This window comes from Pinus tabuliformis, chromosome 1_1, assembly GCF_031772625.1.
Source record: "Pinus tabuliformis cultivar Carrire ecotype Pingquan chromosome 1_1, CPIR1, whole genome shotgun sequence".
NCBI classification, from domain to species: domain Eukaryota; kingdom Viridiplantae; phylum Streptophyta; class Pinopsida; order Pinales; family Pinaceae; genus Pinus; species Pinus tabuliformis.
The window spans coordinates 33,926,011-33,998,099 of NC_142297.1; the positions used below are offsets into that span (position 1 = coordinate 33,926,011).

General features: G+C 37.2%; 2 pseudogenes; both read right to left on the bottom strand.

Annotated features, from left to right (window-relative positions):
- Positions 1-20,770: 20,770 nt before the first annotated feature.
- Positions 20,771-21,611, bottom strand: LOC149211460 (dynamin-related protein 5A pseudogene; annotated as a pseudogene).
- Positions 21,612-26,819: 5,208 nt separating this feature from the next.
- LOC149211461 (dynamin-related protein 5A pseudogene) lies at positions 26,820-27,589 on the bottom strand (annotated as a pseudogene).
- Positions 27,590-72,089: the final 44,500 nt, after the last annotated feature.

The window sequence follows — 72,089 nt, forward strand, 5'->3', positions numbered from 1 at the left end:
GGCAATGAATGAAGAGCAGATGAAACTCTGCAGAGAAGAAATTAAAGATCTTTTGAAGAAAGGGCTTATCAGGAAGAGTAAGAGCCCCATAGCATGTTTTGCATTTTATGTTAATAAACATGCTGAAATAGCCAGAGGAAAACCAAGGTTGGTTGTAAATTATAAACCTCTGAATAATATTCTGGATTATGATGCATATCCTTTGCCAAAACCATCCTCCATACTCGCCCAGATATCAAGATCCAAGATATTCTCTAAATTTGATCTCAAATCTGGTTTTTGGCAAGTAGGGATCAAGGAAGAAGACAAATGGAAGACTGCATTCTCTGTACCTGAGGGGCATTATGAGTGGAATATCATGCCATTCGGTTTGATCAATGCTCCTTCAGCTTTTCGGAGAATAATGGATGAAACTTTTGAAGGAATGGAAGAATTCCTGAAAAAATATATTGATGATTTATTGATCCATTCTGATAATATTGCTGACCATGTTAAACATTTGAAAATCTTTCTTCGCAGGGTCAAAGAAATGGGTATAGTATTATCAGAATCCAAGATGAAACTATTCCGGCCAATGATAGACTTTTTGGGTTACAATATACAGTACGGATCCTATACTGTAATCCAAAGAAGTTTAAATTTTGTTGATCACTTCCCTGATGAAATCAAGGATAAAACTCAACTGCAAAGGTTTTTGGGAAGTTTGAATTACATTTCTAAGTTTCTGAAGCATTGTGCACAAGAAAGGAAATTATTAAACAAAAGGCTTCAAAAGGATCCAATTCCATGGAATAATGATTGCACACAAGCAGTCAAGGCAATAAAAGAAAAAGTCAGAAATATTCAGCCACTCTCCCCTATCAGAGAAGAATGGGAGAAAATCATTATGACAGATGCCAGTTATGAAGGATGGGGAGCAGTTTTATGTCAGAAGAATCCCAGCAGCAAAAGTGAGATTGAAATCTGCCAATATGCATCTGGATTATGGGCAAAAAATCAATTGAATTGGTCAAGTTTGAAGAAAGAACTCAGAGCAGTTTGTTTAGGAATAGAAAAATTCAGAGATTTTGTTATCTACACCAAATTTACTATTAAGACAGACTGTCAGGCATTGAAATTTGCAATTCATAAATGTGATTTTGAGGATGCTGCTATGGTCAGGTGGATCATGCAGTTAAGCCAGTACAATTTTGATGTTGAATTTGTTAAAGGTGATAAGAACAATTTTGCAGATATGCTGAGTAGAGAATTTCTGTCAGAGCATTCAATTTTAAGTCTACATTGCAATTATATCAGAAGGAGAGAAAGTACTGTTGAAATAGAAACACCAAATGGATGGGTAAGTTATATGCTTGAAACTCCAGTACTTATCCATGATGTAGATTGGTACCCAATCAAAGAAATTAGACATCGAGAAGATATTCCTTATCTATGGACAGAAACAATGCAAGATGAAATGAATCAAGAAGCAGTGGATGCTCTGGAATATTTGGAATACATTGACAGCATACACTATACTCTTGAGAGAGATGATGAGGATGATGATCGGATGACGAGCTGCCACATCACACTGAGAAGGTTTGATAACCCTCTTCATAGAGAGAATTATGACCCTGACAGGCAAAAAGAATGTTTCTGTACAGCTATGAATCTCCAAAATTGCTCAGCCAATTTATTTTATTCTATACAGTCCTCATTTTTATTTGAAGGTATGTCAGCAGAAGCCTTGGAACAAGAAGATCCTACACCAGAATGGTTCATTGAGTGGTGGCAGATATATGGCCTTTCAGCTCTAATCATCAAGCCGTATACACTCCATATGCTTAAAATCCCTGGTTTCAGTGAACCATTTTCCCATATGAATGGAATTGTATACAAAGATGTTGAAAATGTTGCCGACATCAGTGATCTATCTTTTCTACAAGCAATCTGACGCTGTGGTCATATCAGATGGTTTGTCACAAACCAATACAAGGCAATGATGATATCCCATAGTACTAATTATGAAGATTTCCACCATCAGGTTGATATCACATCAAATCCTTTCCAACCCATCAACTTTTTGGAACCACCCAACCAAAATATTTCACAAATGTGGGAATCAGAGAAAGAAATAAGAGTGCAATACTTTAATAATTCTCTGATCGAAAGATTCAGATATCAGCATTATACACATCCTCAGATAGAATACTATACTATGGATTGAGTGTCGTCTTTCTGGCCGACTATGGTGCCGGACGAGCTTTCGTGGATTCCCTCGCTCTGGAATCTCCACTTTGTACAAACCTTTAAGATTTGCAAATCTCATATTTATGTCATTTTAGTCTTTCGAGGGTTCACTTATGAATTTCCTCTGTGTAAATAGTCTGTTGGTACTAAGATTCGGTCCCCACATGCCTCGGGCTCTCTGATAAAGAGTAGGGACGAGATAACATAGGACGATATTGTCCTATGCCCGAATCTTGCTTTCGGCGATCTACTCAGATCTGTCTGAGTACTTGTGTTTTTGAGTCATCAGTCTGTACATAGCGCACTCATGAATGTTTGTTCCCTTCCAGCTTATAAATAAGAGCTAGCTGCGAAGTAAGACTCATTCGTGTTTGGAGAGAGTCGAAGTTTAGAGTCCTAGAGTTTTCAAGTCGAGTAATTTTCCTGCTCTGCATCTGCGGACTGTATGGTCTGATCTGCTTGCAACACGAAAATTTTACTCTCGTTTTAGAGTTTGGTTTGAAAATCCTACGCATCAGTGTGTTGGGCACTGGTGAGAACCTAAAGTGGCTAAACCATTAGGAAAAGTCTGAGTATTTTGTCTGTAATTTCTGAGGCAGAGTTTGTCTATTGCCAGGTAGCCTCCGGTAATACTTGTTCCTTGCGAACGGTATAAAGTCCGGTAAAAGCGTAGACGGTCGACCTCTGTAAAGAAATTTCTCATATGTAATAGTTGCATCCATATAATAAAATTCCAGTTCATATTTCCGCAATCTTGTTGGTCTCCAAAAAATGTCAATCTAGGCCTTGGGTGCTCTTCGCAAGAAAAGGTTGCATTTGTCAAACTATTTAAAGAATACAAGGATGTCTTTGCATGGACATATGAAGACCTAAAGACATTTGATACCAGCATTATGCAGCATGTGATCCCTTTGGAAAAGGAGGCCAAGCCTTACTAACAAAAGCTGTGTAAGATGCATCCAAGCCTAGAATCATTGGTGAAGAAAGAATTGAACAAGATGTTGGATGCTAAAATCATCTTCCCGGTCAGACACACCCATTGGGTAGCCAATCTCATGCCAGTGAGAAAGAAAAATGGAGACATCAGGCTGTGTATTGATTTCAGAAACCTAAACAGAGCATCTCAAAAGGATAACTATCCTGTCCCTTCTATGGAACACAACCTTCAGTGCATTTCTGGGTCTGAAATGTTGTCCCTATTAGATGGGTTTTCAGGATATAATCAGGTGCTGGTATCTCATGGGGCTCAGCTTAAGACAGCTTTCAACACCAAATGGGGCACCTACGCATAACGTAAAATGCCTTTTGGGCTCATTAACGCGAGTGCCACATTCTAGAGAGCTATGGACATAGCCTTCCGAGGGTCGATGAAGAGATCAGTAGTGATGTACATGGATGAAATCACTGTGTATTCATATCACGGAAGGGATCATATTTATCACCTGAGGTAGATTTTCGAAAGATGCTGAAGGTATGGGATTTCTTTGAATCCTAAGAAGAGCATATTTGCAGCCACAGAGGGGAAAATAGTGGGTCATATCCTTTCTAAAGATGGGATTGTGATTGACCCTGAAAGAATACAAACCATCATGAGAATACAGCCCCCTGCCAATAAAAAAACTATGTAATCTTTCTTCGGAAGGATTAATTTCATTAGAAAATTCGTCTCAAGCTTCGCAGAAATAGTGCGCCCATTGCAGCTGATGATGAAGAAAGACGTTGTGTATAAATGGAGCAATGAAGCCAAGGAAGCATTTCGGCGAATCAAGGAAGCCATTGCTGAAGCTCCTGTGCTAGTCAGCCCTGATTTTGGCAAAGGATTCTTCTTATACACCTTTGCTTCCGACCTTTCATATGCCACAATTCTCACTCAAAAAAGTGATGACAGCAATGAAGTCCCCATTTCCTACATGAATTCGAATCTCCAAGGAGTAGAACAGAATTACCCAAACATGGAGAAATAGGGCTATGCATTTTTCAAGGCCGTTAAACATTTCAGCCCTTACTTACTAAAGGCCAAGACCAAAGTCATCGTGTCCCATCCTGTTGTAAGAGCCCTCTTCATGCAGAAAGAAATGGGTGAACGAAGAGGGAACTGGATAACCACCCTTCAATAGTTCGACCTGGAGATAAAGCTAGCACAGATAGTTTGAGGGCAGGGACTTTGTAGGCTAGCAGTAGAAGCCTTAGTGGACCAAAAGGAGGCATCCGAAGAATCAGGAACGTTGAGCATGGAATATGCACAAAGGGAACTCAGGGAGGAGCTCTTATGAAGTAACAAAGCACTAATGTATGAGCGGGAAGCATCGTAAACCTTTTGGACCCTGAGTCGTGGTTCCACGACATACGCTTCTATCTAGTGTGGGGTTTGTGTCCTGAACACATGGATGCATCACAAAGGAGAGCTCTTGGATTAAAATCCAATCTGTATCATTTGGCCGACAACATCTTATACAGAAAAAATCATGATGGAATCTGGCTGAGGTGTTTGGAGAAAGATGATGCCAACTATGTATTAAAAGAAATGCACGATAGCCCAGTAGGTGGTCACTATGGCGGAGAGACCACTGCTCAAAAAATATTGAGAGCTGGATATTATTGGCCCACAATGTTCAGAGACTCGCATGCCTATGCTCACAAATGCAAGGCATGCCAAACCGCCACAGGACGGGAAAGAAAACGCACTGTTCCTCTGAGGCCTATTATGATTTATCGACTATTCCAGCAATGGGGCCTAGATGTCATAGGCAAGATCACTCCATACTCCTCACAGCAACACAAGTATATACTCACAACGACTGATTACTTCACCAGGTGGACCGAAGCCACCCCGCTCCGGAAGGTGAACAAAGATGAGGTAATATCATTCATTGAGAAATTCATTATCAACAAGTATGGCATCCTTGACGCTCTCATTTTTTATAATGCTTCTTACTTTTCATCTTTGAGACTGATTGAGTTTGCCATTGATAAGTCAATCCACATAAAATATGCAGCAAAATATTACCCCCAGGGGAACAGAGTTTCAGAGCCTTCCAATAAGAACCTTATCCGCATAATCTGCAAGTCAGTCACTAATAACTAGAGGAATTGGCACAATGCCTTGACAAATTCCCTTTGGGCTGATAGGGTCACCCCTAAAGTGGCCTTAGGAAACTCCCCATACTTCCTCGTCTATGGATAGGAAGCCATCTTGCCCCCAAACGTTGCCCTTCCATCCTTACAGCTCTCCCAAGCTTCAAGAGGAACCCCTTCAACCCTGCTTCAAGAAAGGATCGACCAACTGATGAAGCTGGAGGAATTAAGGGATAGAGCCAGAATTAAATTCAAAAATCACCAAATGATTGTAAAAAAATGGTTTGATCATCATCTAGCGGGAGATAAATATTTCCAAGTAGGAGAGCTAGTCCTGAAATGGGACAAGCTGAGTGAGCCAAAGGGCAAACACACAAAATTCCAACACCTATGGCTGGGCCCATTCCAAGTTGTTGAAAAAATTGGTCAAGGGACTTACAGGTTGAAAACGTTATAGGGAGAGACTGAAAATCTCCCTGTTAATGGCCAATATTTGAAGAGATATTTCCAGTAGCCACCACATGGTGGTTACCTCCTGAGTAGGTTATATTTCATTTCATTTTGCTGTTAGTGTAGTTGTATTCCTATCCTTTCCTTTTTTGTTCTACCAAGTCTATTTTCCTGTTGTTTTGAATTACATTCCTTTCAGCCAGCTGATTGTAGTCCTCCAGTCTCGTTCTACCTCTCATATTTTCCCTCATTCACTACTCTCGGCCTTTCCCTTCCTCATTAACTTGCTGATGATTCTGTTGTTCCTGAGTCCATCATTTCCCCGCAAATCAAACAAACTTTCTATTAGCCCATGATCACTTGAGAATCAGCAACGGAATGCAAACTGAAACCCCTCATTGGCATCTATTGGAAGTTGTGTGGGATCTGTTGATAACTTGGATATCTGGAGCATGTAGGGACATCTTTATAAAACAAAAAATGTGTAACTACAGCTGGACTGGCATGGATGAACACTGCATTTAAATAAATCCCACTTAGACCTAGCCTATACTTGCTTGTAAGGTTTACAGTCATTCTCCATTGGTCCCATCCACCACACTAAATAGTCCAATACCTGTTACTCACAAGTAAACCTCCTTCCATGGGCTAAGCTCACTATCTCATACTCAAGTCAGTTTTTTCCTTGAAAAGGTGAACCATATCACTTATAAAGGATGGGTGTTCCCCCATGAAAATTATTTTAAAGCAAGAGGGATTTATGGTTCCATAAATATATACCTTTAATGATAAATGAAATTCACTGAAATAGACAGAGTAAATATTTCCCATGTATGCCAACCATTGTTGGGTGAAGAAAATACCTTCCATATAAATCATAGCAGAGTCACCAAAATCAAACCAAAACCAATCACAAAAGTGAAAAGAATCCCAAATTGAAGTGAAAAATAAATCAACAAACTCCAAAGATGTAAAAATGAAGAAAATAAAAGATAAAAGAAAAATCCCAAATTTAGAGAACAAACTCCAACAAGTTTAATTATAAAATGTGTCTCAACAAACGAATAAAAGAAGAAAATCATATGTGTGTGTTGTGGCCACAACTACCACCCTATTAAAACATGCTCTGATAGAAAATTTTTAATGGGCCCCCTATAAGTCTGATCTATCATCTCTCTGAATGATCCCTTTCATCCTAGTGATTTTAACTCTATGAAGAGCCGAATCTTCCATTCACAAATGGTGAAAGCCCCTCAACAAACCCCTCACATATAACCTTGGTAAGCCCTTCATTCATATGCTCATCGGGGTTTGCCTAGCTTCCAAAACCCTTCATCGCATCATTGTCTCGTTATAATCCCTTTACAAAGGAAACCCTTCACAAAATACGTATGTCCTCCCTCTTTCGCTTATCGCATTCATCTTGGGTGCATAATGCATGCCATAAGGCCCCGGACCTGATGGTGTTATGAACCAAAATTTATATATTGTCAGGTCTAAAAGTCTGTTGCATATCGTAGTCGACCTAAGTCCAAGGTTTATGTATATATGGCATGCCCCTGGCCTCTAGACCCACCGGAACTATGAACCACATTGTATACATTGTCGGGTCCAGCCCAAATCACATATCACGTATCGGTGGAGCTCAGGCCTTATACATAACATGCACAATGATATAGCAGACTCGCCGAGCTATCAAATACAATTTATATATTTTCGGGTTCCAAGCCTTATCGCATATCGCAATCGGCAGAGCCCCTTGCTTGTGCATATTGCGATATGCGATAGGCCAGACCCGGTGATATTTATAGACTCCAACATATAACATTTGAGGTCTGGCTTGAGCGATCAGGGTGGGATTTCCTGTGTTTTCGTATGTTTTCCAAATTTTTCGAAATTACAAAGGATCGGGTTTTCAGTGAAAAAAGCGGGCCTGTGGAGTCCCGATAACGCAATTGCGCATCAAGGTAGTGGAAGGCATGGGTCCTGTGACCTGAGAAGGGGCTGATACTCGATTGCGATGAAAAGAAGCCCTCGAAAATTGTGCCAAGCCTATGGGTTGAGCAGGAAATTGTATGTTGACAGTGTATCAGGAATAAATCCTTTTCACACTTGTTATGTAGTTTTATAAAATGAATGAAGGTAGCGTTATGTTTGATTGAGCATTTTTGTTCTATTTTTCACAATCATCAAGCTAATGATAGCTATCCTTGTAGGTGAGAAGCAAAGGACACAGGAGGGGATTTGAAGGGCCATGTATGCAGAAGCGTTGTGTTTAAGGGTCTGGTTGCAAGCATTCCGGGTCAGAACCCCACGCGTTGCATGTACATTCTGTAAGCAGAGTTGTCCCAGTATTCATTATGGGAAGGCAACAGACAGTCACCCTTTTCACCAACATCTATTCTCTTCCTCAGGAAAGGAATCGATCCGGGCGTTATGCTTTCTACGTGCCAGTGGTCACACTGACAATCCTACCTCTATGTACTCTATTTGCATACCTGAAACAGTGGGAAGATGAAGAGGCAGGGTAGACCTAGAGTCATGGGCTGTTTGCATAAGTATTACCTCCGCAGAGAAGAAAGGGCTTTGGATTTTCGAGAAGAACAAATTTTCTTTATTATGAATAAGGAGGACTATTTTGGGGAAAAGGAGCCTTTAGTTTTCGACTTATTTAATTGTTCTTTTATATGTTTTGGATCAGAGTGTCATTGCTGGCATGAATGTAAATGTAATTTGTATTTATGCATACTGATGACTTACATTTCACTATTAGTCTTGTAAAATTGAATGTGATTCAATTTCATGGTTAACTTGTGAATGGTCTTTGATTTGAAACTAAGTTAAACATCAATTGCAAGTTTAATTTCATAAAAGAATGTGGATTCCTATATGAGTGATTGGATTGCAATTTAGCTTTAATACAGTCTTGTCCAACTGTGAATTCAGTGATTGATTCATTTGGACTTGAATCTATACATGATGCTTAATATTCTTTATCATGCTCCTACCGAACATATATATGATGTTTAAACCTCTGTATTATGCTTTTGCATGATAGATCTAGATAACTAGGACTAGATTAGAGTAGTTAGAAGTAGTTTAGATAGGATTTAATACATAGAGGTTAGCTATTTTATTTCCGTTGATTTAATTGAAGTCTTCCTCCGGAAGCAATCTTTCGACATGTTCAAACAGTTTACGGGGTCCCTTAAAACCTGTCAGAGCTAGCCATTCCAAACAAAATCAGGTCTAATTGGGGCTTGCGATCGGGTTAGTTCCCCTTGTTGGCATTGTGCACATTTGCCATGTCAACAATGTGTCTATCTTATGTTGAGAATTCAGTAAAATTTATCTTGTGGAGTTATAAGTGATTAAGCTTATGAATAGCAGTGATGAGAGATAATAAGCTAAACAAGATGTCTTTTCCTACTGTAAATTTTCTTGTTTTAGAGCAAAACCTGCATTGAAGAATCTCAACCATTTTCTAATAAAAGGAATGCTTAAGAAATAGGTTAAAGGTCCTAAAACGCCCCATTTTAGTTGATTTAATGAGGATCATTATTGCTTCTCCCAAAAACAAGAAAGCAAACCAAACAAAGGAGAATGAGTTACAAACCTAATCTAGTAGTGAAAAGTTTATGAAGAGCTACAAAACAAAGTTTTATATTAGCAAAAACTAAAAACAAAACTGAATTTTCTAAAATCTTATTGACCCAACATCATCATTTATTAAATCTAAACAAAAGTAAGCAGTCAACTAAAAGAAAACAATGTTTCATGTCCAAGGAATTTGAAGTAAATAAAATCCATCAAAAATGAAAAAGATGATGTGTTTTTGCAGCGATGATTATTCTCTTAATATTTCAAATTTCATCCTCACTCCATGATTCTCATAAAATTTCAATATTTAAGACCAAAGTTTACATATCACATCTTGTTTACATTATTAATGAAAACCATCAAAGCTTGATCGAAGGTATTTCTATGCCATCGAAGATATTACATCATATTGGAGGTTTTGCACACTATTGGAGATTAGAGATATTCTAATTATGTCATATCGAAGCTTTCAATGCCATCGAATATCAGAGATATTAAGATATCGTAACATTTTCAAAGGACCCTCGAAGTGACAAGAACTCTGAGGCTTGATAAGATTGCGATCAGAGGGATTAATGTAACAGACATTGAAGGGGCTAGACATATGAGAGGATGTATGAAATAAAACTTATGATATTTACACATTTTGATATCATATGGGTCGTTTATTATTTGATATTTGAATGTTTTCGACAGAAATTATTTTTGGAAGTTTAATTGATTATCACTTATGATATCAAAAGTCTCAATAAATATTTCTTGTAGAGATTTTTAAATGAGAGTTCCGATAAAAGGAAGTTGGAATTAATATTGGCTAAAAATATAATATCGGAACTCGGATAGTTTAACATGACTTCTATGATATTCTGAGATCAAGGATTTTGAGCAGATAAAATAAAATAGGACTCGTGGATCTTAGAGAAATTCCATGGAAATTGTTTTCAAATGGTTCTGATATAGCATAATCCCAAGAATCTGATATTGGAAAGTGAACAACAGAAAAATAAGATTCTGATAATTATTAGACAGAGGCCTTGAATCAATTTGGAATAAACAACGTGATTAAAGAAGATGTAAAATGAAGAAGCGCAAATGAAAAAGGTTTTAACTCAATGGAAAAATGTAAGATTTAGAACATGCATAGACAAAATCATGGATAAGATTATTTGCTACAACAATTTTGTGAAAATTTTCCTTTGTTTGTAGCAAATGTGAGAAATAGAGAGTCTATGTGTTTCATTTCAACTGCATTGACGAAAGGCAGAATATGATTATTGACTCATATTGCTAAATGTGCGAAGGAAAGAAATATGAATAGAAGCAAAACTAAAGAATACTCAAATTCTGATGAAACAACAAATACTTCCCTAGACATGTTGTGGATTAGAAAGGGTTGATTGCTTGCTTATTTCAAGTCTCCAAAATCAAGCCAATGAATACCTGCAAAAGAAACAAAACATAAATAAAAAGTAAACTATGAAAAAGATAAAATAAACGGATGAAGATGAACCTGTAAATGTACTCCTGGAAGAATATTGACTGTAAGTTTACTTCATGAATCTTCAAGTTCTCCCATGTATTTATCAAAATTCGCATATGTTCAAGCCTCGTCTATTTATTCAATCTAAAATGTTAAGTAATGAGCTATTAATTTCATCCACTTCAAATGTACATCGAAGGACAAGAGTAGTGAAAATGATCATTTTTAGAAATACTTTTGAATCAAAAAATTTCGAAGTCGTAGAAATTCCTTGCAATTTCTTCGTATATGATTAAAAAAGATTGAACAATGTGATTAAGTTTTTCAAAAAACAAGAAAATCAAGTTCTTTCACAAGTGTGTATGATCACACTATATAATACCTTTGATATGCCTTAAGCCAATTTGCCAGAAGATGAAAGGGGATGCCAAGAAAAACTCGGATACATTACTTGCTTATTAGAAATCTGAAATAATGAAATAAATGCAAATAGAAAATGAATCTAAATCTAAATTAATCTATCTCCAATTTTGATTGAATGAAAAGAAACATGACTAGGGATAGTCATACTTCCAATGTAACCATTCTCTCATTTTAAGTCCTGCAAGTATGTACAAGTCAATTAATAGGAGTAAAATTGCAACTAAAAAAGGAAAAAACAACCATGTACAATTAAAAAATTTAGAAAAATAAACTTATTTACAAAAAAAATTCCTCGAAATTCTTCCAAAATTTTGCAGATCATAAAAATGAGCATGTATTTCAATGAATGATTGAAAGAAGTTCAAAGGAAAAGAAAACATCAGGCTTGGATTGAATGATACATTTTTAAATATTGAAGCTTGTTGAACACTGGAAAAATCAGAAATATTCCTGAGCAATGGAACTTCTAGATGTTTTTCAAATGGATTGATTAAGTACGGATGAACAATTAGAAAGTTTCTAGAAGTGTCCCATTTTTTATCAAAATGTAATGATGCACTTTCAAGTGCCAAGAATTTTGAATAATTCATCTAAAAATCAGAAATAAATTGGTCATGAACAAATAAAATTTCAAAATAAGTAGTTGATGTTCATGTTTGAAATTACGGAATTGATTTTCATACAATCCCATTAATGCACTTGATGAGTGTCTATAATTTGAATTCTCAAATTTCTAGCATAATGTGTTAAAAAATTAAAAAACAAAATTCGAAACAAAAACAAACTCAAACTAGAGGAACTGAAAATGAAGCAAATTAAAATTTACATTAATGGTACAACATGGCTTAGACTCATTTCAAAATATTTCTTTCCCACAATTATCAATAGAAATTATAAAGTTAAACTCATTATTTGCATTATTTTACGAGAATGGGAAGATTCCAAGCTTATGATCCAAAAAGGGCATTTTATCATCGTAGGAATAAAAAATTGGGATAGGTTCTTGAATACCAAAATTAATATGATGATTGAATGTTTGAACATTGGAATGGACCATAATAACTCCTTGATTAAATTTCTCTTCATCTTCAAAAATAGATTCACCTAAGGAATCAGACAAAACCATCTCCGAAGAAAAAAGAGCTTGAGCATTTTCATGTTCCAAGTCATCATCATAAGTAACTTCATAAGTGTTATTTTCCTATGAATTAAATAAATCAAAACCAGGCAAGTGATTGAATATCAAATTAATAGAATCTTCCGGAATATTGATTGAATTACCAATTAAATTTTCTCTACCAATATTTAATAATTCATTATTAATATCAGTTTCTTTGATTTCTAAAATTAAATTTGAATTCAAAGGGATTACTAATTGATTATGAATTAAATTAATATTGTTAAAGATATCATGGTAGAGAGAAAAATAGGAAGTTGAAGATATATACAAGAAGGTTTCTTTATGCATAGATGATTTCTGATTTTCCAAAATAGACAATTTATATTCTTCATGCATTTGATAGATTTGTTAATTGTTGATGAAATGATTCATCATTTGTAATTTATTATCAACAAATTGTGAATTAATTTCATCTGTAGACTGTGCGTTGTTTTCATTTTGTGGTTGATTTAATTGTTGTTGATTGCTGCTAATAGATTGTGCATCTTGTTGAATTTCTTTTTGATCGAAATTATGTAAATTTCGAGCATTTCTGACATTATCATTTGTAATTTAAATTTGTGAAGAATTGAAGTTTTCATTTTGAACAAGTGTATCATTATCAACAAAGGGTATACTTTTTTGTTCTTGATACTTATCACAGGACAAAGACACTAAATATATGAACAATCCAATTAATTGGAATTGAGGAGGCAAATCTTTGGACTTAAATTGAATTAAAATTAATTTAAATCTAACATAAAACATATCCAAAGTCTCACCTTCTATCCTAAACAATTATTCTAACTGATCACACACATTTTCATAATCATATTCCTGAAATGCATGAAGGAAAATCTTTGAAAAATTGTCCCAACTATGTTTAGAGGCAACAAGAAGTGATAAGCACCAATCTTTAGGTTTTTCTGTCAATATTGAAATTATTGAACCTTCAAATAAATTGAAGGACATGACTAAAAGTAGATGTTTTGCAATTGTATTTTACCTGAGACAGGATCTTGACTACCTTTACTGGAGTGGTCTTTGGATCAAGTCCAATAAAGCAGCTCCAATGAAGTCTTTTACATGGGGTCATAGTAATAAAATAACGTTTTTAAAGAAAAAAATCATCAGAGATACAATTTTACTAGGCCCTCCTTCTAGCGCCAAAAATGTTGTAGGCTCGAAATGTCTACCTCAACATTATAAGGGAGACCATTCGGTTGGGAACTTAAGGAAGATCCTTTTCCATTTGGGATGGTGGTTCCAACTAGTTAAACTAGGTCCAATTACCTTCTCTCTATCTCTACTAGTCTAAAGTATGATTTTCAGCTACCAATAGAAAAGAGACATCAGATCGACTTTTCTTACTGATAAAGAAAGAAAGTGATCCTTTAGTCGATCTAGGGCTCAACCAAGCCACAACTAAATTTTTCCTCTTTGATTAGAGGACTTCTAGGAATGTAGAATTAAATCTAAATGCCAATTAATCCTATAATGCAAGCAAAATGAAAGAAATCTTAAGTTTAACTCGATTAGTAAGATGTAGATTTAACCCAACAGAGAGAAAAGTAATTAAATGATTGAAATTTAAATATGTCTAGCTTATAATGAATATCAAGTTAACAAAATAGTTCAATTCACTGATATTATGGATACCAAAACACATTTTGTTCATAGATCTATTAACAAGAATGATTAATCATTAATGTTAAGAAGTAATTCACATAATGCTAGTGACCATTAAACTATTAACACCAAATGATGAACCAATAACATTATGAAATAGTTCACATAATGTTACTAGTAATTAAATCAAGATTAAATGTCAAGTTTCTGAGTAAATAGTTACTCAGAAATCTTGTTTCAGTGCACAAGAGCAAAAGATAAAGTTGATAACAGAGTCGCGAGACAAACAAATTAGATAGTTAAGCCAAAAGAAAGGAACTCATATCGATTGAAGTGCACAAATATAAATCCAGTAACATAATTATACTGTTAAAAGAAATAAAATTTGCATTAAAAATAATAGTATTCAAAACATAGATTGATTAAACCTAGTCTCTTCCGTAATTCTTTGAATCTGATTTCCAATAACCTTGTACAACTCATAAACTTTGTTGTTAAAACAAGAGTTGCAATAGTGTAAGCCCTACACCCCATACATTGTTTAGATTTGTAAAAGATAAATCCCCATATTGCTCAGATCTGAGATTTCACTCTCCTCTTACCTACAACTCCATACCCCTATTACAGTAGTGCTATAAGAATTACAGAATTGCATAGAAGAGAAGCCCTTATACCATTCTACAAACTACTATTTATAATTACAAAAAATAATTCCAAATAGGAGAGTTGTTGAAGAATAAATTTGCTTCAACAATTTTCATTGGTCAAAATTATTTTTCTTTTATTGCTAGAGAAATTCCATTGATTGAAATATTCTATTCTTCATCTCTTCAACTGTTCTCCTACCAAAACCAATCAAAATTTAATTAAAATATAAATTAAAATAAAAATACCAATTCTAGAAAATAAAATTTCTCCAATCAAAATTCAATTAAAAAACAAAAAAAAACAAAAACAAAAACCTTTTAGCTTTCCATCAATCCTTGTAAATATATTATTGGTCAGAGAGAACATACTCAGATGGATTTGTGCTCAACAGAGACTATGAGCAAATGAAAATGCAAAAAATTAAACTTAGAAAAATATTTTTGTTTACAAATTTGGAGCTTGATATTATGCTAAATTTTAGACTCATTAAATGACTGAATCTGGTCATGTAACCACTTTAAAAATATTTTCCATGATTTTATCTATTTAACGAATCGTCGTGGACTTTATTTGGCTAAGTAAAACCAAACTTATGAGCTTCCAAAGTTGAGGAGTCAAAGCTACCAAAATTCTTAAAAAATTGTTGCCTAGACTAAAAATAAACAATTTTAATTAAAAATATAATCTTAAATTAAATTAACAATTATTACTTCATTAATTCTAATAAATTTTTAATTAAATAAATATATTCAATTGATTAAAATTCAATTTAATTTAATTAATAAATAAATAATTAAAAATAATAATTAAATTATTTATAAATTAATCAATTTAATTAATTAAAATTAATTTAATTTAATTAATAATATATTATATTTAATTATATTAAAATAACACTACACTACGTCCCTCACCATTCTCACCACTCGTTTTATTAATTTGCAAATAAATATGTTGAAGGACCATCGAATCATATGAATTGTTTGAAAAAGGAGTGATGTATTAAGGCGGACAAACCATAACACAATGAATATCGGAACTTACGATTAATATAAGTGTTTTAAAACGAACCAAATGAAAAATCTGATGTCTGATATTTGGTATCGGAACCTTCCAAAATATCTGGAAAACATTATATTGGAATTTTTTGAAATATCGGGATTATTTTATCAGGGTTTTTTTATATCGGTTTTTGTTTTATTGGAGTTTTTTATCCGGTTTTTTCATATTTGGATTTTTTTATATCAGGGTTTTATTGAAGAGAGGAGGTGAGGCGAAGTGGGGCCCACCTGGTGTGGGATTGATCCATTATAAACTACAACCATTTGGTAATTAAAAATTCAACATAATGAACTACAACCACTTTATGATTTTGAGATTTCAGGTCTCGTAATTTCTTTTAAAATTGACAATTGGAATAATTAAAAATTCAGAAAAATGAACTACAACCACTTTGTGATTTTGAGATTTCAGGTTTCGTAATTTCTTTTAAAATTGACAATTGGAATAAATTACCGAGATCTCGAGAACACATAATTTTAATTGTTTTACAATTTGGGTGTGTCAATTTTGTAGGACTGTTAGTGAAAAATGAATTAATTAGTGAAAATTAACTAGGAATTAATATTTACAATTAATTACTAATTCATTTACAAAAATTAAAATAATATAGATTTTGTACATTTTTTAAACCGAGTGGTAAAAATTATCGAACTCCAGACGAACACCATTTGCAAACGGTGTAACCAAATGAAATGAAACAAGTACCGATGGAAATCTAGTGAAAAATCAAACTCAATGAAACAATCAAAAAGAAATCTAACGCAAATGAAAAAATAGCAAAATTGCAGGACACTTAACTAGAAGAAAATATTAAAAAGGTGATTTAGCTACAAATTTATGGAAAGGGTCCCCATTATTTGATATAAATAAGTCGAAAATGGGGGTGTTGAGTTTTCACTACAACAGGACCCAAGTGCATTATATAAATTTGTGCAAAAGAGTGTGTTGACAACGCTGGACTCACTAACATTCAGGGGATCTCCCCGATATGAAGTCTCAACTAGACCTCACACCGTTTGGAGTAGGAGTCCTAGCAGTGGGTGGTAATGTTATGTCTTGACTGTGAAAACATGCAGAGTGAAGTACGGTAAATTTGGTGAGAGCAAGTGTGTGACTTTGCAGCAAGTCAAGTGTGATGCATAAATGATTCCAATACACCAAGGGAAAATAGAGTGAACCCCTTAGAAGCCTGTAATAGTACGCAGCTTAAAAGGAATGCATGAGCATAATAAAATTACAAGTTAATATGCATAATAGTCCACAAGTTAATGTGATGAATTAATACAACAACACACATTCAACAAGATTCACACAAATGCAAATGAAATATTTCATAAGCATAAGCGTAAGTTAAATAAAATACATTGCAAATACAACAAGACTAGTCCTACTATATTCACAACATATGCATGAAAGTGTGTCAGCTCTGAGTTTTATTATAAGTAAAAGTTTCATTCATACATACACCATTGATGGCCCACTAGCCCCAATAGTGCAACTTTAAAGTCAAGAACACTTTCTCCTCCAAAGAAGTATACTCGCTCTATGCTATGGAGAAGCCAAGGCTGTAACAAAACTCCCAAACTATTCCTAAGTCTAAGCTTATCCAAAAGCTTGACTCCCAAAAGCTTGTTACATGAGTTATGAAGATATATTTATAACAAAATGGGGTGACTCTTCACATTTCCCTTTGTGACTCTTGGACTCTTCTCATGACTCTCCAACTTCTTTACAAAATGACTCATTAGATTACATAATGAATCTTCACTTTCCAATATTGAGACTTGGAATTTCACTTTCCAGATAATTACAAATAATATTACATTTTACACTCATACCCATATAGGACAAAATAGGGTAGAGACAACTTGACAACATAACAAGACAAAACACTATGATGCGTGAGTTTGGGAAAACTCTAGCTCAACAACTTCCACTTGATTCTTCTCGGTCATATCTTGGTTCCAATCTCGGTACTGTGCAATTCCAACCCCAAAATGCGTGATGGTATCATGATGGAAGTAGACTCTAGCCTCCATAGCATCTGATTACAATGATTTGGAGCCAATTTTAACATCTCTCTCGAGAAAGAGAAACATTGTTCTAATTTAGAGAGGACCATCGATGTAATTTTTCATGTTTTGTCTATTCATCTCCAAATCCACCTTGGTGGCAATCTGTCTTGGCTGCTCCAAGTACTCTTTGATCTCCTTCTGGACCTAGTTCCTGGGTTTGGCTTTGGTGAGCAAGCTAACTGATGGGATCTTTTGTGCTTTCACTGAGAAATCCAAATTACTGTATAATTGTATATATGAGGCTTGAATGTTACCAATAGATGAGGTGAGCTTCTTGTTGTTCTGAATCAACATTCAAACTCTTGCTTTCTCTAGCTTTGTATGTGGCTTCATTTTCTTCCCCAAGTCAAGCAGTGCTCCTTTGTATCGCATTGTCCATTCATGTACCGAGGCAATGGAAGCTTGTACATTCCTAAGGATCTTGACAAAGTCTTTGCTATGCTTCTGTAGGCCATGCAAATGGGAAACTTCTTTATGTACACTTGCAAACTCAATGGCTAAGGTAACGAGCTGATCCCTAGAACTGCATAATGTGTAGTTGGGCCAGCCTGTACTACACACTACGCAGTTCTAGAGGCCAAGCTCTCTTCTTGAGCCTTAGTATTGCGCAGTGTTTAGCTAGGAAAGGCAAAATATGGACAAGAAAAGTGCACATCTACTTGGTTGAAGTGTGAAAAACAAGCATAAATAAGTGATGATGTGAGATTGAGTGAAAAAATGACTAAGTATGAATGAATCAATGTGAATCAAGTGTAGAAACTGAACAAAAAGAAGGAAAATTAATTATGTGAGGAGAGTCATCACAATAGTGACCATCTATGCAAAAACAAGATAACTGATGCAAAACTTGTGAAAGTAAAATGACAACTTAGAAAAACACTTCTCCAAGCTAACATAAGTTGAAACTCTAGCAAACATGAAGCGAAATAAGAAAAAAATCACTCACACAAGAGAAACGACAAGAAGCAACAACAAAAGCGACAAAAGACGATAAAAGTGAAACTCACCCGGAAAAATGACGATGATTGCACTGAAGGATCCTTAATCTCCTCGGGAATGTTAGAGCTCCAAGATCAAATGTACATATGAGCTCTAGAGGCATCAATTAAATAAATTTGAGTGAATTAGGGTTTATTACGAGCATGCGTAAAATCAAGGAAAAAGTGACACTTGGTGGAAGTTTCTGAAAATAGCGAGTGTGCCTCCTTTTGGATACTAATAATGGATCCCTTTTTTTATGATGATTTTTGATTTTTTTCTTTTCAAAGGAAACTTGCCATGTACACTATCAGAAAATATTGCATAATTATGGGGAACTTGCCAAGTTTCTGGCTTAGTGCACTGCACAATTTCTAAGCTTAGTGGGGGATTGTGCATTTTCTAGGATCAGTGCTTGATTGCCTTCCATTATTGTACAATTTTTGAGCTAATACTAACTGCCAATCTAAACTGCGCAATTCATGTTGGGTGTAGTATAGGGTCTATAAATGTACCAACATTTAATTTGTCAATCTGGATAGTTCATGAACTTCGAGACACAGCACTGGAAATGCTAGAGAAAGCCCCTGACAACCTGCAAAATAAATGTTAGTCTATCTTGCGTTTTAATCTCATCAATAAATGAAATCCTGCACTAAAGAGAATTCAAGAAAACATCAATTCACACAATTAAATCATGCGGGAAATAAAAGGCAATTAACAATGCGAAAGGAAATTCTAAATACAAGCGAACAGAAGGAAAACTGAACTAGAAATCAAGCAGTGCCGACATAATAACAAAAACATTGTAAATGCTGGAATAAATTCAAAAGAAATTCAAAACCATTCTGCTTGCCCTAATTCTATCTACACTAATTATGTGTAAGGTTAACTTGAAAGCATCGCCAAGTAAATATGATGCATAAATAACTTATGAAAGTAATTAAATTAATGTAAATCTCTCGCCTTCCTTGCCCTAAAAATAAATCTTGCAAACTCTCTAGAAGTTTAATGGAAAGTAAATATTGTTGTTTTAAACATGACATGATTTTCTTTCATTAATAAAAACAATTGGAGAAATATTCCAAGTGTAAGCACAAATCTCAAGGACATGAATAATTTATTAATGCGGAAAATTAATGAGGTTTGGAGATGAAGGGAAAACGTTGCAGCAAATGAATTGACATTAATTGAAGGCAGAAAGAAACTGTAAATGAATAAAATTCACACAGCAAACCAACAAGAATTGAAATGCTATTTAAAAGATGAGAGCAGCGTCAAGCTGGTCTGGCAAACAACCCAACCAGCTCACACCCTCACTTAACCTGGTTCACATAGTAATTAGATTCATTAAGATGCAATGGATGAATAGACAAAGCATGAATAAAAATTTCTTCAATTAATTAACAAAACACAGTATTTTACATCACACAGACAATGCTCAGTTCCAGCAAGCAAGAGGAGCGATCCACCAGTTATGAACTGCGTGAGTCTACATTTGGACAACTCCTCTTCCCTTCTGCACCTTCCTCTAACGCGCACTATCCCTCGCTGGGTCAATTTACCTCCTTACTGTAATTAATTGATTATTTTTTCTACTATCGCTCTAGGTAATTTATATAGGCATCGATTTACAAATTGGGGCTTTTCAACAGCCAATTAAAATACAAGAGGAGCATATTGTGAATCGTAACAATTCCCTAGGAATAAAATGGAGTTTGTAACTAAATGTCAAAATAAGAATTGTTTCTGGCAAGTCATTCCTCTTTTCCTGGAATGGTGTTGTTGCTGGACTCCACGCAGGATGGGTGCTACGCTGTATCATAACCACGTGGCATAGATGAGGGCAGAGCATTGCGTTGACTCTAGCATTGATGTGGCTGTGGTCATTTGCTTGAGGAACTTATCAGTATGTTTGACCAGGATACTTGAATATTCAAGCTCTCCATCTAGCAAATTAGTTTACTGTCCTCGACACCTCAGATTCAACACTATAATCCAAACCATGTTCACATATGCCAATACATTGTTTCCAATTGTGTGAAGGTAACTCTCATTATATTGATCAAATACTGATTGTGATGGATTTCCACCCTTCTCTATATCTTGAGGGAGCTTACGGAAAAATTCAAGTAGCTGCATTCCATCTCCACAAATTTCGCTACTGATTTCCGGCTCCCATCTCAAAAATTTTCAAGGGCATTAACGACTACATTTCCAACCTCAATGTAGAGAGATGGGTATTGATTGAGTTCTGTTGTCTTAGTCAGTGCTTTATGAGCAAGATCCTAGAGTACATAATGTATTGCATAAACAATGGCCTCAACAGGACCATTGATAGTGCTCAAGGAAGTTTCAATCAGATGCCTGTATCCTTGCTCAGGGGCTATCCAATGAGGTTGATAGCCATCCACCTCTGTAATGCGCTTCCTCACATTTCCATTGAAAGGTGCTTCTCAAATGATAGCCTTTTAAGAGCTGCAGGAAGTTGATTATCAAAGACATTGTAAATTCTATCACCACCTGGATGCATTCCATCAAGGTGCTCTTTGAATATCTGGTCGAAAGCCCGACAAATCTCCAAAATAGCATACAATTGTCCTCCAGCATCAGAAGCAATCGGCTTTCCAAGTTGACTCAACTCTACTTCGATATCAGTAATAGATTTGTTGATAAGTGACTGAAGGCTTGGGATGCGTGACTTAATTATAGTTTCAAGGTGCTTTGAAAGCATCTTTGCAAGATGTTCTGATCCCATTCTGTGTGCTATATGCTTATAGTACTTCCATGAAATTATTGTCATCAGGTGGCTTAGTTGCTGCAGACCCCCCTTCACTATCAACCTTAGTTTCTGGAATTTTGGGAAAGATCTAAATGCCAGGATTTCGATCAACCCCTTACCAGCCTGGAAGCACTGCGCTAGTATACTCGGGCCTCATGTGAAGAGATAGCACACACCCATCTGTAGTAACACCAACTTCAAACTAACAATACTCAAATATATTATTGCCCAAATCACTTCATCACTGAAGATACCATCCATGATAAAATAAACTTTAATAAAATAAAGGGTGTTATGGTGAAGCAATTAAGAGCAACAACGCCTAATCATTGGACTCATAGTGCAGGAACGTGAATGTAGTTCAGGAATCCTTCATAGTGCAGGAAGCCACTGTAACTAGTGTAGGATTCCCAATGCATGGTGCAGGCAGGTAAGTGCAATGGTGCATACGTGTGAATGCACTGGTGTAGGCATGCCCCAAAGTATAATAAAACCAGTTTTAATCCTGCAACATACAAGCCTTAATTAAAATCTCATTAATGCTATTTTAATCCTGTTAAAACAAAGAAGTAACAAATACTCTTATAAAATAATCATTTAGTCAATTGACAACATTAGAGAAATGAATAAAAATAAGACAAAACCAAGACCCAACATCCCCCCATGTTGACCATCTTGCATGTCCTCATGCAAGGAAATCTCGCACTGTCACTTCCTTGCAAAAAACAAAATTAGAAATATTTGTAGGCATTCAAAATGATGTTCCTGCAATTTTTTGTGATCACATTTCCTGCACTATATAAAGCTTGCTCTAAAATAGAGTGTCTGCTGGACTCTTTATTTGCTTAAACTGATTTGAAGAAAACATAAAACAAAAGCTGCCATAAAAAACTAAATTGCATGGATGGTGTTATTACTTGAACAAAATAGCTAACTTTTAAAATTTCCAAAAGAATATCTCACAAGCATCCCTTATAAAATGTTACACTTTTAAAAATCCTCATTGTAAATGTGAGTGACATGATTTAAAAGCATGGTGTTAAAAGTAGACATAGTAATACCTTCCCATAGTGACCATTTTACCATTATCCATGTATAGTTGAAGCTCCTCTTTCCTTGGCACAGTGAATTACCTGCACTAAGGGTCTCCACGTCCATAAAAACAATTCCAAATAGATAGAACTCCAAGGTATAACAACAAAAGGATTTTAAAGCCATCCTAAAAAATATTGATAGTGATTTTAGGGAAAGCAAAAACAACCAAGTAAATTATAGTGTAGAGTCAACTTTAATACCATAGGCATGGCCCTGCTGCCAACAGGCGTCTATAGCCTCGACAGGGGTACCTTTTAACCTTATGAAATGCTTTGGCCCACCTATTAGATATAGATTCATAGTCATTTAAGAACATTTACTTTTTCTTTTTTTATAAGTTAATTGAGGGCCATTGTCCTGGCTTGGTAACCAGTTATCGACAATGTCATTCATGAGAACTAACAAGAATTAACAAGCTGACTCGCGATGAGACCTCTTGTCTTCCAGTTTTTCAACTGAAATCCATTACTCTGGCTTGGTGACCAGTGCGGTAATGTCATTCTCCTTAGGACCCATGATCATATTAGGTCGGCTTGCAATGAGACCTCCTATCCCTCAATTAATTTGTTTATGTTTTTTTTTTAACTCTGATTATGATTAACCTCAAATGGGTTACTTAATAGGTGGGGAAGAAAATATACTCCTTAAGAGTGCATGATGGTGTGAAAAGTTTTTAATTACTATTCTTTACTGGTTGGTCATGCTATCCTAAGAACTTATTTAAAAAAACAACTCGGATAATGACCAAAAATATTCCTTAAGTTGATCATGTCGGGGTTCTTTATGAAAGCTTATTAGAGTTTTGTAGGTGTGGTCCACCATAGGAGGTTTTTCACTTGTCCCTTCAAAGAGGAATCTGAAAAGATTTTTTGGATGATAGTTTTTTAGAATAGGAAAAAGTATTACATGTAACTTAAAAAAATATACTTAAATGACATGTTAATCCATAGTCAAAATCACTTTTTAAAAATATGAGGTATTGAGTGTAAAGTTCTTTTGACAAGTCTTACCATGAGAGTGCATGATAATATAAATTTCAAAAGCTTGTGCTTTTAGGGAATCACAGGTTCAAGAGTGTTGTTATAAAAAATTTATTCCTAGTGGAATTTTTATTTATTGTTTCTATATTACCCTACCCTAATTTAAAGAGCGGAAGATTTCATTCAAGTGTAGGAATTCTTCCAATGTAGCCATGTGCATAACAAAATACTAAATATACTCACACTCAGGTTTGGATGGGAATTACAACTGTTGTGGCTCAGGTAATGGAATTTGCATGGGGAATTTCCCTAGAGAGGAGGCTCCAAACAATCCTTGAGGCTATGGGAATATCTAGCTCGAGGGAGAGGGCCATTGCGGGAATATCGTAGGGTATTGAATCAAATGAGGATTATAAGTCTTCCATGGAACTGTGGGGTTATATATGTTTTCAGGAACCTGCTGGGGCTACAAAATATTACTCCAAGTATTAAATGATGATGAGTTTTGAGTTATACTTGGCGGTCGATTTATTTCCTTACTTGATTCCTTAAATACATGTTGAAACCTCAACAGTGATGGGAAATAATTTGTTGAATGATCCTCCTTACACTGCTTCCATTCTTCCTGAAAATCATCCAATTGTAAATTTAGAAAGATTTTGTAGCTTCTATTTTTGTAGTAGATTCCAAAAATTGAGAAGAAAGTTCTCTAGAATTCTTACTGATCTTGGAGATTCCTCTTGAATAACTAATGCATAATTTACAAACATCATCATATGGTAAGTGAGAAACATCACCTGCTCCTATCATATTTAAAGGTTCTAAAAATTCATCTTTGATTCCTTTGAGTAGGAGTGTTTTCAAGGTCTCTTTTACCAAATTCTTATGTTTTGATTTTTGGATGTTGTATCTAAATCGCTCCACATAATCCTCCAAGCTTTCATTTTCCCTTTGTTTTATTCCAAAAATATCTCCACCGGCTTGGAAATAGTCTTGATATTTCTCCAAGAATACATTCTTCATGTTTTCCCATGTTTGAATGCAATTCCCACCAAGGCTCATGAACTAGTGTAGAGCTGCTCCTTTAAGAGTAAGAGGAAACACTTTCAACCTTTGAGAATTAGTACAGTAACCATATCCTCTACAAAGTACTTCAAACTCAAATAAGAATGTATTTGGGTCTTCATTTTCGAAACCATGAAATTTTGGTAGTGCAGATGGGGGAATATTATGCATTTGAGCCACTCCTAGATCTTTGATAGGAAATTCAAAAGCAACGATGTTTTCCATTTCTTACCAAACTAAAAGAGGTTCTCCATGTACTACTTCGAGACTCCTTCTTTGAATGTTCCTGGAAACTAATCAGTGAAATAGATGCATTGAATGATTGATATTAGCCTCAAAATTCTTCATTCAAGAATGCCTCGAAATACCATTTCTCTGTCTTTAAGAAGCTTGTTGGTATATATTGTTAGCATATGAATAGTCTATATATATGTGTAGGGTGGGTGGAGGGTTCTTACAACATTAAAGAAAATGAGAAACCTTAAAGCAATAGTGTAGGAAATAAATAAATTCAAAGAACATAAAATTGCAAGAAAAACTAGGTGAAGGAAAAGAAACCAAATGCAACAGATCACCAAGGTCGATCCCCTGAGCGCCTTCCCGGCAACGACGCCAAACACTATAAATGTACCAACATTTAATTTGTCAATCCAAGTAGTTCGTGAACTTTGAGACACAACACTGGGAATGCCAGAGAAAGCCCCTCACAACCTACAAAATAAATGCTAGTCTATCTTGCATTTTAATCTCATCAATAAATGAAATCCTGCACTAAAGAGAATTCAAGAAAACATCAATCCACACAATTAAATCATGTGGGAAATAAAAGGAAATTAACAATGTGAAAGGAGATTCTAATTACAAGAGAACAGAAGGAAAACTGAACTAGAAATCAAGCAGTGTCGGCATAATGAAAAAAAGACTGTAAATGCTGGAATAAATTCAAAAGAAATTCAAAACCATTCTGCTTGCACCAATTCTACCTGCATTAATTCTATGAAAGGTTAAATTGAAAGAATTGTCAAGTAAATATGTTGCATAAATAACTTATGAAAGCAATTAAATTAATGTAAATCTCTCGCCTTCCTTGCCCTGAAAATAAATCTTGCCAGATCTCCAGAAGTTTAATGGAAAGTAAATATTGTTGTTTTCAACATGACACGATTTGCTTTCATTAATAAAAACAACTGGAGAAATATTCCAAGTGTAAGCACAAATCTCAAGGACATGAATAATTTCTTAATGCGGCAAATTAATGAGGTTTGGAGCTGAAGGGAAAATGTTGCAGCAAATGAAATGACATTAATTGAAGGCAGAAAGAAACTGTAAATGAATCAAATTCACACAACAAACCAACAAGAATTGAAATTCTATTTAAAATATGAGAGCAGTGTCGAGCTGGTCTGGCGGCCAACCCAACTAGCTTACACCCTCACTTAACTTGGTTCACATAGTAATTAGATTCATTAAGATGCAATGGATGAATAGACAAAGCATGAATAAAAATTGCTTCAATTAATTAAAAAAGACACAATGTTTTACATCACGCAAACAATGCTTAGCTCCAGCAAGCAAGAGGAGCGATGCACCAGTTATGAACTTTGTGAGGCTACATTGGGACAAATTCTCTTCCCTTCTGCACCTTCCTTTGATGCACACTATCCTTGGCTGGGTCAATTTCCTTCCTTACTGTAATTAATTGATTAGTTTTTTTGACTATCGCTCCGGGCAGTTTATATAGGCATCTATTTACAAATTGGGGATTTTCAACAGCCAATTAAAATACAAGAGGAGCAGATTGTGAATCATAACAATTCCCTAGGAATAAAATGGACTTTGTAACTAAATGTCAAAATAAGAATTGTTTCTGGCAAGTCGTTCCTCTATTCCTGCAACGATGTTGTTGTTGGAATCCATGCAGGATGGGTGCTACGATGTATCATAACCACATGGCATAGATGAGGGCAGAGCATTGTGTTGACTCCAGCGTTGATGTGGCTGTGGTAATTTTCTTGAGGAACTTATCAGTATGTTCGACCAGGATACTTGAATATCCAGGCTCTCCATCTAGCAAATTAGTTTACTGTCCTCAACACCTCATATTCAACACTATAATCCAAACCATGTTCACATATGCCAATACATTGTTTCCAAGTCTGTAAAGGTAACTCTCATTATATCGATCAAATACCGATTGTGATGGATTTCCACCCTTCTCTAGATCTTGAGGGAGTTTATGGAAAAATTCAAGTAGCTGCTTTCCATCTCCACAAGTTTCGCTGCTAATTTCTGGCTCTCATCTTGTATTTTTTCAAGGGCATTAACGACTGTATGAGAAAGATCCTAGAGTACATAATGTATTGCATAAACAGTGGCTTCAATAGGACCTTTTATAGTGCTCAAGGAAGTTTCAATTAGATGTCTGTATCCTTGCTCAGGGGCTATCAAATGAGGTTGATAGTCATCCGCCTCTGTAATGTGCTTCCTCACATTTCCATTAAAAGGTGCTTCTCAAATGATAGCCTTTTAAGAGCTGTAGGAAGTCGATTATCAAAGACATTGTAAAGTCTATCACCACCTGGATGCATTCCATCAAGGTGCTCTTTGAATATCTAGTCGAAAGCCCGAAAAATCTCCAAAATGACATATAATTGTCCTCCAACAATCAGAAGCAATCAACTTTCCAAGTCGAATCAACTCTGCTTCGATATCAGTAATAGATTTGTTGATAAGTGACTAAAGGCTTGGGATGCGTGACTTAATTATAGTTTCAAGGTGCTTTAAAAGCATATTTTCAAGATGTTCTGATCCCATTTTGTGTGCTATGTGCTTATAGTACTTCCACGAAATTATTGTCATCAGGTGGCTCAGTTACTACAGACCCCCCTTCACTATCAACCTTAGTTTCTGGCATTTTGGGAAAGATCTAAATGCCAGGATTTTGATCAACCCCTTACCAGCCTGGAAGCACTGCACTAGTATACTTGGTCCTCATGTGAAGAGATAGAATGCACCCATCTGTAGTAACACCAACTTAAAGCTAAAAATACTCAAATATATTACTACCCAAATCACTTCATCACTGAAGATACCATCCATGATAAAATAAACTTTAATAAAATAAAGGGTGTTCTAGTGAAGCAATTAAGAGAAACAATGCCTAATCATTGGACTCATAGTGCAGGAACGTGAATGTAGTTTAGGAATCCTTCATAGTGCAGGAAGCCCACTGTAACTAGTGTAGGAATCCCAATGCGTGGTGCAGGCAGGTAAGTGCAATGGTGCAGGCATGTGAATGCACTGGTGCAGGCACGTCCCAAAGTATAATAAAACCAATTTTAATCCTGCAACATACAAGCCTTAATTAAACTCTCATTAATGCTATTTTAATCCTGCTAAAACAAAGAAGTAACAAATACTCTTATAGAATAATCATTTATTCAATTGACAACATTAGAGAAATGAATAAAAGTAAGACAAAACCGAGACCCAACAATTCCAATCATCAAGGTTGCTTGCTCTCAGGGATTGTGCAGTTTCTGGAGGCAAGCCCAGAACTGTTGTAAGACCAAGTCAGGAGATTAGCTTATGACTTAGAATGACTAGTTAAGTGTAAAAATGAGAAAACACAAGCACAAATGAAAAATATAAGTCTCATTCAAATCACAAGCACTTGACAACAGTACAAGATAAACTCGCATTGATAGGAAGGAAGACTCCAAAATCAAATCATAGGCAAAATTTTGGGGGGTGGTGGTAATTGCTACAACACCGGTGACACATTGGTAGAATTCCATCTCTCTATATGGATATTGTCTCATGCAAAACAGATCTATCTCTTCTGGAAGTATTGTTCAATTCATTAATTACCACAACTTCCTCACTTAGTTTGATTTAAAGATGTAGTTCCTACCATTCTCTTCATCGGTGGCACATTAACCAAGCCAAGTCAACTGAGTTGTTTCAATTGGGGATGAGGATTGTATAAATGCACAAGTAAAAGAAATTGTCAGAGTCTTAGTTTTCATCTCTAGTGTTGCTCCACTACTGGCAGGCCTGGATAGTACCTAGATGGAGTCACTTTTGGAACACAAACATTGCTTCTCTACCAGCAAGCCTGGACAGTACCTCAAAAGATTTTCTTGCTTCACCTCTCTACGCAGGAAGGCTTTCTCTTATTTTTCCATTTATTGCATTTTTTCATTTTTTTTCATTTTTGTTTGTTAAAATAACTGTACATAAGCACTTATTTATTTCATGGGGTGGAAGAGGGATCCCAAATTATTGAGAGAAAAATAGGTTGTCCCTTTAGAGAAGGATATTTATTTACACCTCTGACATACTTGTTAAGGTTTACTTCCCCTCCTTACTCTACTTGAATCAATTAAAAATTATTAAATGAAAATAGAATATCGGTTAGAGTAGGCAATACTAGTTAAAATTGCAAGCATCATGATTTCACTGTGACTTTCTCCGAATTAGTATCATCGACTAAAAGAAATGAAAATTCACATAGAGAGAGGGAATAAATAGATAACCAAGCGTTGATAACAGTACAACTTCCTTTTAGATTTCACCAAGCTTGCTTCAGAATCCAAACACAGTTTCATGTGAAAACTATCCTATAATTGAAAATAAAGTAAAGAAAAGGAAATAAGTGGAGCAGAAAGAAAATTAAAGCAAAGAAATTCAAAGAAAACAAATTAGAAAAGAAAAATGACTCCTACTCCTAACCTAATCATAGCATAGGCCAGACTCATGTGAAGTGATACTTCCAATGCAGCCACCAACGCATTGGTCAGACCATGTACACGAGGGAATGCATGTCAAGAAAGATATACAAGCATAACAAAAAACAAAAAACATAGGACAATGCGAACCAAAATGTTTGAAGTTTGGAAGTACACGCAAAAAAGTAAGAATGAAATGCACATGGAAGAAATTTTGCATGTGGATTGTTGTGTTTGGACACACTGTGACCTAAAGACATGCAAGAACAAACTTTCGAACTGCGAAATAGGCAAACATAAAGAAAGAATAAAATTTTGGTTTTGCAACGGTGCTCACCACGTATGACTCTTCCAATGACTGAGTGATAGGATAGTGTGATACAGATGGAGAATGTGAAAATTTAAAACAAATTGGTTTTAATTGTATGTGATAGAGTGATGAGGAGCCTGGAAAGATTCAACACATTTTTGATTGGAAGTGGAATTGACCCCAAGGCTACGAGAACCTGACATAACCATTAGCTCGGGTTGAAGTGCCTCAACAACTTTGGGAAGTTCCAACACCTCAAAGGATGGATCATCAAATATCGATGGCTTGTAAAGATCAAGAGCAGAAGAATTAGAATCATGAAGCAATGAATGAACGAAAAGGTCACGATATCCACAATCTAAAAGCTCAAGATCGCAAAAAAATTCATCCTCATGATCTGACGAATCGTAAAGTGGGGAACATTGAAAACAACAAATTTCATGCTCCATATTTTCGGAAATATGAGATGAGAGATTAGAGAAATCAAGAGTAAAATATTTGTCCTCTCCGCATTCAGATGAAGAACTAAAATTTCACATGTTCTAAGAATGATCGAAAGTAGTGATGTCATTAGAAACTAAAATTTCACAAGATTCAGTAAGAATGAAAAAATCATGGAAAATGTCAAGATAATGCGGAAGAGGTGTGGAGGAAAAGAATCAGCGCTCGTCACAAATTTTTGTTTAGATGTAAACTCCCACACATAATCATTGTAAACGATATCACAAGTTGGTTTCTCAACACCAACTACATCAAAGAATTGATCCTCATGAACTCCAAGAGAAATATTCGAAATAGGTGAACACAATAACTCATCATCTGGAGGACCAAAGGAACCAAAGGATGGAGGATGAGGAGATAACACTTCATTGTATACATTAGATTTGCAGTCCAAGCCTACGCTGAAATTATGAGTATGTGGGGTGGGAGGGTGCTATCTAGGCAATCCCTTCTATGGATAGAAGCAATCCCTCTAGTCCAATGAGTGGATCTAGTAAGAACTCAATAAAAATACATGCAAAACTCTCCTAGTTTAAATTAGAATGACATGAGAGAGGAAAGATAGCCTACCTCACTCATATGCGGTTGCTTTTCGATGTTGATCTCGATCTCCTCACTTCCAAGCTCTATCCTCACTATTCTGTTGCGAATGAATACCTACAAGAGAGATCAAACAAAGACAACAAAGGAAAAACATAGCATATGCATTCTAATGTAAACCATATGACATATCAAGGAGTATCATGCTAAGAAAGTAGTCATTTACACAATTATGGAAAGTAAACATGCATCGTATTAATAATAAACACAAGAGGGAAGCATACAACCACTTCCTTGATGTTGGAAGCATCCTTCGAGATGGGTTTCCATGTCCAAGCTAAGGCTTCTCAAGATCTCCTTTCTCCTCCACAAATTGGCAGTAATTAGGCACAATTTAGCAGCAACATGACCAATCATTTGTGTGTGTAAGGGAATGCATTTATATGGAAGGAGAGAGAGTTAGGGATCCACAAAAGGAGGAAGAAGGTTCACATATTAAGGGGAAGATCCATAAAGGTAGGATCAAGGACTCAAAATGGGAGAACTTGACCATATCCTTATTCAACAATAACCATCTTGTCATTCTCAAGGCTTCCAGGAAGAGAAACTTCTGCTCCATTTTTGGAGAAACTGCCTGAAAAGGATCAACGCAGATTTTCCTATCCAAAATCGCACTACCATCACTAGTCACTAGTTAGACCAAAGGATACCATCACAAGTTTTCCTGCTAAAAGTAGCACTGAGCTTGCAAATAGGGTTTTTGACAAGCTCCTCCAGAAATACTTCAAGGCATTTCTTCTTCTTTTCTTTGGGGATGCTTTGATCAATGTTTTTCATGGTGAATTCATTGACATATTTTGCTGCTTTGCAACATGTTGGGAAAATTTTGACAGCTCAGGGTATGAGATAGGGAGTGCAATAAATTATTGTATAACAAATTCCCCCTAAAGCATGAAGTCATAACAAGAAGTGATGGTTGAAGTAATTTACAAGTAAAGGCAAGGACTTTGGAAAAATATTGTCAGGAGACCTGTGAATCAAACATAATACATAATATATGACATCTATGAGTATGTATTTAACAATACATGAATCCATGGCATGGGCACAACCATCTGACTAGAAAGGATCATGTGTATGGATCCACGACATGGATGCAACAATCCGACTAGAAGGGATCATGTATATGGATAAACTGCATGGATGCATCCATCCGACTAGAAAGGATCATATGTATGGATGCATCCATCCATCTGACTAGAAAGGTGTTTGGTTGTGTTATATTCTTTCCATGTAGTTAACAGGGGGTTTGAAGGGCACTCGTAACCCCACTTTATGGGGTTCGGGGCAACGCCTCGGAAAATTTTGGTTTTGGACCCTATGTTAGGTTGGGTGGACCCACCTATGGTTTTGTGCATGATTTTCGCACATGTTTTTTTGGACGCGATGGTTTTTTGGTCCATGGTATTGGACGCGATGGTTTTCGTTCCATGGTATTAGATGCGATGGTTTTTGGTCCATGGTATTGGATGCTTCGGCATGTATAAATATGTATTGTAACATTGAAAGGAACATAATAAAAAATCAAGCTGGTAGTCCCGGTTTTGGTATCTAGGGGAAAATCTTTGTGTATATGTGTTTTATGTGTTATGGTCTCGCATTGTTTATTTTTTGTGTTTTAGAATTCGTATGCGGGTAATTTTTGTACGGGGTTAAAACCTACATTTGGTATTAGAGCAATTTTTGCTTCAAGGGGACGCCTTTGTTGTTGAGGGGTTTTGCTCGGGCCTGTGGTAGACCCTGTTCAGTGGGAGATCTGCGAGATCGATTCTGGTGGTGAAAGAAGATGGTGAGTAGTAGAAAGATAGAGATCGAGAAATTTAATGGTCAGAGTTTTGAGTTGTGGAAACTCAAGATGGAGGATTTGTTGGTGGATAAAGACCAGTGGATCATGGTAGATCTGGGTACTAAACCAACGGGAGTGTCCGATGAAAAATGGAAGAAGTTGGATCGGAAGGCAAAGAGCACAATACGATTGTGTGTCTCAGATTCGGTATTGCTGAATGTATCAGGGGAAGCTACGAAAAAGGCTTTGTGGGACAAGTTAGGGACTTTGTACCAATCTAAGTCTTTGGTGAATAAACTGTTCTTGCGGAAAAAGCTATATAACCTAAGGATGAAAGATGGAGACTCGGTGACAGAGCATCTGAATGCATTTAATATTGTGGTAAGTCAGTTGGCATCTTTTGATATTAAAATTTCAGATGAAGATAAGTGCATCAATTTGTTGTGTTCTCTACCAGATTCGTGGGATAGTCTGGTTATTGCAATAGGTAGCAATGCAACTACCTTGCATTTTGATGAAATAGTCACATCCTTGCTGACGGAGGAGATGAGACAGAAAAATATGGAGAGCCAGAATGGTGATGCCTTGTCTGTACGAGGATGGTCCCAGAACAGAAACAAAAATAAGTAATCGAGTGGGAGATCTAAATCTAGAGGGAGATCTAAATCTCCAGGAAAACCTGTAAAGGTGGTGTGATGGAAATGTGGAAAGAAAGGGCACTTCAAAAGGGACTATAAATCTAAAGATCCTGATAAAGGAAAGGGATCTGATGATGCTCCTTCTACAGAGGCGAAAACCACCTCAGATGAAGGTGGGGATGTGTACTTGGATTCTTCAAGTACACATGTAGATCATGAGGCATGGTTGATTGACTCAGGTGCATCCTTTCACTTCACTCCCCATAGAGAGTGGTTCTGTGAGTATGAGAAATATGATGGTGGTGATGTCTTCTTGGGGGATGACAGGAAGGCTAGAATCATTGGTAGTGGAAAAGTTGAAGTTGCAAGGTGGAAGGGTTAGAAAGCTTCCAGGTGTTCTACATATTCCTACATTAGCCAGAAATATGATTTCTATTAGCAAGCTGGATGATGCAGGTGTAAAAATAGTGTTCGAGAAGGATACCTGCAAGATGGTTCAGGGAGCACTGGTATTGATGCGGGGAGTTCAGATTGGAACTCTGTACAAGCTGTAAGGTAGCACAATTATTGATGGGTGCAATAGTTCTGTGGTTCCTGAAAGTGGAGCAGAAAATCTAGTGGTCTCTGGAAAGAAGACCATGCTGTGGCATCAAAGGACATATTGGAGAAAAGGGCCTTTGGATACTTCATGGTAAAGGTATGGTAGAAGGTATGAGTAATAGCTCTCTTGACTTTGATTTCTGTGAAAATTGTGTATATGGAAAGTAGAATCGGGTGAGTTTCCCCTCTGGTAGTAAGAGAGCGAAACAGATATTAGAACTTGTGCACAATGATGTGTTTGGACCTGTTAAGGTTCCATCACTGGGTAAGTCTGTGTACTATGTATCATTTATAGATGACTTCTCAAGGAATACATGGATATATTTCCTTAAGAAGAAATCTGAAGTCTTTGATAGGTTTAAATAATTTAAGGCTCTGGTGGAAAACTAGACAGAGAAGAAGATAAAGGTGTTGAGGACAGATAACGGTGGAGAGTTTTGCAGTAAGGAATTTGAAGAATTCTGTAAGAAGTGTGGTATAGCACGGTAGAAGCCTACTCCATATACACCTCAGCAAAATGGAGTTGCAGAAAGAATGAATAAGATGTTGATGGAAAGGTCAAGAAGCATGCTCAGTGGTGCCGGGTTAGGACAAGAATTCTGGGCAGAGGCTGTGGATACTGCATGTTACCTGGTCAACAGGTCACCTTCATCAGTGTTGGAGGATAAGACTCCACAAGAGGCATGGACTGGTAAGAAACCCTCTCTTTCACATCTAAGGGTATTTGGATGTGATGCATATGTGCATGTTCCAAAGGAGAAACGGACCAAGTTGGATAGTAAATCTGAAAAGTGCATCTTTATTGGGTACAAGGATGGTTTGAAGGGTTATAAGCTTTGGAACCTAGTAACAAGGAAGGTTGTGTACAGCCAAGATGTGGTGTTCAGAGAGGTGAAAGATGTTATTAAACATGAAGTCCAATGAAAGGAACCTGAGAAGATAGAGTTTGAGCTAAAGGAGGAAGAATCAGACTCTACAACAGAGGAGGAATCAAAAAATGAAGAGCCACAAACTCTGGCTGTGAGAAGATCAATTCAAGAAAGAAGGCAACCTGAAAGGTATAGTCCATCTGCTTTCTGTTCAAATTTTTCTTTATCTATTACTGACGATGATCCCAGAACTGTGAAGGAAGCATTAGATTTAGAGTATGGAAAACTCTGGAAAGAGGCTATGGTTGATGAAATGACATCTTTGCACAAAAATGAGGCTTGGGATCTGGTGGAGTTGCCGGCTGGAAGGAAACCCATTGGCAGCAAATGGGTGTTCAAAATGAAGACAAATGCAGAAGGAAAAGTGGAGAAATACAAAGCTCGTTTAGTAGCAAAAGGTTATTCCCAGGTGCCGAGAATTGATTTTGGTGATATTTTTTCTCCTGTTGCCAAGGTAACTTCTATTAAATTACTTTTATCTGTTGCTGCTACTTTTTATTTCGAGGTAGAACAAATGGATGTGAAGACAACGTTTCTTCACGGGGATCTGGAGGAGGAAATTTACATGAAGAAACCTAAAGGCTTTGCAGCGAAGGGTAAGAAAGAACTGGTATGCAAGTTAAAGAAGTCTCTGTATGGGTTAAAACAGTCACCAAGGACGTGGTATCAGAAATTTGATACATTTATACGGGGACATGGCTTCACTAGAAGCAAAGCAAATCACTGTGTGTATTTTAAATTAATTGGTGACCGTGTTATTTATCTGGTCTTGTATGTGGATGATATGTTGCTAGTTGGAAATGACAAAGAAATTATCCAGGATTTGAAAACCCAATTGTCCTCCAAATTTGACATGAAAGATCTTGGTGCTACAAACTATATTTTGGGCATGGAAATTAAAAGAGATCAGGCAAAGAGGAAGCTCTGGTTAAACCAGAGGAAGTATGTCGAGACAATACTGTAGAGGTTTAATATGCAGGATAGTAAACTGGTGAAGGTTCCTATTCCTATAGGTGTGAGGTTATCTGCTGAACAATGTCCCAAGACACAAGAAGAGGAAGAGGACATGTCCCGTGTTCCATATGCAAGTGCAGTCGATAGCCTGATGTATGCAATGGTATGTACTAGACCAAACATTGCACATGCAGTGGGAGTATTGAGCAGGTTTATGTCAAAACCAAGAAAGGAACATTGGACAACAGTGAAGCGGGTTTTTAGGTATTTGCGTGGCACTAGTGATTATGGTCTGTGCTACCAAGGAAGACCAGGATTGGATAGAGTGTTGGATATTCATGGCTTTGTTGATGCAGACTGGGCTAGAGATCTGGATCAGAGAAGATCTACAAGTGGGTATGTGTTTAACCTATTTGGAGGTGCAGTCAGTTGGATGAGTAAGAAACAATCTGTATTGGCACTATCAACTTCAGAGGCAGAATACATGGCAGCCACTCATGCAAGCAAGGAAGCAGTTTGGTTGCAGAGATTGTGTTCAAGTACGGGGTTAGTACAGGAAGCTATAAGGATAGACTGTGACAGCCAAAGTGCAATTTTCTTGGCAAAGAACCTTGCATATCATTCAAAGACAAAGCACATTGATGTTTAGTATCACTTTGTGAGGGATATGATAGAAGAAAAAAAGGTGTTGCTGGTAAAGGTGGACACTTTGAAGAATACTACAGATGCATTAATAAAATCTATGAGCTCTAAGAAGTTCTCTTGGTGTAGAGAGACAATGGGCATCTCAGGGCTGGGAAAATGACTAAGCTCTCTTGTGGCCCCCTGTGGAAAGAAAACAACAAGTGGGAGAATGCTGGGTTGTGTTATATTATTTCCATGTAGTTAATAGTGGGTTTGAAGGGCACCCGTAAGCCCACTTTATGGGGTTTGGCACAGCGCCCTGGAAAATTTTGGTTTTGGACCCTATGTTAGGTTGGGCGGACCCACCTATGGTTTTGTGCGTGATTTTCACACATGTTTTTTTTGGACACGATGGTTTTTCGGTCCATGGTGTTGGACACGATGGTTTTTGGTCCATGGTATTGGATGTGAAGGTTTTCAGTCCATGGTATTGGATGCTTCGGCATGTCTAAATATGTATTGTAACATTGAAAGGAACATAATAAAAAATCAAGCTGGTAGTCCCAGTTTTGGGATCCAGGGGAAAATCTCTGTGTATATGTGTTTTATGTGTTATGATCTTGCATTGTTTATTTTTTGTGTTTTAGAATTTGTATGCAGGTAATTTCTGTACAGGGTTAAAACCTACAAAAGTATCATATGTATGGATCCATGGCATGGATGCAACAATTCGACTAGAAAGGATCATGTATATGGATCCACGGCATGGATGCATCCATATGACTAGAAAGGATCATATGTATGGAATCATGAATACTAAATAACTCCATGCAACCTGGATTTATCAGATGAAATCCAATGTCTTCATCTCTATCCTGATCTAACCAAAGTACGAATCTAACCATGCGAATAGACGTGTTGAATTCGAACATGGTAGAAACCACCTGATTATCAGTCAATTATGCGAATCGTTAATAGGTATGAGAGAAACTACTAGTAGTGACAATGGTTCTTAAGGTACAACAACACAATCCACGAGTGTGAATAAGGAATATGAAGTTGAACACTCATAGAATCATCCGATAGAAGGCCAATGATGTGAAACTATCGTTGAATGCAAAGAACCTTCCATTGAGGCATGCAAGATCCAAGGTACTAAAATGGAGTTTCTAGAACATCTTCCTAGATAATGAGCTAAAGTCGTCAAGAAGTGATCCATTGATGGAGGACCATAATGTTTCCCACATCATCAAAACGAAACAATGTACTTTGTAAATTTGGTGAGAGTGATTCAGGTTTGTAGCAGAGAAGGTAAAATGGGGTATAAGAGGTTTGAATTTGCAAATGGAAAAATCTCTTAAACATATCGACGACACGACTCCATAGTTTGGCAGCATTTGATTCAAAATGGGATCAATGGTCATGATGATGATAGGTAACGATCAAATGAGAGGCAAATGGATTTCCCAAACCTAGGAAAGTAAGTGACTAAGTGACGATATCCCAAACCCCACACTAAATGCAGATGAGTGTCATGTTTAAGAGCACCATTCTTCCTTTCATATAAAATACATGACACATTTACTTCCATTACCCCCCCACCCCCCTGCTATTTCTAATGAGTACCTCTTTATTTTTAGTCACAAGCTTGAAGAGGATACCATATGCTTGTCGTATAAGTTCATCCTTCAGATGAATCCATCCTAGTAAGTTTAATGAGCCTTAGGAAGAAGTAGTTTGGTCTTGTCATGGTGACAAGTCCTGCATTGTTTAAGTTTTACAAGTCCGACGAAGAGGTAACTCGACATCCTTTTCATGTTTAGAGAGTTTGGAAAAGAGGCGGAAAAGAAAACTCTAAAGGTCCCTTTTCGTAGATAGTCTCTAGAATCCAAAAGGGTAGAAAAGAATATTCAAGAGAACCTCTTATCCATGTTCGACTAAGGTATTCCTTTTTCGTAGCTAGTACATCTCAGTCTGGAAAATGGTTAAACTTATACTGAGTAGATGTCTTTTCATTTACTTTTACGAGTTTGAAAAGACAAGTGCTCAGGAATATTTTCATATTTTTTAAGGCTAAAAAGATCTGAAAGAGGACTCCACCTGGAAAAACGACTAGTAAAGAAGGATAGATATTAGTTCCGGTCATAATGGAACTACTTAAAACATGTAAAGGTAAAGAGGATGGCTAATGAGACCACTCATCGCAAATGTTCCTTAGGCAAGGGTAAAACAACCAAGTGAAAATGTATGATCGATCAAAGAGATGGTGATAATGGAAAGTAAAAAAACCAAGGCTGATGTAGCAAAATATTTATGATAAAATGACAATCAAGAGAGGTAAAAATGGAAATGGTTTCATTTTTACACAAGCTTGAAACAAAGATAAAATGTGCTTGAAATGAGTTTGCATGCCCCCATCATAATGACTCAATTAAAGGTACATGCCCCCCAAGTTTCATTTCATTCACCTAAGAAGACTACTGGTTACTAACAGGTGTATGGAATGAAGGTTCACTCACGAAATCAAGTGAAAGACTAGACTGGGATTTTACAAGACTTGATCAAAGAATTGAATTGGAAGGGGGTTTATTTCATGTTTTAATGAGCTTGACACAGGAAATGAACCGTGCTCATGACACCTTGTTTCATTGTTTAACGAGCTTGACAAAAGTAAAAGAATTATGCTCTGACATGTTGTTTCATTTTTGAATAAGGTTGACATAGTAAAGAACTATCCTCATGGGGACCTATTTCATTTTTTTTTGAGGTTGACATAGTAAAAGAACTATCCTCATGGGGACCTATTTCATTTTTTAAAGAGGTTGACATAGTAAAAGAACTATCCTGGTGACACCTATTTCATTTTTAACGAGGTTGACATAGTAAAATAACTATCGTCATGACACCTATTTCATTTTTTAACGAGGTTGACATAGTAAAATAACTCTCCTCATGACCTTGATCATGGACTATAAGAGACCATGGCTTCCAAGTGGTTCTCATCAGATGCAAGAAAAACACTTTGGAAGGGATACCTGTCAAGGGATCTAATGGAAATATCAGGTTCCAGTGTCCCCAGTACATGATGCACTATATCACTGACTAGATCATTAGTTGACACTAGCATGGAATAGTTGGCCACACAAATAACCTATGGCGGGGAAGATACCACTTGGGTGTAAGGACCATTTAGGGAAGATGGTTGATTGGGAGCTGAATTAGGGCCAGTGAATGATAGTTGATCAATGGTCACAATTCTACCTTCATACGTGAAAGACAACACACGAAAGAGAGAAGACACAAGAGATCCCATGACATAAACATAGTCACGACCAAGTAGTAGATTAAAATTTAAAGGGCCTTGGATAGCCATCACATCGAGATAGATGGTTTTTCCTCCCAAAGTAATGGGAAACTTAGGAATGATCCCTAATGGTTGATTGGTTCCTCTGTTAAAAGATAACTGATTCTGGGTAATGGGCACAAGTTGCAGAGAACCTAAATATTGCCAAGTGTTGGAGGACAAAATACTAACAGATGCGCCTTCATCTATAACTGTGCTAGGTACATCCATATTATAAGCCTGCATCATGATCTAGAAGGGCACATAAGAAGGAAGACGATATCCTTTTAGTTGATTCCAATCAAAGGAAACGACCATACTACTTGGAGGGGGTTCCATGGGAATGGGAGAAATGCCCCCTAACTCTTTGGAGTCTGAAGAAACCAGAAGAACTTGAGTAGTATGAACTTCAATCTCTATAGGTAGGCATGATCACCTGAAGGTGGAATCAAGTCAACCATTTTCTCAACTAATGGTTGGCCATAAATGGACTCATGAGATTCATTTTTAGAGAGAGTGGGATTGTCCAAAGATGAGTTTTGATCAATCACTTGATCAACTAGTGGAGGATCAAGGGAAAAATTCCAATAACCAGTTGGAAGACAAGGTTAATAAGTGGTAAGGTTATCCAACACATTAGAAGCAACATCCATATAAGCAAAAAGGTGAATAGGATGATTCCTTTCACATAACCTATAGGGAAATTTGACTTTTCCCTTTTTTCCCATGGGATTTACTATCACTAGTTGAAGGTTTATCACAAACATGATCTCCATAGGTTGTTGACAAAGGTCGATGTGAACCTGTAGACCACACTTCTAATATCTTGGGAATACCAGGACATTCTCGAAGAAGATGGTGACCCTTAGAAAGCTTGCAAGGGAATTTCACTTTATGGGGTTGATTGGAAGGTTTCTCCACATCAATTGCATCGGTAACAATGATTGTTTGGTTTTCCCTTGCTTATTTTTATTCTTCTTAATATTCCTTTTCTTCTTATTCTTATCCACCTAGTTACTAGCTTGCAATATTTCACCAGATGAAGATGGAGAAGAGGAAGAAGACCGAACAGGTGAAGAAGGCAAAGCATCAACTGGAGGTTGATATGGCTCAGGTGGAGGAGAGCCTAGTTGAGGAGAAATTTGGACATTCAGAACCAGGGGGGTCATAAATAACTAAACTTGCAAACCAATGGTAAATCCAAGAAGGGACAACGTTGCCATATAGGGAGCACCAACATTTCCGAAAGAAGAAAAAGGACTAGGATCCCTGTTAGAGGGGTTTCCTTGGTCGGTAGACTCAAGAACTGTTTCCATTAGTCTCAACCTAAGATTTACTAAGGATTATTTCCACAAGAAGGATATTATTCCGTGGTCAATTAATTTTAGAAATTACCAACAAATAAATAAAAAAGGCGTAATTAGGCATAAAGGTTTATCAAGCAACCATGAAATGCAATTTACAACTTGGCAAAGAAAGGATGTAATGTACAACAACCAATCTCGTCAAATGTTGTGTTCAGTGTATCACGATATGCAAGGCGGTAGGCTCGATTATCTATGGATGGATGGAAACCTATAGGGGACTCACAAAATATACGTGATGGTACATGGGAGTGCAGTCCATAGTAGTGTTGTCTAATGCCTAACTATTCGATGAGAGCGTTCCCATATACTTACCATGCGTGGAGCACCTCCGATGTACCCGAAAGTACTGGAGAATGGTCCTATACACTTCTGTACATGGAATGTGATTTCACCCCCAGGATATAATGTTGGAAAATAACAACATATCCTACATTTAATGACATCGGAACACGTCTCTAGCCTAGACCTCTAAATGTTTGTGTTAAGTTCCAAATGCTCCTTAGGTTAATTGAGATAAATTTTAAGTTTATCTTCAATTAAGTTTTGGTTTTAAGGCTTAAAACGATGTCACCTGAACACCTATGATGAAACTATCATGAGAAAATGATTCTTTCCATTTCAATGAAAGCTAAACTAGTAAAGGAAGAGATTCAAACAATTATGCAACAACGAAGAATGCAAAAAACAAAACTTTTCCTAACTAGATCTTTCCCTTTCATTTTCCAAATGCAACCACAAAAGTGAAAAATGATTTCAATTCGTTATTTCAATGAATGAGAATGCACTTGATGCACTTTTAGCTTTCAATTACTAAACAATGTAATTTATGTCCAATGATAAATCTAAAAAAAAATGACTTTTCAAAGCAATGTGATCTAATGCACTTTACGAAAAGTAAATTATGGGATGAAAACTAAATGAATGCAAAATCAATTTCCTTATGATTGCAAAAGAACTACTACAACTCAATCAATAGGAAATAAGTATTTTCCCACTCACACAAACAGAAAACAAAGATTTTAATTGACTCAAAGTATGAAAGACTCAATCAAAAAGACATTTTTACCACTTCAATCATGGGATAAAAATTTGCACACCACAAAGACACTGAAGGCAAACAGACAGGATCTGATGCACACAGAGCAGGAGTATGACCTCAGAAATTAGGACATGCTAGGATGTTTAGAAAAACCCTAAAAATTCTCAATTTTAAGGATCAACACTACTTTTCATATCAAAATCCATGCTGACAGGGTCATAAACGCTATTTTACATAACAAAAAACGTGTTGGCAACACTACTTTACGCAAAAAAACCCGTCCTGGACGAGAAATTGGACCAACATGGGCAGACAATGGAAGAAAGTGTTTCCAACACTATTGTACTAAAAAATAAGAGTGATCAACATGACTGTGTCTAATAAAAAATGCACTGAGAAAGGAATCTTTAGGAAAAACAAGTACATCTTGAGAAAAACCCTAGAATTGATACCCTAAATGACCGATTACTCAGAGTACAAACCCAAAGGCAATCAAAACCAAGGATCATTGAAAGGTTAGCCAAACTAATAAAAAAGGCCAACTGCAAAAATAGGGTTGAAAGGGCTATAGACTCCCCAGGGGAGTCACCAATTTGTTATCGAGGTAATCCCTTCTACAGATAAAAGTGATCCCTCTAGTCCAATGAGTGGATCTAGTAACAACTAAAACAAATACATGCAAAACTCTCCTAGTTTAAATCAAAATTATATGAGAGAGGAAGGATGACCTAACTCACTCCTATGCGGTTGCTTTTCAATGTCGATCTAGATCTCCTCACTTCCAAGCTCGATCATCGCTATTCGGTTGTGAATGAATACCTGCAAGAGAGATCAAACAAAGACAACAAAATAAAAACATAGCATATGCATTCTAATGTAAACCATATGATAGATCAAGGAGCATCATACTAAGAAAGCAATCATTTACACGCTTATGGAAAGTAAACATGCATTGTATTAATAATAAACATAAGAGGGAAGAATACAACCACTACCTTGATGTTGGAAACCTCCTTCGGGATGGTTTTCCAAGTCCAAGCCAATACTTCTCAAGATCTCCCTTCTCCTCCATAATTTGGCAAGAATTAAGCACAATTTAGCAGCAGCATGACCAATCTAGTCTGACCAACCATTTGATGGTGTAAGGGAATGAATTTATAGGGAAGGAGAGGGAGTTAAAAGGGGGAAGAAGGTCCACATATTAAGGGGAAGATCCCTAAAGGTAGGAGTAAGGACTCAAAATGGGAGAACTCGACCATATCCTTATTCAACAATAACCAACTCGTCGTTCTCGAGGCTTCTAGTAAGAGAAGCTTCTGCTCCATTTTTGGAGAAGCTACCTAAAGAGGATCAACATGGATTTTCCTATCCAAAGTTGCATTTCCATCGCTAGTCACTACTTAGACCAAAGGATACTAGCACGGATTTTCCTGTTAAAAGTAGCGTTGGGCTTACAAATAGGGTTTTTGACAAGCTCCTCCAGAATTACTTCAAGGAATTTCTTCTTCTTTTCTTCAGGGGTGCTCTGATCAATGCTTTTCATGGTGAATTAATTGACAACTTTTGTTTCTTTTGTACATTTTGGTTAAAGTTCAACATTTCAAGGTATGAGACATGGAGTGAAACAAATTACTGTATAACAGAGGGGATGTTGGGAGATTAGTAGATGAATTCTCAAGTTCTCCCACCTCAACCTGTGGAAGTAGAGTTCTTTTATGAGAAGGGGATGAAGGGTCACTTGGAATAGAAAATTCATTCGTCACAGATTTAGAAGCTCTAATACTGAGGCAAGTTGGGAGAGGTTCGAAATACTCAAGCTCGTGTGAATTTTTTGAAATGTGAACAAGATATAGGAATATGTATAAAAAGAAATACCAATCAACATCATCCTCTAGAAATTCAAAACAAAAATGAATGAAACCATCGTGAAAATATTGGATAGATTCATCAGGTTCTTTTCGCAAATTCAAAATTTTCTTACACAGAGTTTTACGATCATACATATGAAAATCATGGAACAACTTTGTGACAAGATGTTTGAAAGAGTGTATGGAGGCTTTAGGCAATGTACACCATTCCCTTACATGCCCTTCGAACATGAGAATGAACAACCTACAACCAACATCCTCGCAGTGGATGTTGTACTTCATTCAGAAATCAAGAAAATGAGTGGTGTGCTCAAATAAGGTTGTTTCACTGTTGCCATTGAATTTCAAAATTGGCAGTCATCAATAATTCTCGCTAGCACTTTCAAATTTGTGTGTCTAGAAAAACATGTCAGGGTTATGATTTGGGGAGAATTCATTAAATGAGTGCAAAAATTCAAAATAGAATTCAATGGCTCATCTTGTCATCTGGCCCTCCTTTTAGTGCTAGAAATGTTGACAGTGCTAGACCTGGCAACATTCAAGGGATCTCCCCGATATGAAGTCCCAACTAGACCTCACACCATTTTGGAGTAGGAGTTGCAGTAGTGAGTGGTAATGTTATGCCTTGATTGCAAAAATGCATAGAGTGAAGTACGGTAACTTTGGTGAGAGAAAGTGTGTGACACTAAGGAAAGTCAAGTGTGATTCATGAATGGTTCCAATACATGAAGGGAAAACACAGTGAGCCTTTTAGAATCTTGTAATAGTACACAACTTAAAAGGAACACATGAGCATAATGATATCATGAACTAGCATGTGGAATAGTCCACAAGTTAAGGTCACAAATTAATACAACAACACGCATTCAACAAGATTCGTACAAATGTAAATGAAATAGTTAATAAGCATAAGTGTAAGTTAAATAACATACATTGAAAATACAAAAAGAATAGTCCTACCATATTCACAACATATGCATGACAGTGTGTGACTCTGAGTTTTATTATAAGTGAAATTTCCATTCATACATACACCATTGATGGACCACTAGCCCAAATAGTGGAACATTAAAGTCAAGAACACTTGTTTCTCCAAAGAAGTAGACTCTCCCTACTCTACGGAGAAGCCAAGGATCTCACAAAACTCCCAAACTCTTCCTAAGCCTAAGCCTAGCCAAAATCTTGGCTCCCTAAATCCTGTTACTTGAGTTATGAGGATATATTTGTAACAAAAGGGGTGACTTTTCACATTCCCTTTGGTGACCCTTGGACTCCCCTCATGACTCTTCAACTTCTTTACAAAATGACTCATTGCATTACATCATGACTCTTCACATTCTGATATTGAGACTTGGTATTTCACTTTATAAATAATTACAAATAATATTACATTTTACACTCATACCCATATAAGACAAAATAGGGTAGAGACAACTTGACATCCTAAAAATACAAAACACTATGATGCTTGAGTTTGGGGAAACTCTAGCTCAACAACTTCCACTTCATGCTTCTCGATCACATATTGGTGCCAAACTCTGTACTGCGTGATGACATCCCCAAACTGCATGATGGTGTAGGATGGAAGTGAACTCTAGCTTCCATAGCATCTGAGTACAATGATTTGGAGCCAATTTTAACATCCCTCTCGAGCAAGAGCAACATTTTTCTAATCTAGATAGGACCACTGATGTAATTCTGCATGTTTTATCTGTTCATCTCCATATCCTCCGTGGTGGTAATCTATCTCATTTTCTCCAAGTACTCTTTGATCTCCTTTTGGACCTATTTCCTAGGTTTGGATTTGGTGAGCGAGCCAATTGATGGGATCTTGTGTGATTTCACCAAGACATCCAAGCTATTGTATAAGCATACATACGAGGCATGGATGTTACCAATAGATGAGGCAAGTTGCTTGTTGTTCTTAATCAACATCCAAACTCTTTCTTTCTCTAGCTCTTCCTATGGCTTCATTTTCTTCCCCAAGTCAAGCAATGTCCCTTTTTATCGCATTTTCCATTCGTGCACTGAGGTAATGGTATCTTGTACATTCCTAAGGATATTGACAAAGTATTTTCTCTACTATTGTAGGCCATGCAAATGGAAAACTACTTTATGTACGGTCACAAACTCCTCCTAGAGGTTTTGCAGGGTCTCTCCAAGTGTTGATACTTCGCTAAGTATCACTGCTCTCATTTCCTCCAAGTAAACCTGTTTGGAAGCTACATCATGTGCTACTGCATGGAGTTGTTCTAACTCTTTCCTAGAAACCTATAGGTCTTGTGCTAATTGCTTATTCTCGGGCATCAAATATTGAGTGTTTGATCTTGCTACACCTGCAAAGGCTAAGTTGGCTTCGAAAATGGCGTTCATATTCTTCCTGGTATCTGCCACTATCACCCTTTCTCTAATAAATGCAGGTGATGCATGGTCATCTCAAAAATTATTTCTTTGGGATTGTACAATATTCTTTTAGAAATCATTGTATGACAGATTGTACAAGTCCATTACTGGAATGTCATCAAGAGGAACAATATCCACTTCCTCGCTCGGGCTGGCTCTACTACTAGAGGTGGTGGAAACTGAATGGTGACCTGTGGTGCACTTAACATCAGGTCAACATCTTCATTTTGTGGCTCCAATTCCATCTCCATGTCTTCAACTTCAGTCAAGTCTTCAATCTGTTGAGCAAGCTCCTGATCTTACATCTGTTCACGCTCCTCTATTGTTGGTTGGTTTTTTTCTTGCTCTTCAACATGAATCGTGTTGTTTCTCTTGCCATTGTGCCATACCTTTCTTCCTCTTCTAGCTTTTGGTTCTCTTCCTCCATTCTCCTCCACTATGCTTCTCTCTTCCTCTATTTTTCTTTGTACAATGTTTTTTCCTCTTTCCCTCAATTACTAAAGTCGATTTCATAACAATAGGATTTGCTTTCATCTTGCGTCTTCTTTCCTCCCCTGGAATGTAAGCTGATGACATTTTCACATGGGAATGTTTGATACATGCATGCAATCCTATGTAATCCTGATTGCTTAATGTTGATGTAAACTTGCTGGTCCTCTAGATCTTATTTGAAGCTCCTTGTTGGAAAATATTTCTTAACCTTGTGCCATGTTAGATCGAAATCCTTTTCTACAAATAGTTGAGTGTCCGCATACACTAGCAAGTCCACTGGCATTTTCTCAACGGCTTCCCCATTACTGCTCTCACTAGTATCTTTTGAAGCAGCTCTCTTGGGTGCAATGGTAAAAATGACTACTAGAGAGAGCTGCTTAACAATTGTGGTACCTGTGGGACATAAAAGGCACTCATGGAAACTAAACAATATCTTTTGGAAATCTAAATTCAAAGCATGATCAAGCATCAAACTAGGAAACTAGTGAGAGTGATTGTGTAGTTTCCATGAAAATGAAAGGGAGAATGACTATGGGAACTTCATATTAAGCAGTTCGCAATTCAACCTGGGCAGTGACTGGGAGAGACTACGCATTGTGTAGTCTCAATGGCCAAGGTGAAAAGCTAAACTATGGAACTACACAACTCACAGTTAGGCCAGCCTCTATTGTGAATTGCACAGTTCCAGAGGCGAAGCTCTCAGCTTGAGCCTTAGGATTGCAGAGTGTCCAGCTAGGCATGGCAAAATCTGGACAAGGAAAGTGCATATTTTCCCAGTGGAAGTGTGAAAAATGAGTAGAACTAAGTGATGATGTGATATTGAGTGAAAAAATAACTAAGTATGAATGAATCAATGTGTATCAAGTGTATAAATTGAACAAACAAAAGGAAAAGCAAGTATGTGAGGAGAGTTACCGCAACGACGACCATCAGTGCAAAAAAAAGAAAACCGATGCGACACTTATGAAAGGAAAATGACAACTTAGAACAACACTTCTACAATATAACATAAGTTAAAATGCTAGCAACCATGAAGATAAATAAAAAAACAACACTCACACAAGCGAAATGACAAAGAACGATAGAAAAAGTGACAAAAGACGGTGACTGCACTAAAGGTTCCTTGATCTCCTTGGGAATGATAGAACTCCAAGATCAAATGTACAAATGAGCTATAGAGGTGTCAATTAAATAGTTTTGAGCAAATAAGGGTTTATGACACACATGCCTAAAATCAAGGAAAAAGTGACACTTGGCAGAAGTTTCTAAAAATAGTGAGTGTGCCTTCTTTGGGATAGTAATAATGCATCCCTATTTTTAGGGATGCTTTTTTATTTTTAGTTTTTTTTCTTGTTTTTCTTTTCTAGGGAAACTTGCCATACATGCTGTCGTGAAAGATTGCGCAATTCTGGGGAACTGGGAAAATTTTCGACTTAGTGCACTATGCAATTTCTAAGCTCAGTGGGGGATTGCACAGTTTATGGGCTCAATACTAGGCTTCCTTCCATTACTACGTAGCTTTTCAACTCAAGGATGATTGCCAGTCTAAACTACGCTATTCCAATCATCAAGGTTGCTTTCTATCAAGGATTCCGCAGTTTCTGGAGGCAAGCCCATAATTGTTGTAAGACCAATTCGGGACATTAGCTTGTGACTTAGAAATATTAGTTAAGTGTAAAAATGAGCCAACACAAGCACAAATGAAAAATATAAATATTATTCAAATCACGAGTACTTGACAATAGTACAAGATAAGCTCTTGCGGATAGGAAGGAAGGCTCCAAAACCAAAGCATAGGAAAAATTTTGGAGGGTGGTTATAGCTGCTATAGCAGAGTAATGTGTTGTGGTATCCAGATCACATATATTTATGTATAAATTCCCAACTCAAGTAAAAGGTCCTTTCAAAATTGCACACTTCTCTTATAGGAGCACATTTAGGGTTTTTGAAAACTTACCACATGATAAAGAAGGATTTTTTCTGGAAAAATATTAAAATTAATGTTCAAATTTTTCTGGCTAAATGTGTGTTCTACTAATAAAATAACGAAAATATAATCAAGACCCTAGATATCCTACAACCATTATCTATACTAAGTCAATATTGGGATGAAGTTTCAATGAATATTATTATAAGTTTACCCAAATATGAAGGAAATAATGCCATCATGCTAATAGTTGATCAACTAACAAAGTATGCCCATTTTTTATTTGTTTCTCATCATTTTAAAGCAATTATAGTAGTATCATGATCCATAAAATGCCATGGATATTCCACTGGATAGTTTGTCACAATAGATTTGATAAATTATACTTAAAATTTTGAAATGTACACTACGAGGGTTTATATCTCTTTAGATTTATGGATACGTAAATTATTGTTTATTGTGTGTGCATGAAAATTATAATTATGTATAAAATAGAGAAAAATGAAATAAAAAATAAAATCCACGATTTGACAAAATTTATAACATGGGAAACACTTTTGGGAGAAAACCAAGCTGGAAGGTGAGGCCACTTTACTCTCTTTCTATGAACAGAAAATGGTTGTGAGTACAAAGAAGTAAGCATTTGGTATGTGGGACACTACAGTGCACAAAACCTCTGTTTTTTCTCTCTCCCTATCCCTATTTGCTACTTTTCTCGTCTATAGAACAAATGCACTCGAAAATAATGGAACCCCTTTTCCACCTAGCGACTCGGTTGTAACATAGCCCAATAACTACTAGTGGTTAGGTTTCACTCCCTTAACTCTTAACCAAAGTTACAATATGGAATATTCTAGAGTCTTATTCATCATAATCATGTAGCTAGCCCCTTTTCCATTAGTTATGGGAGCTAACATGGCATCCTCTCAAAATATGGTGGTGAAAATAGGAAGGTCAACTTTCGAGTGGCATAACTTTTGCATATGGACTCTGATTAAGGCGATTCTTGCATATTTGGAAAGGTATACATGTGTTGAATAGGAAAAAAAAGGTATTTCACTAAAGAGCAAATATTTTACCCCAAAAAAATTTATTTTTATGTCTTAAAATGCTCCCAAAAGGTTTTAGACCTCAAATTGCCAAACTAGGTCCTACTAGTAAAAAGCATCCTGTGAGTTGATACCTCCACTTTTTCCACTCTAAAAGCATCAAGACCAGTAAAAAAATTATAATGATCCAATTTGGATCGCACCTCCACTTTTTTGGAGTATTTTGGTCTCCAAATTTTTCTATTGAATGAGGTGAGGAAATTTTTCCTCCACCTTCTCTTGGGTATACCATTTAGAATTTACTGGAAATTGTCCTTTCAACCAAATCTGTTAAATGTCATTCTTCCCATATCTTTTAGTTATGGACCTATTTTAAAATACTATATCTTTTTTCAATTCTTCTTGAGCATCTGGTGCCAAATCCTCCACAAAAGGTAGGATGTTTTCCTCTTCCTGATCTAGCATGGAAGGCTATTAGAGTTTCAAATTCTCTATATTCACAACTAAGTAAATGCGTATTTATGGGGGTAGAATGAGTCTATAGGTATTATCTCCCACCTTTTCCAGTATCTCAAAGAGACCATATCACATAGCCTTTATTTTCTTACCATTACCTTGTAGCATCTCCTTGTTCAACTATAACCATACTCTGTCTCCCACCTTGAGTGACTTCTTTGTTTTGTGTTGATCATGCATGGCCTTATATTTTTCTTGTGACTTATGTAGTGTCTCTTCTACATATATATGGATTTTCTTGATCTTGTCTACAATTTTTTTAACCCTCAAGGCATACCCTATAATAACCTCCCTTTCTCCTCCTTTCTTCCCAAATGAAATATCCAAAAGGGAAGGTGGCAAATATAAAAAATAAGCTTAAAATGGGGACTTACTAGTAGAAGTTTCGACTGCTCTGTTTTAAGGGTGTTGTATATATACCATATTTTCATCCCAATTATTCAAATGCTTCTAATTATATTGCCTCAAAAGCTACACCAAAGTCCTGTTGACTACTTTTGAGGCTGTCCACTTTTCTGAGAATGGAATGTTGTAGACCTCTTCAACTTCATGTCCATATTCTGCCATAATATAGTCCAAAATGCACTGAGAAATACCATATCCCTATCTGAAGCAATGATCCTTGGTATCCCAAAGTGTACCCAGAGCTATACAAAGAAAATGTTTGTTGTTTCTTTCCCGTTGATGGTCCTTTTACAAGTTATCAGAACACACATCTTGCTAAAGTTGTCAACTACAACGAATAGGTAGTAACTCCCCTTCTTGGCTATTGGTAGACCTCCCACAAATTCCATGGAAATTCTTTCCTAAGGTCAAGCGTGTATAGGTAAGGGATGGTATAGACAATGTTTCATGTTACTAGCCTTTTATTAAAAAATCATGCATCCCATTATGAACCTAGCTATTTTTTCTTACAACTTAGGCCAATGCTCACACCTCTACGATTTGGCCATTGTATTTCCTACACCAAAGTTCCTTGCAACATCATAGGTATGAGCCTCTCTAATTAGTTATAATTTCTCACCTTCAGGAACAAATAAATTATCCAACTTGTAGAGTAACTTATCCTGGAGATGTTAGTCAACAGTGTTGTCACCATCATGCACGTGACTCTAACTCTGCAACTACTAAAACACCTCCTTGAAATCCTCATCCTTTGAATATGCCTCTCTATAGCATCATGGATGAATGGATCCATGTGCATTATAGTTCCCAAAGTTATGAGCTTTGATGTGAGTGGCCTTGAAAGCATGTTAGATAACTTGTTTGTGTTTCCCTTCTTATACTTTATCGCTAAATGAAACAGTTGTAGAAACCCCATCCACTTGTGATTTTTGGTCTGTTGTAGCTTACGCTAATCCTATAGGTACTGTAGTAGCTAGTGATATGTGTGGGTTATTGTCTCCTTTCCCATCAGATAGTGCTTCCACTTCTTCACAGCTTGCACCAAGGCATAAAGTTCCTTGTCGTAGGTAGGATAGTTAAGAACTACCCAAAAAAATGCTTTTAAATGGTAGCATAGAAGCTTTCATCCCTACATCAATACCACTCCCATAACTTACCCACTTGCATTTGTCTCCACTTCAAAGGGTTGCTACAAGTTCAGTAATGTTAGAAATGGTGTTTGCCTAATCTTCTTCCTTAAATACTCAAAGGCTTTTTTTTGGCCCTTTCCCCATTGGAAACTCTTGCAACTTGCTATTACAGTGTGGAGTGGTGCTACTACCGCTAAAAATAAGGCTATGAATTTCCTTATGTATTGTGTCACCCCTGTTAGGGCCTGGATATACCTCAGGCTGAAGGAAGGCAGGTCTAGGGTAACATGAAACCATGCTTAACCTGGTAGCTAGCCCTACCAGGTTAGGAGATGGCTCTCTCCTTGTCAATCTCAATTAGGATATTGGCAATTAGGGCTTGAGATGACTGAATTTAATGTAGATTTTATGCTAGGTATAGTAGCTCAGGGTTTTTGGTTTGATTTTTAGGTTTTGGTTGTTGGATCAATTGGAGAATGGGTCCAGGAAATCAAGTCAGATTTACAGACATTTTCTGTGGGGTGAGGTAGGTAGGTGTTTTTGCACTTAGAATTGAGTGAGATGGTAGGTCTAAGACTAGTGAGGGGCTGAGGAGGGCATGCAAAGGTCATGAATCCTCTTCAAACAGTAGAAAACATTAAAAACTAAATGTATTCCCAAGGCAGAGCATTGATATCAATGTATTCCACCTATCTATCTTGATTCATTTTGTTGAGAAGAAAGAAATAGATGCTGGCACATATAACACATGAGAAAAACTAATGACAAAAGGAGAAACAATGCCAAGACACATTACCACAAGAATCCCACAAAAAGCGTTGTAAACCCTGGTTTATTTCCTTGCCAAATTGCTGTAGTGATGTACTATAAAGCTCAAAGCATCCACAAGAGTCCAACCTTTACAAATGACTGAAAAAACATGTGATATAGACATCCAAACCACCTGTGCTATCCATCAGGGGTTGAATCCAAGAGATAAGGGATTGTTTCAACCATATCTAAACTGGGAAAAAGAAAATAGGTAGTGGAAAAACTTGCCTCTAAAACCAGGGAAACTGATACATTCAATTTTAAACCACTTTTCATTGATGTATCTACCCCCTCATGTCATTTTACATCAAATTTACATCATATTACATCATTTACCATGCAAAATTTACCAAGAAAAGAAGAAGAAGTCAATTGTTGAATAAACTAGGCGAATTTTGACTTTTAGGCAAAATTGACAAAAAAATTGCCTGATGCACAGCGCCCTGAGCCTGATGCGCAGCGCCGCTTTAGGGAAGATTTTGGAGGCCTTCCGATCATCCAAATCAGGCCCAAGATAACTTATTGGAAAGATCTGCCTGTCTATTTTTTGGAACATCTTGAATTTCCTGATTTTGAGTTGATTTGCCCCTTCAAAAATCAATTCTCCCAAGACTGCTTCCTGTGGGTCCAAAAAGTGGCAGAGAGGGCATTTTTTGAGTGTTTTTTGCCCTTTTGGTGGCCAAGATCTTCTCCAAAATTGATGAAACTTTTTGGGTTTGCTTATTTTTTGATGCTAAATCCAAATATATAAGCCATTTGTCAAGAGGATGCACCAATTCAATGCGCAGCGCCGGTGGCACTACGCATCAGCCGAAATTTTCTGTGTTTCTAATTCAAAAATTGGAAAATGACAAAATTGTCTCAAAATTTGCCCAATTTTGGCTCAAAGCTGCATCATGGGTTACTTTGTTGGGCTAAAGTCACATCAGCCAAAATGTTGAGCTTTTCATCCTTCTTTTTTCCTTTTAAGGCCCTCCTTAATCTTGCCTTAAGGTGCTTGATCCTCTTGTTGCATACTCTATTTCGGGTCAAATAATGATGTGCCATATGCCTTAGCATCTTGTTGTCTCTATTTTCTTTCTTCAGAAGGCCCTCAAGGTGGATGTTTACCCTTTCAAGCCATATCTCTCTCTCATGATCCACTTCTTGTTCAATAGGAGTCAAGGGAACCAGATGCTCTTTGTTGCTTTGCCTTTGAATTTTTAGCATCTCTAACTCCCTTTGGCTTTGTTTACCCTCTAAATTCTTATTCTCCTGCTCTAGGTAATTGATAATATATCTAGCTCTAGCCAACTTATCATTTGACATGTGAATATGAGCCTCTTTCTCTTTCAAAAGCATGCTTTGATCTAATGATGGGCTTTCAAGATCAATTACCTGAGTGTGATGAGGTGGCACATCATCATCATGCTCCTCAAGCTAAAACTCCCTCTCAACATCATCATCAAGCTTTTCTCCTGGGACCTTTCCTTTCCCTTTGTCTACCTACTACAAATTCCTTTCCCTAGAGCTGTCACTTAGGGTATCCTCCTCAAAATCAGGGTCACTATCTCTTTCCATGCTTGTCTCTATGGGATGATGTGGTGATGATATGGTGAATGGTGGATAATAGATGGGGGAAAAAGATGAGTATGAAGAGATTTGTGAAAGGAACAATAGTGATGAGGTGAGGTAGGGGAGTGAGAGGGATGGATAGAGGACCTAGGGTTTTGATGTATGAGCTTAGGGTTTCATAAAGGGATTAGTTTCTTAGGGAAAATAGGGAAAGGGAAAATAGGTTAGGGAAAATGGGATCAAGGGGTAGATTTAGGGAAAATGATAATGGGAAAATGAAGACAAGTGACAAGAGCTAGAAATGGTGAGAAATTTGGTAGGAGACAACTAGGGTTTTGAGTTTTAATATGCTAAAACCACAATTATAGCATAAAAACCCTATGTGAGATCAAAAGTGAGGTTACTTACTTGATTGGAAGAGAAATGCAGCAATGATGGTGATTAGAGGTGAAGTTTGAGGGTTTTGAAGTTTTAATAGCCAATGCGCAGTGCTTGCTCACCAATTTGCAGCGCCTCTCTGATGCGTAGCACCAGTGTAGATTAACACAGGAGAAAACTCCCTGATGCGTAGCGCCGAGCTCCCAATGTGCAACGCCATTTTTCAGACCAGTTTTGGAGGCCGTCCTAGTGTTCAAATTGGTTGTGTGATAGCTCGTTGGAAATCTTGTCAAGTATACTTTCGAAAACATCTTGAATTTTTCAATTTGGAGGTAATTTGCCCTGTCAAAAGTCAAATCTCCCAAGACTGGTCAAAATGTGCAGAATGAGATTGCTTGAATGCAAAGTGCTGTTGCAGTCAACTTTTGAAGGTCTTCCTAAACTCCAAATTGAGCTCATGATAGCTCATTGGAGAGATATTTGTATCTAATTATCATTTGACTCATCAAGCAAGTCATTCGGGTATTCCATCTAGGAGAAAAATTGATGTTACCAAGGTCACTCCAGAGGTGCAACAACTCTCCTGAGGCAATGATATTTTGACATTTCTCCAAAACCATGAAACCTGTGTAAAAACTGAAAGAGGTTTTTCTTCTTGGGTCAATGAGAGACAAAAACCTCTCTCACTTTTGTCATTAATCTTATCTTTCTTAGAAACATCATTTGAATAAAACCTATCCCGATGTGTGGAAATGAAGGGAAACAAAGGGGATAAGGGGCTTCTAAGTTCTTGATAAAATTTTAGGAAGTAGGGAGGGATGTTAGGAATCTGGGGAAAGTGGAATTTAAAATATTGAGTGAGGGGAAGGGGTCCAAAAGGGAAAAACACAGGCCTAACCTAGTAAATTGTCAAATTGTAGCAATGAACTAGGGTTTGTGGGAAAATGATGAATTTGAGGGATATGAGTGATGGGAAGAATTAAGAACGTATATTAAGGATAGAGGAAGGTGTATGAACATTAGGATACAATTTTTTTGATGATTTGACCATCCAAGAAAAATTACCTTCAAAACCCTAGGAGAGGGAAATGAGGCTTACCCAAGTACAACTGAAGTACGAACAAGGTGTAAAATTACCCATTGGAACCTGAAATGATGATGAAAACTCTTTGAATGATGGTACACTAAGCTGAATGGTGACATGGACCAGTACTTGGAAGACTTTGGAAGGAGTGAAAACAACCCTAGACCTAATACCTAGTAACCAAATTTTACTTGAAGACTCACTGAAATGACAAAATTTGACTTTGACACCCTGAGACCACTTTGTAAGAGCATATTCGATCATTGATGGAAGGCTCAAAAGGCTGACACTAACAACCCCAACAAAAATATGAACCTTAGAAACATTAGTAGGCACTGTCCATTTCATGATTGTGTCAGTCTTGGAAGGATATATCTTGAACTCTTCTCCACCCACATACCATAGATACGCCAGAGACTATTGTGCAAACTCAAACATCTTCATATTTGCTAGTAGTTTGTGCTTCTTTAATGTCTCTCACACCTACGTCAAATGTGAGAGATGGTCCTCCCAGGTAACAATGTATACTAGTATATCATCCAAGTAGATAATAACAAATGAATATATAAATGGGCACAATATATCATTCATTAACCCCATAACGTAGTTAGTGCATTGATACAGGTGGCTCCAAAAACATTTAGAAAATAAAGAGGCCTCAGGAAAAGCTCAAAAGTAAACATTCTTTTATAGTAATGAGACTAGTACTAGATCAAATATCTCATCGCAAGATTTCCGACGGCACAAACGACACTTCAATCCGAGTTCGTATGCAAAAGTTATGGTCAATCAAAGTTTGGTCAAAATAGGAAAAAGTCAAAGTCAAAGTCAAAATTATGCCACGTGGCAGGATGTACAGATGACACATGGAAGAAAATTCAATAGGTCTAGTGGGACAAACAAATATAATGTAGTAGCCCAGTCAGCAAACTTGGTGGACCCACATGCAGGTGATGTGGCAGCACCATAAGTCGACACATGGCAAGTAGGTGGCATATGTGCTATAGACATTTTTGGGCACTGCAACCCCAAGCATAAAATGTCCATAAACCAAGGGCTCATAAGTCCCTAAAAGTGTTGTTCCAACCCCTAAAGGAACAAGGTCAACTGATTACAGCTTCTCCCAGAAGTTCTCCATGAAAAACTACTCAGAAATGGTCAAAACAGGATCATTTCACCTGCTCCATAGGCAAAGTGCGTTGCATCTCACCTAAGTACACTCAGTGGGTGCGTTGCATTTCAAAAAGCCCTTCTATGGGGTGCGATGGGCGAGAAGAGACAAATGGCAGTGTCAATCCGTGAGGTGGAAAAGCATGGAATCTTCCAGAAACTTCTCCTGTGACACTTGCCATTCTGAATTCGACCAAGGATGAGTAAGAGATCATCAGTCTCCAAGTGGAAGCAAGAACTATCAGAGGGAAGACACTAATCAAATCACAAGCTGACTCATCTCCCTTACAGATATCTATATATGGATCCCTCATCCCAGAGATCCAGAGGCTAGAATTTTGCATCTTGTAAGGAATTGCTGTTGGTTTCTTGAGGCAACATCATAGTGTTGGGTGATCTAAGCTTTACATGAGGTGAAGAAGGGCTTACCTGCTGGGAGGATGATGCTGGGTCAGAACAACTGGTTGTAACTCTCTTGGCTCTTTCTTGATTATCAATAAAGCTATTCAAGTTTTCCTCCATACTCTTGTGTCATTTATGTTTCATGCATTTGTATGGTCAATTTACATCTGATCCTAGATTGTTTATGATAATAGATCCATGTTCTTGTATAGTGTTATGCTACTTTGATTCTACAGGTACTCTGTGAAGCTGGGTGTACAAGGGAGCAAGTAGCAAAGGACTATCAGAAGAGAGAGGAATCAAGCAAGGAACCAAACGCAAGACAGAGGTTGGTCTCCTTTATTCTTCTCTCATCTATCTTTCATAAAGGAAAATGAAAGTAGTTTTACTTTGTTTGTTTCTAAGGTAGCTACCACACCTTAGTGGGATTAGCAGTTCTGCAAAGACACTTTTCCCTGTAAAAAATGGCGACTCCACTAGGGAGCGACTAGGTTGTTTGTTTATCTACATTTGTTTACTTTATAAACTTACAGACGGAGCCTGAAGCTGAGCTAGGTAGCTTTCGAACTGCATTTGCTATGCAAATGCAAAGTAGATAAATGCCGCTTCAGTCAATCTCTGGGTTTTGTTTATGAATTAAAAAACTAATTTACAAACTCTCTAATTGCCCTTGTGGTGGCTCTAGTAACCTCCTTAGATCTACCCTTGTTGTTGATTTACTGATTACCACTTGCTCGACCAAAATCCCTGAACTGAACTACAAACTGTGACCCAGAACCCAAGCAAAGTCTCGTCTCTGGACCAGCGCACTCTCTGTTCTGTGAATCTGAAATTTAGCGCACTTCCCGAGTGTAGTAGGTGCGCTGCATTTCAAGTTCACTGTGTTACAGGTGTGCTGATCAGACTAGGCATTGCTCCTGAATTTTGGTTTCTGTTCACTCTTTTCAGATATATTTAAGAATTTTGCTGCCTGTAGTCAGTACACCTCTGTTTGAAACCCCTTTCCTTGCTGATATTCCGCCTCCATTGTGCAAAGAACTATAAATGTTTTTGTGTATTTGTTGAGTCATTTTCAGTTCTCCTTTGCAAAAAAGTAACGTAATTGTACTGTCGTTTCTTGATTTGAAAGTGTCGCAAGTGTCGTTTTCAGTCATAGAAGAGAGTCTGATTGCTCTTGATAGTCGATTACCCTGTTACTATTGTATTTGATCTGAATTAGTAGTTTTTCTAGTGTCGAAAGCAAGTTTTCATTTCCAAATCGCAAAGTGTTGTCATTGTCTTCATTTTGATTTTGAAAAGAAACTTGTTAGTAATTGTCGCTTGAAAAGTAATTCAGATTTGCGCATTAGCTTTCTTTTTATCATTCACATATTAAGAAGGCTAAAAACAAATACATGCATGTGCATTTGCATTTAGACTGTTTGATTGGTTTGATTTAGGACAGTGCATATAGTGTGTGCTCTTTGCTCTTTGTTGAAAGAATTATGTCTCTCTTTCCTTAGTAGCTAGGATTTTCATTGCACAAAGAAGATAAAAAGACTGTTTATCATCTTAGATTGCATTTTAGGAATTGTATATCTACATCACGCGGTGAACCTGAAAGGCAAATTTCTTAAGCAAGATCAACTATAAAATAAATTTAATGAATCTAACAACGCTTTGGAACCTAACGCACAACATCTAGAAGTCTAGGCTAGAGACGTATTTCGACGTTGTAAAGCCTGGTAACTGTTGTTCTCATTGTTGGTTGGGTGATTCCTCCACTTTGAGATGATAAGTGCCAGTACGGACTTGTGCTCCCACGTATCGTCGAGTATATTTTGGGAGACCACAATAGGCTTAATCCTTTATCCATAGGAAGCCGTGTCTGCCGCCCTATCGATCGCAATGCACTGAACAAAGCATTCGGGAAGATTGACTGCCGTACCGTAAAAAGTATTCTGCAGTTTTGCGATTGGTTTGGTAATCCCTCTGCCTAGATTTCCAGAGCAGTCCCTTTCGTTCCTTTTCAGACTCCTTAATGGAAAAGGTCCATCTGAGCACTTGTCACTTCAGGCTCATTAAAAAACGAAGGCGACTAGTGTCGTCTTTTGTTTTTTCTTAACTCTTTAAAATTGAAAAAACAAGTTGTGTCAAAGCATCTAAAATTTATTTAAAATGGAATAACCATCCCTTTTCCTACGTTGGTCTTAGGTTGAGAAAATGGAGTCCACCAACCAAGGAGTTCCCCTTGGAGGAAATCCTAGTCCCTTCTCCTCTTGGGGAGATGTTGGTGCACCCCATATGGCCACATTGTCGCTTCCAGGATTGACAATCGGCTTTCCCGTATGGCTTTTCTCAACCTCTGTCGTTCAGAACTCCGCAATTCTTGAAAAATCGAGTCAGCAACTAGACAATTCCAGAGTTACCCCCCAACCCTCTACTTCGTCCAATTCTTCCTCTCCTCCTTCCTCTTCGCTTGATGAGGCTGATAAAGCCAAAAATCAAGTACCTGAGAAGAAGAAGGAAAAGAAGAAAAAAGAGAAGAAGAAGAAGGAGCCAAAGGCGAAAAGGGGCAACCAAGCGTCGTCTAGCGAAAATCCACACACTGCACCGACCAGGCCTAAATCGCCATGTGTCATTTGCAAAGGAGACCACTATAGAGATTGTCCCTACATCCCTCGGATCTTAAGGGACTGGTCTCCTCGTTTGCACAACCCGGTGTCGTCAACCTCTGATGATCATGTTGAAAACACACCGTCGACTAGTGAAAGTGAAGCTCCTGGACAAAAAGGAAAGTGCAAATTTCCTTGTAAACTATGTGAAGGCGATCACGCCATCCACCGTTGTCCCTTCTTAGACGAGGCTAAAAGAGTTTTGGACAATCATCCGGTTTCACCGTTACGACTTCCTCCTGGATATAAGAAACTCTTGCCGAGTCCATCACTAGTCGAAAATCCGGCTGACCCGCCCAGGTGGTCAGCCGAAGCATCTATCATGGAAGATAAACCATCTGAACCCATACTAGACGAAAGTCAAAAGGTCGAGACGGCATTTGACCCGATCTTGCCTTCAGAGGTTCCATCTTCAGATGATACAGTCACTGAAGAGAACAAGGGTGACACTGTCCAAATTCTTTTCGTAAGCACAGACTCCGATGAACATGGGGGCAATTTACCCATTCCTTTACCGCAGAAGGAAGTTTGTCAAAGTCGTACCCGGCCGTCTATTCGGTCCCACCTCCAAGCAACCTAGTTGTTTCCTTCGACTGGAATCAGCTAGGCCGACCCCGTTTACCGGCTAGTGTACCATTCCGAATCATTGCTCAAATATATAGAATGGTCATGGCTGGTACCATCATAGATGAAGGGGCTTCTGTGAGTATCCTTTCCTCGACTGCTTGGAAAGCGCTTGGTTCGCCATCGCTTTTGCCTGAAATGAGAAATCTAACAGGCTTTGACAAAGGAACCATTCGACTGTTAGGGATCCTTCCCAATGTGCCCATAACATTGAGAGGGAAAACCGTTCAAATGAACGTAATGGTAGTCCAAGGACCCCTGGATTATAATCTACTCCTTGGACGAGACTATATTTATTGCATGGGAGCGATTTTCTCCTCACTCTTTAGAGTAATGTGTTTTCCGCACGAAGGAAGAGTGGTCAAGCTCGTAGACCAGCTTTCATTTCTCGGTTCACACATAGCAAATAGTCGTATACCATCCCTAAATGGTATTTTCACGCAAGGAATGTCTCATCAATCCCCAATCTATCCTCCTGATGAGCGCGAGTGATTTGGGGGACATGACTGAAACCCAAGGGGGCATGCACCCTGGTCTACTTCGGCAGGAAAACTTCAGGTATAGGGTAGGTTTCCGCGAGGGAGATATGACTAGTCTGACACACCCGTCCGTTTAGGAATATGGGATTAGGCTGGAATAAGATTCCCTCGTCAAAGTTATGTGGGTGGAGGCGTCTGCGCCACTCACCTTTGTCTATTATGGTAGGCATCGCCGAAGAAGTGTTTTGTTTGCAGGATAGATAAAACAATCTTTGGTGACCTGAAAGAGGTAGGCCTTTCCCGATAAAACGAATGTCTTGTTGGTAGAATAAAAGGTGACCTTGAAACTCTATTTTATACCTGGGGGCATGCAAGCAAAGAGCGATCATTTATCTTTTTTTTTGGATTGGTTGTTTCCTAACTTGCATAAAGAAAGGATGTGGGGCAAAGATTTGAAAAATTGCCATTTTTAAATGAGACATTCTTATTATACGACTGGATATATCGAGCAGTTTTAACGCGGACTTCATGCTCATTAAAAAATAAACATAAGCAATGAGCAAATGTTTCCCCCAGTGTTTAAGCTCAATAAAAAATGAACCAATTCCCGGTAAATAATCATCGTGAATGTAGTACTTCAGCCTTTAAAGCCTTGGTCGTGTTCCCATCATCACCTCCACTCTGTATTGGCCGATCATTCACCTCCATTTGATTGTTTACCCCTTTTGAGGAACAGCTACGAAGAGTGATCCTATTAGCCATCCTTGTAACACTGCCGTGATTAGAAAATTCCAAACCTTACCTGGAATCAGCTGCTACCCATTTTTATCACTCGTTCCTCAAAGACGAGTCTCCTTTAAGCTCTTTTCAACTGACTCGTAAAATATGAAAAGATTGTCGAGCCATTGGCCTCTCCAGCTCGTTAAAGGGACCGGAAGTGCTATCCCTCCTTTAGATTTTAATCTTTTTGGACCTGAGGGATTATTACACAAAAAGATCGAGCGCTTGTTTTGTTCGGCTTGTTAAAAGTATCGAAAATTCATCCCTTCTGTATTGTTTTATACTTTTTTCGGACTTAAGGGATTAGATGACGAAAAAGGATTTTTGGAGTTTCCTTTACGTCCCTTTTCAGACTCTCTAAAATTGAAAAGGACCGAGTTATCTTTGTCATTAAACTCGTCAAAACCTAATAGCGACAAACTTGTCCATAGCAGACAAGAACGAGTTTCACTATCGCTAGGCTCGTTAAAACATAGCGATGGGTTTGCCCAAAGGGAAAATTATAGAACAAGCATATGTTATCCTCCTCAAGTTTGACAAAAATAAAGAGGTACTGGTCAGTAATGACTGGGGAAAAATTGGGAAGAAAACTTGAAGAAACTTTGTTGGTAGCAAGTCGCTCTTGAACATGACACTTTCACTCCGCATCCAAGTCGGGTTGGGTTGTTTCATTCACCGGTCACATCACCATGGTCCCATCATGCCATCCAAATTTGGGGTTAATGCTACCAATCCATCACGTCAGTGTCGCCGATATGTTCAAGAGAAGTCACTCAGAGAATTCACCTGTGTCTCACCCGCTGCAATACATTTACGCTCCATTCTTTCATGACCGCCACCCTGAACCTTATATCACCAGATCGTTTTCACCTCCATTAAAATCATTTGCTCCGTTCCGTGTCATTGATGTGGGATTCATTAAGGCCCTCCTATGACGGATCGCTTCTTGTCGACATCAGCTCATTATCCAAGAAGTCGATCTAGGAACACCCCTTTCAGTACTTTGAAGCTTGCATACCTCAATGGCAAGTTTCTCACTTCCGGCGACAGGTTTACGTCAATGATCTTCGACCGAAAGATTTTGCGTGGTGTTCGACGCCAAGTCCTTTATTCACACCACGTGAATTGTACTGCAGTACCTTGAGGATCATTATCATTATCGGTGATTCCTCTCGCGCCTGTTAACGGCTTACATCATTGGCTGGTCATCAGGCGATGTCTTTCCATGTTCGACTCCAGAACATCTCTCACATGGATTGACTTGTACTTTGAGTGAAGATCGAACGAGATTGAAGACCCCAGATCTAGTTTCATCCATCCGGGCTGCGATATATATTCAGGAAAATAAAGACATCAAATGTACATCATTGTTGCACAGTTAATCATCCAATCAAAGGGATGATGGCTCTACCAGAATCATCAGTCTACACTCAGACGATTGTCTGTCCTATGTACATGAAAATGAATTTATAAAGCTGAGCATGGGAATGCCTGCCTCAGCTAGATCATGAAAATATTATGAAGATAATGTATTGTATTGTATCTTATTATAGGTCTCCTCCCAGCTTGAAAGAACTTCGAATCCTCATGATAAAGCATTTCACCCGACATCAAAAAAATAAAAAAGATTAACAACCTCATGCTTTAGGGGGCAACTGTTATAGACATTTTTGGGCACTGCAACCCCAAGCATAAAATGTCCATAAACCAAGGGCTCCTAAGTCCCTAAAAGTTTTGTTCCAACCCCTAAAGGAACAAGGTCAACTGATTACAACTTCTCCCAGAAGTTCTCCATGAAAAACTACTCAGAACTGGTCAAAACAGGATCATTTCACCTGCTCCATAGGCAAAGTGCGTTGCATCTCACCTAAGTACACTCAGTGGGTGCGTTGCATTTCAAAAAGCCCTTCTATGGGGTGCGATGGGCGAGAAGAGACAAATGGCAGTGTCAATCCGCGAGGTGGAAAAGCATGGAATCTTCCAGAAACTTCTCCTGTGACACTTGCCATTCTGAATTCGACCAAGGATGAGTAAGAGATCATCAATCTCCAAGTGGAAGCAAGAACTATCAGAGGGAAGACACTAATCAAATCACAAGCTGACTCATCTCCCTTACAGATATCTATATATGGATCCCTCATCCCAGAGATCCAGAGGCTGGAATTTTGCATCTTGTAAGGAATTGCTGTTGGTTTCTTGAGGCAACATCATAGTGTTGGGTGATCTAAGCTTTGTATGAGGTGAAGAAGGGCTTACTTGCTGAGAGGATGATGATGGGTCAGAACAACTGGTTGTAACTCTCTTGGCTCTTTCTTGATTATCAATAAAGCTATTCAAGTTTTCCTCCATACTCTTGTGTCATTTATGTTTCATGCATTTGTATGGTCAATTTACATCTAATCCTAGATTGTTTATGATAATAGATCCATGTTCTTGTATAGTGTTATGCTACTTTGATTCTACAGGTACTCTGTGAAGTTGGGTGTACAAGGAAGCAAGTAGCAAAGGACTATCAGAAGAGAGAGGAATCGAGCAAGGAACCAAACGCAAGACAGAGGTTGGTCTCCTTTATTCTTCTCTCATCTATCTTTCATAAAGGAAAACGAAAGTAGTTTTACTTTGTTTGTTTCTAAGGTAGCTACCACACCGTAGTGGGATTAGCAGTTCTGCATAGACACTTTTCCCTGTAACAATATGATGTGGACCAATGAGAGCTTGCCACATGGCCCAATCACATAGTGTCACATGGAACCTAAAATTAGGCCCAAGTGGACTTTGCATGTTGCAACCTCCATTTTTGTCTTATTCTCATGGTTTTGGGAGTCATTACAATATGGACATACGACTTCCATATATTATATAGTTTCAAAACTATATTAAAACCAAAATTGGGATTTAAAACCATATTAAGGAAAAATTAGGAGTCCATGGGTTTTGAACCCAAAACCTTCCCAACAAAAAGTAACTTAATATTACTATGCCAACCACACAATTTGTCTTATTCACCCTCACACTTTGTTATAAAATGTTATTCAAATAGTTCAAAGGGAACCATGGAGAATGATGGAGAATACATCATAGATGCGAGTATAGGTAGGTTAATGAAGACATTAATCTCAAGAAGATTCTAGGAATATTGTTAGAGCATATGTTAGGGAATATTTCAAATAATATTCTATGAGGAATCTTTAAGATTCCCTAGGGGCATAATTTTGAAGGTGTCAAAAATATGTCGGGTTGATACTCATTTGAACCAGTTTTTCATATGGAACGTGATGGCATGATCATTTTTCTTCATCTGAGAAACCGAATTTCAGTCAACCCACAAAGGAAAATCTTTAAGGAATCTTTGAGATTCCTGGGGAGCCCATATTTGACCGAGTCAGAAAGGGGCCGAGTTTATATTCAGATTCCATGGTTTTTCACAAGGAATGTGATGGTGCATGTCGTTTCTTCATCAAGGTAGCTTATTTTTAGGCCGTCCCTAGAAGTGGAGGTATAAGATGCATTGATGCCATGTATTCTTTTGATTTTTGCTGAGATGATGATTTGATGTTGAGATCCTTGTTTGCCACTTTGTTGGAGGATCCTTGTATGTCACTTAATGTGAGAGTTTGATATTTTTTCATGCTGAAGGAGAGCTTATATGAGTGAGATTTCTTATAGGAGAATGTCTCGTGGAGAGACATGCCACTCTAGTTAAGGGATTTATTCCTTGTATTGACAAAGAATACATCATGTACTCATCATCATCTTGCAGCATTTAATGAAGCAGCCTCCCCACTCTTGACACTAGGCCTGGAGGTGTAACCCACACTAGGTGAACTCTGTTATCAAGTTGTGTGTGTTCTTTGATTCGATGGTTGTCTTTATGTTTCCTATTCTTTAAAGTATGCACATGTGGGTTTTCATACTCTTTCACATGCAATTCTATTAACATCATAGAAGTAAAAGATCTTGGTTAATTCTAGTAGCTGAGAGAATCCAAATCAAGTTTGGTATCAAAATTGTCTTCCTATTGATGTGAATTGCCTCGTTATGCAGGACTTGGGTATGTCATAAAATAGTTCAAAGAATTATTCAAGACAACCATTGACCAACCAATGACGAATGATGGGAACACCTCTTCACATTCCAGTGATAATGAGGATTCCATGGGCACTCATCAGAGGCGCACTAGGAATAAGCGTTCCAAGCTAGTCCAGAAAGTTTGGAGGAGAAAGAATCATTGTAGTCATTGCAACAAGGATGGGAACCAAAGAGCCACATGTCAGATACTCCATGACCAGAAATCACCTATGAAAGAACCAACTAGTGAAGATGTTCAATAATAAAATCAATCGTATGGAGATGACCCATTCACTTTATTGAGTGAGAGATGGTTTTAGTAGATATAGTAGCTTGTCGTGGCCATATTATTGTAAATCAAATGCCGTGAAATTATTATAAAAGTGATGATGTGTTTTCCATCACTTATGAAAGCAACATGATGATGTTTTGGGCCACTTTTTATTGATAGCTGGGGTATTGGTTTCTATTATGATGTACACTTGACCAAAGAGTGTGTCTTATAAACTCTTGGCAAGTATGGGGATGCTTGGGTCATAATTGGTCATGTAATTGAACATGTAGTTTGCAAAGATTGCATGACATGTTTGCAGAGGATGCAGGTGTCAGCTCTTCACTTATGACTCCGAAGAACAAAGGTGAAGGAGAAGGAAGTGTGGCCTGTCAGGGAACTTGTTGTGTAGACAACGAAAAAAACCAGATTGAAACTTATGTTCATTCTTTTGGAGGACCAAAAGCTCCTCAGTGGGGAGGAATGATCCAGGTGGCTTTAGAAACATTCAAAAAATAAAGATGGCTTAGGAAAAGCTCAAAAATAAATTTCCTTTTATTTCAATGAAACCAAGATCAAATCAAAGATCTGATCACAATATTTCCAATAGCACAAGCGACACCTCAATTTGAGTTTAATGCAAAAGTTATGGCCAATCAAAGTTTTGGTCAAACTAGGAAAAAGTCAAAGTCAAAGTCAACATTTTGCCACGTGGTAGGATGTATAGATGAAACATGGAATAAAATTCAACATATCTAGTGGGACATATAGATCTAACGTGGCATCCCAATCAACAAATTAGGTGGACCCACAAGCAGGCGATTTGGCAACATCACAAGTCGAAACATGGCAAGTAGGTGGCATATGATGTGGACTAATGAGATCCTGCCACATGGCCCAATCACATGGTGCCACATGGCACCTAAAATTAGTCCCAAGTGGCCTTCACATAGTGCAACCTCCATTTTGTTTTTATTCTCATGGTTTTGGGAGTCATTACAATATGGACATGCGATTTTCATATATTATATAGTTTAAAAACTATATTAAAACCAAAATTGGGCTTTAAAACCATATTAAAGAAAAAATATAAGTCCATGGGTTTTGAACCCAAAACCTCCCCAGTAATAATAACTTAATATGACTATTCCAACCACACACTTTATCTTATTCACCCTCACACTTTGTTATAAAATGTTGTCCAAAGAGTTAACAGGGAACCATGGAGAATGATGGAGAATACATGAGAGATTAGGGCACAAACATGCCAATGAAGATGTGAATCTCAAGAAGATTCTAGGAATATTGTTAGAGCATATGTTAGGGAATATTTTAAAGAATATTCTATGATGATTCTTTGAGGAATCTTTAAGATTCCCTAGGGGAAGAATTTTGAAGGTGTTGGAAATATGTCGCGTTTATACTCATTTGAATCTGTTTTTCACAAGGAACGTGATGGCATGATCAATTTTATTCATCTGAGACATTGAATTTTAGTCAACCCACAGAGAAAATCTTTGAGGAACCTTTCAGATTCCTGGGGAGCCCAAATTTGACCGAGTCAGAAAGTGGTTGAGTTTATATTCAGATTTGACAATTTTTCGCAAGGAAAGTGATGGTGCATGTTGTTTCTTCATTCGAGTAGCTAATTTTTAGGCTTTCCCCAAAAGTAAGGTATAAGATACACTAATGCCATGTCTTCTTTTGATTTCTAAGATGATTATTTGATGTTGAGATCTTTGTTTGCCACTTTGTTGGAGGATCCTTGTATGTGACTTCATGTGAGAGTTTAATATTTTTTCATGTTGTAGGAGACGTTATATGACTAAGGGTTATTCGTCTCATGGAGAGACATGCAACTCTAGTAAAGGGAGTTCTTCCTTGTATTGACAAAGAATACAACATGTACTCATCATCATCTTGCATCATTTAATGAAGCAGCCTCCGTACTCTTAACATTGGGACTGGAGACGTAACCCACACTAAGTGAATTCCATTATCAAGTTGTGTTTGTTCTTTGATTCCATGGTTGTCTTTATGTTTCCTATTCTTAAGAGCATGCACATGTGATTTTTCATACTCTTTCACATGCAATTCTACTGACATCTTAGAAGTAAAACATCTTGGTTAATTCTGGTAGTTGAGAGAATCCAAATCATTCATTGCACAGGTTGGTGGCATGACTAACCACTCATACAAACCTTGTTGGGTTTGGAAGGAAGTCTTTGAAGTATCTTCTTCTTTGACTCAAACTTGGTGAGATCCATACTTTAAGTCAAACTTTTTTAAGTATTTCATTTGTTACGATTGATCCAATAGATTATCTATTCTAGGCAAGGGATACATATTCTTAGCTGTAATTTTGTTCAACGCCCTATATCTATACGCATTCACTAAGTCCCATCCTTTTTTGGCACGATGATGATGGGTGAACTACATGGTTATGTACTCGATCAAATGACACCCTGCTCCAGTAAATGTTGCAATTGTTTCTTCACCTCACTTTCTTATGTAACAAATTACTCATACAACCCAAAGTTTGGAAATGGGAATCTAACAATAATTGAATATTTTGTTCCACTTCCATCTTGGGTGGTAACCCTCTAGGTTCCAGAAACACATCCTTGTATGCCTACAAAAACTCTTTTAGTTCTTGGTTACATTTCTTAGTACACCCCTCCAGGGATGCCTTTTCTCTTACTGACTCTTATACAACATAATTTTCTCTTAAAAATAGTAAAACATACTTCTTAATTTAACTGATCAATTTTTTTGCTTGGTCGGCACTTACTAGCGTAATTTTTTACTTACCTTTGTGTGTGTTGATGGTAAATATTTTTTCATCCTGAACGAGTCAGTATTTTTTAGTTCTTAGTATGAACATTGTATCCTGCATATACATTTAGGGACTTCCAAACACCACCCCACATACATCAAAGGGGACTACATCTATTTCTACTTCATCAATAAAATAAACACTGAGAGAAAATCTAATTTTGCATTATTTTCTTACCTTTAACTTTATACCCTTATTTACCCATCATAACGGATATGGGCATGGATGATGATGAACTTCCAATCCCAATTTTTTTACCAACTCTGGTACAATGAGATTTTCCTGCAATCTTGAGTAAAAAAAATCATCAATATTTGTTTTCTTGACTTGTATCATTATGTGGAAGACTTTGGTCATTTATTTCTCTTCATGTTGCAGAAGGCTACTTAAATTCACCTCACATCCTTTTGCACTTATGTACAAATGATCTTCTCATCCATGTTTGAGCTACTTTCAACCTGTTTTTTAAAATCAATGGCCATAGTATTTTTCTTTTTATTATATTTCTTTTTGTTCTTTATGTTAAGCTTTGGATTCAACCTCTAGTACTTCTCCTCTATATGAGCATAAATATTACAGTGGTTTTCATGGTTGATGGGATCCTTGCACTAATGTGTTGTGGTTGTCTTTTTTTTTTTTTAATTTCCACCCTTTCCACTTCTTCTTCTCATCCTTAGAAGCATCTTGGTGCTCCTTATACTTTGATCCACATGATTTTCCTTTCTTTTGGCCTATGTTCTCAAGGTATTATATTGATACACAAGACTTATCCATCAAACTAGGCTTAAACAACATCACTTTCTTTTGCAGATGGTTGTGTAGGACCCCCTTATACTTAAGGAGTACAAATGGTTTCTTGTGGAAGATACCCAACATTATGACCATCTTTCTGAACTCAGTTCTGTTCTCCTATACACTTTGCCTCTACTTCTGCCTGAAGTAGTGACACTAGATCCATTGGTCCTCTACATACCCAATAAGGTAAAATTGTGACTTTATGAGGGTGTTAAAGTCCCCTCAATTAGTCATTGGAGAATCTCCATCCAACCTCGAGGTATTTATGTGGCTTTCCCACCAAGTCATGGCATGGCTCTCTAATTTTAGTTGCAAACATGAAATCCTTTGTTCTTCCTCTATATGTTGAACAAAGAAATAAAATTCTAATTATTGTAATTAGTGATTTAGCTTCAGATAATTGATCTCACCTACGTATAGATTTATTCTTCGCTTCCATTGAACAGGGATTGTGAATAGTTAGCAACACTTGAACTGGGTTGATCTCTTTCAAGCCTTTTCTTTGGATCATTCTTTATTTCTTCCTAGTCTCCCCTCTAATCGATCCTTTATGTTAGAACAACCATCTTCTCTAAATAGCTTGAGCTTATTTCGCAAGGTTGACATGAGGAGATTTACATTACGACTTATATATGCAACTTGTGCTCCAGCCATGAAAACCTCTCCTCTACATGCTCATGAGGGTTATTCACATATTTGTCATCCATGACTAGGGCTTTATGACTTTTGGATTCGCCAATCTAGATACCCTACAAATCTCCACAATATACCCAAAGAAACCTACTCTTATACCAATATGATATGTAAACTACCATGGATATTCCATTGTACATTTTGTCACAACAAATTTGATAAACTATACTTAAAAATATGAAATCTACACTATGACGATTTATTACTCTTTACGTTTTTAGACCTGTAAATTACTATTTATTATGTATGCATGAAAATTATAATTATACAAAAAATAGAGAACAATGTAATAAGAACTCGCAAACCACAATTTGACACAATATATAACGTGGGAAACCCTTTCGAGAGAAAACCCAACTTGAAGGTGAGGTCACTTTTCTCTCCTTCTCTAAATAGAAAATCGATGCAAGTACATAGAAGTAAAACATGTGGTTCGTGGGCTACTACAATGCACAAATCCTCTATGTATTCTCTCTCCCTTTCCCTCTCAACTACTTTTCTCATTTATGGGACAAATTTTCTTGAAAATAATGGAACCCCTTTTCCTCTTAGTGGCTCAGTTATAATACATCCTGATAGCCTACTAGTGAATAGGTTTGACTCCCTCAACTCTCAACCATATTCACAATATGGACTCTTCTAGAGTTTTCATCATCATAGTCATGTGTCTAACCCCTTTTCCATGAGTTATGGGGGTTGGCATGGCATCCTTTTGAATTATGGTGATGAAAAAAGGAAGGTCAACTTTTGAGTGGCATAACTTTTGCGTATGGAATTTGATTGAGTTGATTCTTACGATATTGGAAAGGTATGTATGTGTAGAACAAGAACAAAAGATATTTCACTAAAGAAACACAATTTTACCCCCAAAAAATGTCATTTGATACCCCAAAATGCTCCCAAAAGGTTTCAGAGCCTAATTTTCCAAACTAGGTCCCACCAATAAAAATGGTCTTGTGAGTTGTTCCTCCACATTTTCCACTTTGAAAGAATTAAGATGGTGTAATGAACAAGGTTCATATACGCAGTGGAGTGATATTCAAAATTGATGCAGGAGCTTTCAACTTAGAAATTTCATTGTATTTTAGTAGACATAGGGGGTCTTGTGTTTTCAAGGAAGTTGGATTCCTATGTGTCAAATTAATGTAATTATTAAGGTTTTGAGTGATTTTAATGAGAGATATTTAGAATAGGGATTAAGTATTGTGAGGCATATTTGTAAATTTTCTCAAATGTTGGATAACATGAGAGATTTAGGCTAGTTAAGATTCCATAGGGATTGAGAGATTTGGGAATTAATTGTAAATCTTGGATTAGGAATTAGTTGATGATTTTTGTGGATTAGAGAGGATCCTTAGAGATAAATAAGAGATTTTAGGATTTTGTTGAGAAGGTTATGGATCTAAACCGGGAATTGTTATAGAATCCTTTTGTATAAATGTAATCCTAAAAGGCATAGAAGAGGGTTAGCTAGTTAGTTAGAGAGTTCAGAGATTAGATAAGGTTTGATTGTAAGCCTACGGGCAGGAGTGTCAAAAGGCCACTGATAT